Source organism: Paramormyrops kingsleyae, chromosome 10 (genome assembly GCF_048594095.1).
Source record: "Paramormyrops kingsleyae isolate MSU_618 chromosome 10, PKINGS_0.4, whole genome shotgun sequence".
Taxonomy (NCBI): domain Eukaryota; kingdom Metazoa; phylum Chordata; class Actinopteri; order Osteoglossiformes; family Mormyridae; genus Paramormyrops; species Paramormyrops kingsleyae.
Window position 1 is genome coordinate 2779453 of NC_132806.1, and position 71610 is coordinate 2851062.

The following is a 71610-nucleotide window of genomic DNA, read 5'->3' on the forward strand; positions in this document are numbered from 1 at the left end:
CAACTGACACTGTAACCGTGCTCTAATCTCCAAGCTGAGGGAGCTCTGTGCCATCATCACACAGGAACAGCTAGGGTTTCTAGGTGAATTCACAGTCCACAGTAGGGGGTAATTCCTAAGCACCTCTTGACTTGGTTCCCCAGAATTCCCCCATAATTCCCCTCATAAGTTGAAAACATTTTGTTTCCATTTCTTAGAGAAATGTACAAATGTTTTTCAGAAGGGGGGGGGGGGGGAGAGATCATGTAGGACAAAATGTGTCTTACATTTACAGTTGCTGAAAAAGAGACTAAGAAACTAGGGGGATCCTGTGTTGAGGCTTGTGGCAAGAGTCGCTAAGGTGATTGCTGCTATTTAGGTCAGGGTGAGTGGAAATCAGGTGACTGTCATACAGCAGGAGCTCATCGCTGCCCCCTGGAGGGCAAGCTGAAGAGTAACAGAATCCAGGGTCTGAACTGTAAATCAAATTCCAAGATACTGTTCATTTTAAGTTTCAACCAGGAAAAACCAAAATAGGACACAGATCTTTACAATATGAAGATCCTTACTGATTTTGAACTATATTGCAAGCTTTGTGCCATGACACACAGCTAGCTTAGGCAACACATCTACACAATATCAGTGGTGCGTAACGGCAGCTTCTTGGCCAAACCTTTTCCTAAAGGACAGTTTTGCACACAAATATACATCAAAATGTACCAGGAAGCCTGCATGCATATTGAGAATCTGAATTTAGACAGATGGTTAACACCATTTTATTTACAAAACGTTTAAACATTTTTCACCTATAGATGCTGTGAAAAACTAAAGCTTGACTTGAACTGCTTCTACTGAATTATACTGCTCAAATATGGGAAAGGGAGACAGCGAGCAGCAGACTAAAATTTGAACTCCTTGTACTTCTTGGCTCCGCCGCGGTTGTCTTGGGGCTGGGCTTTCCGCTTCTTCTGCTGCGAGGAAGGGAGCAAGAGTGATGGTCAAAATCGGAAGGCAACCGATCCCAGCACATTCAAGGCGAGATGAGAACATGAGACCACAGTCCACCTTAGCCAGCTACCCTAGGGCATCTGTGAAACCATGACCACTTTATGTATGCATACAAATCATACGCTTTACGGGCACAAAGAGCAGAGAGATGCCCTGTGTGAGCCACCGCTGACCACCTGAGCTCTTACCTTCTGCTTGGCAGCATGCTCTGCCACCATGTCACTGAAGTCCTCCTTCTCCACCTGGGCCTGCTGCTCACGCACATGTTCTTCGTACTTCTGTGTCATGGCCATAGGGTCCAGCTCCAGCTCCTCTGGAGCCAAGGCCACCTCTACACCCTGGGACTCCTGCCCCCCGCCTGCCTTGCGGCCTGCCATCGCCTGGGGGGGATTGGAGGATGGAGGAAAGAGAGCAGCAATGCTCTGTGTGACTGAATGCATACAGATGCTTTATTTATGCATCGCCAATGAGCAGATCTTCCATGTGAAAGCCTACAGGGGTATTTAGCTGTGGCATGTCACAGGATATACTTCCAGCCCAGACCCCTTTAGTGCATTGCCCATCAAGGTTAATGTCACCCACCTGCATGACCTGGCTGTTAACCATATGACTAACAGACAAGCAATTAAAACAGAGGTATTGCATTAGGGGACCCCTAACCCCACAGATACAAAGTGTGTGTACGTACACACACACACACACACACAACACTCTTCCATCTCTTACCCCTGACACATCATAGATGTGTGTGGAAGCCATCATGGCTGCCCCCACGGGGCCTGTCCTCCTCTCCGGAAGGACCGTGAACAACTGTGGCGTCTCATTTCTGTGAACACATACAGATCTCACAGGGATGCACTGCTTCACAGTCACGTCCTCACTCCTCTGCGGCTGCCTGGTGTCACACCGAGAATCAGGAACATATGCAGGCAGGCAGGCGCGCACTTACCCATCCATGGCCTCTTCAATCTTTTTCTTTCTCAACTCAATTAGCTCTGGGGTCTCCATGCCAGCCGGAACAGATGAGAATCCACCCGGAGTGATCAGGCCACTGAGGGGAGGAGCCAGGAGAAACAAGTGATGACCCTGAAACTTTACTGTTACAGTTCAACAGCCAGCAAAGACTTAACAGTACAATATAACAGAATACAACAAATCACCTAAGTGCAGGACAACACACACACACAGACAGACACACACAGACACAAACCTGTCAGCAGGCGTGAAAAAGCCCGTTTCATCTGGTTTGTCCTCGTCGCTTTCTTCCTCCTCCTCTTCCTCAGAAGACTCCTCATCAGAAGGTTCAAGCTCTCCCCAAGGAGTGTGATCGACTTCCTCTTCCTCTGCTTTGGCCTGCAAGTACAGAGAAAGACACGTTAAAAGGACCCTCAGTCAAAGTGTTTGGCGGGACACAGAAGATGAATAAGGATTTATGGGCTGAGGCTCATCTGGTCAGAGCTGCTGTGCTTGAGGAAAGGAGAGGGAATCACCTGGAAATCGCCAGCATTGGTGCCAAAAACGTCACCATAGAGGGGCCGGCCGGTCTCGTCCACGGGGGGCTTCCCCCAGCCTCCAGCGTGGTAACCAAAGGAGCAGCTCTACAGCCAGGGACAAAACGTCGTTGAGGTCTTTTTGACTCTGACACAAGCATGTCGAAAGCTGTCAGAGAACAGGGTCCTACCTCTGGAATGGGAGAGTTCAAGCCTGGGATCTTCAAGTTGGGGTAGGAGGGAGGCGGCCCGTAACGCTGCATTGCGATCAGCCACGGTGGGGGTACTTTGTGGGAATTCTGTGGACAAGCACGCCCCATTTCAGTGAAAGCCTGCAGACATCCCAGTGTCTCTCTCTCAGACATGCCAGTCTCTCTCTCAGACATGCCAGTCTCTCTCAGACGCAGGATTTCCCATCAGGCCTCTAGGCGTGTGGCGCTTACCGGGCCCACAGGCATGCCCAGAGCGATGCGCAGCTCGTCGGACAGGTCACCAGGTTTCTTCTCCTTTAGCCTGGTCTCAAACTCCTTACCCTGGGTTGAACCACAAACACAGCCTAAGATGACATGTGAGGTTCCAAGCCAGCTGCAAGCCACACACTCAAGACTGAATAATCACAGCTGGACACAGTCAGGAAGGTGTTCAGAATTCAACACTGATGACAATGAGTAAAGAAGAGTGTACTCTGATATAGCAGAATGCTGTTGATCTGTCAGAAAAGCATCTGTTGGTGTTGAAATTTAGATCTTAAATGTCTTTCATTTCAAGCAACCCAAGGCTGGAGTTTCTGCAGAAGGGTAAGAGAGACGTGTCGGTGCTTCCTATAGACATTAACATGCACTGTTACCAAACAGCATGGAGTCTGATATGGAGTGCCACGTGTCCTGTGGAGACGCGGCAGTGACAGACTGAGCAAACAGCCTCGCTGTCATGCACTTTAGTGACTTCTATGTTTGGATCAGGCTGGGTTATATTCCCATCCACCACGGCCCTGGCAAATTCTCAGATCTGAAGGGTGTCGATTGATTTTTTATAGCCACATGCATAGCGCCAGGAGCAGCGGTGAGTGATTAAATACCAAAATGTTTTCAGGTGGCTTTCACATAAGAATAAAGTAATGCACTAGGTTTGGCATTTTGTCGTCGTCTATGGGGAGCAGAGCATTGATTTGTGACACCATCCTGAGCAACAGGTTCCACTCAGATTTTCCGTTTTGACGCTCAATGTTCAACCAAATTCAACTTTGACTTTTCTGCCGCTGGCTTTCATTTTCATATTGAGCATTTTAATTGGTGTTTTTTATTGAGTTTAAATCGAGTAGTCATGACGGCTTTAGTCCGGTCCTATTTTACTGTGTCTCATTAAGAAGTTTTTAGTCTGTAATCCATAAATAACTGGTTTTACTCATAATGCAGCTGAACACCAAGAGGTATGTAAAGCTAATTTAATAAAACAATGGTCAATATTTGTCTTTGCCTCCACAGCCGTGCACGGCTTGTCAGGTACCAACCTTTACCTGATACCATAAAAGGAGGCAGCTCTCAGACCGGCTTACTGTGTACAATACAACCAGCTGGAGGAAAAGTGTGACTCAGTGATCAGCTGGTGATTCTGCAGCAGCTCAGCACTACGCTGCGAATTCACTTCACAACAGCTCAGTCATGCTAGTCTGCATGTGAAGCACATTTAGGTAAATAAACCAAAAGGGCCTGACCTTCACGGAAGCTCAGCCACAAAGAAAACAACAGACTGGTACCTCATAGTAAAGGTCCCCGTGGATGGTGAGTTTGGGTTTGATCTGCCATTTGAAGAAGGCGTCATGGAGCTTCTGGTAGTCGATGTCAATCTTGCCCATTTTGGGGCGCACCTTCTCTCTCATTTTGGTCTTCATGGTTTTTGCATCCTCCTGTAAACCAGAATACACACTGTTGAGGAGACATGACTGGAGCGAAGGCAGTCATCCTACTTAAAGCATTCACATGAGACAAACGACAGGAAAAGGTGAGCAGAGCGTGCTGGAGCTGCTGGCACGTTACCTTCTCCTGCAGGGCCTCCCTCATTTCTTGAATGCCAGTCCTCTTGATGAACTCAGGCAGCTCAAAGGGAGGCTTCTCAATGCCCCTCTTCCCCTGCAGGTACTTCCTCTTGAAGCACCAGTGACGAGGCACCGGCACAGTGTTGCGGGTGGCTTTCAGGTGCACCAGCAACTTGGGCTCCTGTGCAGTCACATCATGCATCTCCACCACGTCTGGCCGGGCCACCAGCTGACAGGAGAGATTGGGTCTTTGACGCAAAACAGCTGCAGTATCATCACACCTCACCTGCTCCTAAAAACTGAGACAACCCCTAACCTATTCTCCACTTCCTTCGCTAACATGAGGAGTGCTTCACCAAGCACTTCCTAAACAGAGGTTAGATACACGCTGAATGAGCAGGAACCTCGTATCGCACTGTCCCTCACATGCACGCTGCTTCCATTACAGCCATTCACAAAACTGCAGCCCACCTGTTTGAGCTCAGCCACAGTTAACCTGTTCATCCTCCTCAGCTTCTTCTTCGACATCTTGGGCACGTCTGGCCTCGCTTCCTGTGGTGTAACAGGGTTAGCCATCAACCAAACAAGACAGGGACATACGACTGTCTCCCAAGTGGCTGGCATAGACCATACAGTCAGTGTTTTATTAAGTACTTTTAAAATTTTAACCACTTTGGTGTTACTAGTGACATATTCTGTGTAGTTTAAATGTGTGTAGCCTCAGTAGTGAAGGACTAACCTCATCACTGTCATCACTGTCTTTCTTCTCTTCCTCAAAGCCCTTCTTCTTGATTGTCATCGATTCCAACTTTTCTGGCTTCTCTGGTTCCTTCTCTTTCTCCTTCTTCACATCGTCTGTGAGCTGGTGGAAAAAGACATATCATCTCTAAGCAAACTGAGCACATATGTTTACACCCAAAGCCACAGCAGCAGCAAACAAGGCTGAAATGCATCACAGACATAGGTGAGAATGTGCTCTTGAATAACCGTCAAAAAGTACCATATATTGGTTTAATCCTTACCATAGGTTGTTAATCGGTTTGAACTGCAATAGCTTTTGCATACCGTCACAAGCGTGAGATTAAATTTCTTTTTTTAAAACTTTAAGGCCACTCGAGTTCAGACCTCATTGTTGTCAATGTGATTGTGTCAGCACTGTTACACTGGTGGTGTATAATCACCTGAGACAACATAGCGTGGTGTTTTATAAGCTCTGGACTTATACTAGGGGTGGGAATGAGCAACACCCACAGCTGTCCACGAGTGCTGTTACAGACCTTTGGTTACTCCCTGGGCTTAATATATGGATGTGGACAAGCGGTGTGCAAGACTGAAACATCTCTGAATGAGCAGAAGACTGAAGAGCGTGTAATGCACAGGTGGCGGAACAGCACGTGGAACATGACTACAAGCTCACAGCATTAATGCAGGCCTGACCTTGAAGGCCTCAAAGATCCTTTTGAAGAAAATAAAGTTGGGATCGTAGATCTCCGGCTCCTCAGTGATGTACTCGATCTCAACGTCAGGCTTCTTCTCTTTATTTCCTGTCACCTCTTCCTCCACCTTTTTGTCCTGGTCCTTCTTCTTCTTATTCTTCTTCTTTCGGTTCCTGCGTTTGCGGTTTTTCTGAAAATTAAAGCAAAAAGTGAGGATGGAATTTGAACATCCAGAACTTTGACATTGGCCATTTTTCTGGGGATCACAGCCCAGTTCCTGCAGAAAGAACTGACACTGTTATAACATAAGAACAGCCTCTTTCACAAAATAAGCACCTTGAACACATATGCAGATGTCCAAGGCAGCACTTACGCTGAATCACCCTGACCCCCTCGTGATGTATTTGCTATCCTCGGCTGACCTCCACCCCCCTGATGAATAACACATTGCTGCCTCAACGCATCACACTCAGGTATCAGAGCTGTCATTAGGTGGGCACCTCCCATTGGAACCCGATTGTCAAGTTGAATCATCACCCCCCCCCCCCCCAGGAAAATATTTTTTATGAAGACACTCACATCCTTCTTGGAGATGCCGACCTCATCATCCTCCACCTCAGACAATGTGGAGACCACCTTTGTTTCCAGCTCAATGCCATCCTCATCATCTGAAAGTAAGGCCCCAAACATTTGCTCAGCTTGTCCTTTGCATCCTTACAGTGCACGCCTCACCTGCCCTATATCAGCACAAGATCAGCTGACTGTCAGCAGGGGGGCAGGTGCCCCTGCTTCCAAAAACCAAGCCCCGTTACCTGCAGGCACAGTTCTGAGCTGCTCCTGTCGCATCTCCTTCAGCTGCAGGATTTTCTCCAGGGCCTGTGGGATCTTGGGCCCCATACCCACCTCCTCACCCTGCCACACCTGGAGGAAGAGACCAGGCTCAGACCGACCTCCATGAGGACCGACCTCCATGAGGACCGACCTCCATGAGGACCACCCCGACACCATTAACAGACTGGACAGCTGTTAGAGTGCGTTTAACGAGGTGTGCTGTCCCATACCTCACGAATATCCTCTCCTGGTGGTGGGGGAACTCTCTGCCGCTGGCTTAGAGGGGGCACCAGAGACACCCCTGGGGGGGGCGGGCCACTAGAAGAAACACCTCATCAAAAAAAAAAAAATAAAAAAATATTAACCAGTGGAATAGACTGCTGCACATCCCTCCCAGGTAGGAATGCCTGCCCTTTACTGTTGACAGCCTGTCATCCATCTATAGCACCAACTAGGGCTGGGCGATGATACATCGATATTATATCAGGCATCCGCAATAATCACCAGGGCTTCAGATGACAGGCGCAACATTTGGCCAAGCGGCAGCTTTTCGGCGCTATACAGACATTTATTTACGCCCACAATTTAAGCAGTTTAGTAGTACGGCTACAATATTAATGAGGCTTTGTATGACGTCCAGAAGTCATTATTAGTATGAATACGCATATCCTTCTGTTTAATAAATGTGTCAGACTTTGAACTGCAAAAGCACCACCACACCGCCGACGTCTTTTTACCTTGTTTATTCACAAGATCTCCTCTTGTAAAAGATAACATGGCTGCTCTGCTTTTTCTTTCTTCACCGCCACTTCAGTGCAAAACGCACCTCATTAATATTTTAGCCATACTACTAAACTGCATATTGCACTGAAGTATACCAAACTACTGTATACCAAAACAACATTATGTGGAGTGCCCCGCTAGAGTGCTTATCGCACCAAAGTATACCAAACCATAGTATACCGAAACAACATTATGTTGTGTGCTCTGCTAACCAAATTTAATAAACAAAAATATGCCAAATTTATACAGATCACTAACTTTTGGGTAGGGCTGTGCGATATGGCATAAAATACATATTGCGGTACAATTTGAACCATAGACGGTAGACGCTATATGATTTGATCTGTAAATTTCAATATATGTCCATAGCAAAGGCATTGCAGCAGGAAGTTGTATAATAAACTGTTAACACATTTCAAAGTAGTCATGAACGTAGAATATTTATTGTGCAAATCTGCAATTATAGAAAAAATATGAAAACATTTCACTTAACTTCCCTGGTTTTATCATATTAAAAACACAGGTTGGTTTTGTAAACTGTAGGTAAGCAGAAAACAAGACACAGAACTAGACTAGTGTCATAACTCCATCTATATTAGTATGACCATCTCTCCCATAAAGGTCCTGCCAGGCAGAGTCCTGCACGGGTTCGGGTACCCGACGGGTGACCCGCAAATTTTGATTAAACGGGTGAAAAATATTCTTCTGTGTCGGATACGGGTTCGGGTCGGACGCAGGAGAGCTAAATTGCGGTTTTTAAAACATCATGTGCCAACAAAAAATACCCTAGAGCTATATTTTAGTGACAAAATCCCTGCATTCAAGGTGATAAAACGTAAAATCCATATCAGTTTAATACTGATTCCGCATTCCCGGAAATCTCTCCCACTTTCATTTTCAAAAAACGCATGCGATCTCCTGCAGTTATTCGAAATGGATGCTGAAGTAGTCAGCTGAGGCCATCAACTGTGGAGGATATCCTTGTTTTACACAGTAATATAAAGCACCGCACCAAACACTAGTCTTCGCCTTCACGTAGGAATTCCAATCGGATAATCAAAGGAAAACGGACGTTGCACGTAGGTAGCCTATAAAACCCAATACTATGCAGGGTAGCCTAATGTACATTTTATATAATATTAGTTTTATTAACACATTTAATTGTGAGCTGGTAAGGCCGTGTGTGGGCATGGCAATATCAAACATTATTTGAGTTTGGAGGTAGGCTGCTACCATTTGTTTTGCTTATTATTAGGCTGTCATTAAGAAACATTAAACAACTGCCAAATGAGAACAAAGCGAGACGGACGGTGTACTACATTTACCAGGTGCCATGGGCTGACCTCTCATGGGGTTGAGATGGGGCAGGGGGGGCAGGGGCATGCTGGGGGCCCGAGGGCTCGGTCCACCCTGCTGCATCTTAGCCAGTTCCTGCTGCCGCTCATGTTCCAGCAGCTCTGCTGCCTGTCAGAGAGGGGAGATGGCTGAGCACAGGACCTCAGGTGCCTCCAGGACGCCTTGGTGTAAATGTAAAGCGGAGCACATGCCCCGGCCTGCAGGCCTTGCGTTAGGCCTCTGTGCACCATCCTTACCCTCTTCTGCTGCTGAAGCAACTCCTGCTCCTTCATCTGTTCCTCCATGGTACGGGATTCTCCCTGAAACGGATGCATAAAGTAAACAACTGCATGCAGCCCTTGGTCCTTGAACTCACAAAGGACGACATATAAGGGTATGCAGTGTATATTTTCAGGCCTTAGTGTGTCAATATGTACAGGTGCCAGGTTAGCATCCCGTCCCAGGTAAGCCCCTGCCCTGTGCCCCACACTGCCTAGAATAGGGGTCTAGGCCATCCCCATGCATTTATGCCTGATATTATGCATTTATTATGCCTTGACATCAACAAGTACTTAGTTATAAAAACATAAAAAATATAATAAATCAATTTCAATTTAATTCCTTTTAATTTTTTATAAAATCAAATTGCAAATATGACATTAAACACTGGTGACCTAAAGGCTTATCACCACATAACACCGTGAATTAAAAGGACAGAAGACAAGCATCCTGACTCAGAGAAAGCCTCTGGCCTTGAGCCGGCTGTCCCACAGACATGCTACCTGCTGTTTAACTCGCTCCTCTTGCTGCAGCATCATGGCAGCCCTCTGCTGCACCATTTTCAGCTGGTCCTCTTGGGACAGGCCTGGTGGCTCCATGGAGATGGGCATCCCAGGGGGAGCCGGTGCCCCAATCATACCCATGGCTTGCAGCATGCCCATTCCAGGTGGTAATGGCATACCGGGCATGGGTGCCAGCCCTGGCATCTGCATCATTGAATTAGAGTGGTTATGAGATTCTTATAAAACTGACCATCCTTTATGTGCAGCCGCACTAATTTCTCTCACAACAGCCAGAATAATATGAGACAGAACAACCCACATTATTTCCACATGGCTCCATAAACAACTTATACTGAGAGGATGTTCATATTTGTGTGGCTACAGAATTACATTTTAATTCTCACATAAAGAACAGGCATTTTCTCAGCAGTCCTGTTGTGAAACAAGGGGTCGTGTCCCTAACCTGGGGTGGCTGATCATCAGTAGTCTGCAGGTCTGGTTTGGTGGGCATCATGCCAGTCTACAGAAACAATAAAAATAAGGCACTGGAGCAACAAACAAACAAACACAAACAAAGGAAAAGGATCATGCACTGTCACATACCTGCATCACATAGGCTTTCAGCCTGTCAATGAGTTCTTCTCTAGGGCCTGTGCAGAAGGAGCAAAACCTACTGTCAGAAATAGTGTGCCACGACATAATAATTTTGCTTAACACCATTATACATTATTTGATAACTCATTAACAGCGTGTCAATATACTAACCATCGCTAGACTACATCATAACTCCATAATATTGTCTCTGTGATATATACTTTCTTATAGGGCATCTTAATTATTGCAGTAATGCGCTAAAACTAGCTTAAACCCTCTGAAACGGAAACAACCGAGAAAGGTGTGAGGTTCCAGCACAAAAGACTGCTTCAATGAGGTACAAGTACAGAGATGAATTGCATAACCCATTAAGCGCAAATTCGGCATTCAGTTCTCATTTAATTCATGCCAACATTGAGCAATAATGATGAAGGCCTTTAAATCGTTCAGACCAGCCTTCCGGGTCTATTGGAGATTCCTCATTGTACATGTGCATTTTCCACTACTTTGTCGTTGTACTAGGCCCAGCGGGCCTTTGCGGGGCCATCCTTGCAAAACCTTACCCAAGCTTGGCGCTCCAATTTCGGCAAGTTTCGCCTGGAGCTCTGGGTTACTCCATGTGTTCAAATCTGAAATCAGTCCCACCATATCAGTAGAGTTTGTTTCGGTTCCTGGCGGTCCATCACTCGCCATTTTTAACAGGATTTCAACCGGCGACAATGCACACACACTCGAACAAACAGCCCGGAAAAAACGACCGACACCGGAAGTCCGCACGGCATCACGGGAAGCAAAGAAACATCACCCGGAAACGAACCAATGCCGGGGATTTTGGGATTTGTGGTCAACCTAACGGGTTCAATTACAATGAATTGAACATCTACAAAAATATAATAAAAGGGTATTTAAACATATGTTTTCTGGGGACTTACAGACCGGCATTTTCCACTGTACTGCTTCGCTTAGATCGCAATCTTGTGTTAGTGACTTAAACATATTAATCGGGTCTCTGATGTCGGGGCGGTATTTATCAACAGCACCCGAAAGAGACTTATTATTCATACAACCAGTTACATAAACTAGCTAACTGAAACTTTGAAGCTAACATAAGGCGCAGATACATACTCAAATAAGTACATCGTGATGATTACATCATGAGTATTTCGCATGCTTTTTGATAATATCATAATGTTCTCTCAACGTTATACAGTGCTAAATAAAATTGTGCCTGAACAGCTGTCCCCTTTTGCCCGAACTATTAAAAGTGTATGCCTTCTTTTGGAGATACTGAGTGCTACTTTTTTAATCTAGCGACTTTGTAAACCAACACACCCCCGTCCTCGCCGGTCTACAGCTTTTTATCATCGCTACCACCTCCTGGTCGACAATTTTCCGGTACTTTGTGCAAGTGTCCTAAAAGACCTTCGCAAAGCCCTGCTGTGTCCTGAAGACCGCACACTCAAATCCCATAGCTTCAAAGTTTGCCTCTCAGATGTACATGTGTGTCTGTGTTCCTTACAAGATAGGATATACAAAAACAGAATTTCGTTGTGTTTGGCAATAGTACAGTGACAATATTATTTGTTTTCTAAAATCAATTACTGCAGTTTATCACTAGATGGCAGCGTTGAGCAGGCTAATGTTGGACTCACCGAGAGCAGTGTTATATTAAAAATCACAAAGTCTGCAGCTGCCAGTGGGTTAAACAAGTTATTCCGACCTGTCGGTGTTTTGTTTCCGCAAACCCGTGGTTATACAGAAACACTGACTTTTGACTCTCTGTTTCTGCAGAATTTTATGTTGGTTATGAGCATCTGTAATGAACCGCATAGTAACATTAAAACGGGTCTTGTTCTTGGATAGTTTGAAACGCATGTACATTGTGGATCTCGCAGAATTCCCGGAAGCATCTTGAAATATGTATTTACTTATGTCTCTATGTGTTTATGTACTGTTTTCCAAAAAATGTGGTATGCATTGTTTGGTAAACGAATAAAACGATCGATCCCTTAACTTCCAGTTCTGTGTTTGTGGAGTTTAAAGTGTAGATGGAGGCTTTTAGTCCTGCCAGCCTGGCTGATCGAGTCACCCATTTTATATGCAAAACCTCTGTTGAAAATACAAAGTACGGGTGTGTGGATGGCAAGAATAATAAAATTGACTATTTATGAATATTTTTAAAGTTAAAACATGTAAGGACAACAGTTGGCTTCAGGCATTTCAATCAGAAGTAAGAACTTTCCATGGCTCTACAGCGGCGTTTAATGCGATACATTAAACAAAAGTTGCAGTCACGTTTCACTAATTAAAAGTTGGTTCAAGAACCTGTTAAGCACTTGTTTTTCCAACTTAAAAATATAAGGTGAGTGCGCAGACTCGTCTACTACCGCAGTCATGGGAGGATTTCAGAAAGAAAACGCCTGCGTTCCTCCGAAGGATGTACATTTGGTGTTTAGAGTAGACAGCGTGCGCCCGCCCGCCCGCAGAAAAGCATCCCTTAGGCACCGTCAGTAATTAAGGATCATTCACCCCAGTTAAGGTAACCATATTATTATCAGTATAAAAATATTATCGAAACATTAAGTAATAGCTGGTAAAGTGCTACGTAAAAACTTTTTGAAAACTGTATGGTTAACGTAAGAGATTTTCTCATAACTAAAGTCGTTTTTTTGCGCGTGATTTGTTATATATGCTTTACGAAACTATACCTGATGTTTACAAATGGCTTTGTTATCCCCTGTGCAGCTGCAAGTAGGTTAAAGAAGTTATTCCGACATGTTGGTGTTCATATGTTTCCGCAAGCTTGTGGTTAAATAACGCAGAACTTTGACTTTCTGTTTCTGCAAAAATTTCTTTTATCTTATGTGCATCCCTAATTAACTGCATACTAACATTAAAACGAACAGCCTTGTTCGTGGATAATTTGAAACGTATGAACTGTGTGGATATCGCAGAAGTTCCGGAAGCATCTTGAAAAATGTATTCGCTTATGTCTCTATGTGTTTATGTACTGTTTTTCAAATAATTGTTCTGCTGGCTAGGCTAAATGTTACGAGAAATACGATCGATTCCTTTACTGAAGTTCTGTGCTTGTGGAGTTCAAAGCCTAGGCCTGCCAGCCTGGCCGAGTCATCTTGGTCTTGCTATGCGAGTAAACAAATATGCACATAAGCTGTATGTTTTAGACTGGGGTTTTAACCTGACAGCGTGACGTGTTTGGTGAATATATGCCGTTAAACTGTAGTCTAAGTTATTGTAACATGGAAAAAATGATGTGGTTGAGGTAAAAGGAAGAGCTGAGTCTGTTACATGTGATCTGTGTGAGGGAGATCACAGACAGAACAGATTTAGTTTCAGCAATGACCAGATTCCAGATCCATCACTGAGAAGCCAGGGAAGTCTTAGGATGGTCTTCAGCTGCAGCCTGAATGATTCCATAAAGGACACAAATGCAAACCTGGAGGGATGGTTCAGGGTGGTGGACAAGTCAGGAGTCCCCGGGAAGTACAAGGTCCTCCACAGCAAAGTCTACCAGGAGGTGGTTAGGGCTACTGTGCAGCCTGAGCAGGGTCATACTGTCACAGCACTCTCAGGCTCTTGTTCATCTGTGTCAAGGAGGAATTCATATTGGAACACTACAAGAACACCTGCAGTACACCAGGTTATGTGACACCAGAGTGGCTAGTGCAGGCATTGTATTGAAGACTAGAAGAAAGTGGAATGCATCCAAAGTATTCTCTTGGGTGTTTAACATCAGCCCGATATGACACTGTCAGCAGGAGAGAGAGGTGGGAGTTGGTAAAGGAGGCGGGAGTGGAGGAGGTGAGTTGCAGTAGAGGAAGAGAGATTCTGCAGTACAGTAGCCATGTGTCTACAGGGCACCTGGATGAGGTGGGAACAGGCAATGGCATGCAAGAACACCTGGCAGGACATCTGGAAGCGGGTCCCCTCCAAGGATCAAAGTTTTGGTTCTGGGAGAATAGAATGTCCTACCCAACCTGTCCAGTCTGTGTACATGGGGCAAAGTAGACACACCAGCTTAGCCCTTGTGTTTTGAGAGGGGCCAAATAAAAATCTCCTGCTCTTCTTGTTTAGACCAGACATTGTCTTGGTCTTGGAGGCCAAGAGGCAGCTCATTATGCTGGAGTGACAGTGCCCTGGGAGGAGAGGATAGATGAGGCACAGGAGAGAAGGAGGGCAAAGTAGCAGGAGCTGGCAGAGGACCGCTGCAGGAATGGATGGAAAACCAGATATATGCCAGTAGAGGTGGGCTGTAGGGGGTTTGCAGACCACGCCCTCTAAGCCCTATAGATCATTAGACATTACTGGAAAAAGCATGAGAAGAGCCATAAACAACATGTAGAAGCAGTGGAGGAAGCTTCTAGATGGCTCTGACTTAAATGGGGTGACCGGTGGTGGCAATAGTAGGCTCATTGGACACAGGCTCTCTTGGGTCACCTGGATGAGGGTTTATGTTGAAAGATCCAGAACACTTGTTGACCCCAAGATGCACAACCTTGGACATATCAGTATTGCATCATGGGACATACACTATATGGACAAAAGTATTGGAAGTCCTGGCTATTTCACCTACAGGAACTTTAATGAGATCCCATTCTAAATCCATGGGCAATAGTATGGAGTTGGTCCCCCCTTTGCAGCTAACAGCTGTCACTCATCTGGGAAGGTTTTCCACAAGATTTTGGAGCGTGTCTGTGGGAATCTTTACCCATTCATCCAGAAGAGCATTTGTGAGGTCAGGCACTGATGTTGGACATTAAGGCCTGGCTCACACTCTCCTTTCTATTTAAATGGGATTGAGGTCAGGGCTCTGTGCAGGCCAGTTAAGATCTCCCATACCAGACTCATCCAACCATGTCTTTATGGACCTTGCTTTCTGCATTGGGGCACAGTCATTCTGATACAGAATAATGTCTTTCCCATACTATTCCACCAAAGTTTGAAGCATATAATTGTCCAAAATGTTTTGGTATGCTGAAGCATTAAGAGCTCAGCTTCACTGGAACTAAGGGGCCTAAGCCAGCTGCTGAAAAACAACCCCATACCATTATCCCTCCTCCACCAAACTTTACAGCTGACACAATGCAGTCAGGCAAGTAACAATCTCCTGGCATCTGCCAACCCAGGCATGTCCATCAGATTGCCAGACAGAGAAGCGTGATTTGTTACTCCACAGAATACATTTCCCCTGCTCCAGACTCCTGTGGCTTCACACCACTCCATCCGAAGCTCGGCATTGCACTTGGTGATGTGAGACTTGCATGCAGCTGCTCGGTCATGGAAGCCCGTTCTACGAAGCTCCTGGTGCACAGTATTTGTGCTGGGGTTAATGCCAGAGGAAGTTTGGCAATCTGTATTTGTTGAGTCACCAGAGCGTCATCAGCTTTTATGCATTATGTGCCTCAGCACTTGGTGATCCCGCTCTATTAGTTTACGTCCGGGGTGTCAAACTCCAGTCCTGGAGAGTTGGAGCCCTGCACATTTTTTGGGTTTCCCCTCATTTAACGCACCTGAATCAACTCTCTGCGTCTCCTTGTGCTAAATTACCACACAGCTCTTGAGCTCAATGATTTGTGGTGGAACAGGGAAAGAACTAAGCTACACAGGGCTCCGGCCCCCAGGACTGGAGTTTGACACCCCTGCTTAACGTGGTCTGCCATTTTGTGGCTGAGTTTCTGTTGTTCCTAAATGCTTCCACTTTGCAATAATGCCATTTACTGTTGACTATTGAATATATAACAGGGAAGAAATAGTACAAACTGATCGTTGTGATGATGATGTTATTGTAGGTGGCATCCTATAACACTACCATGCTTGAATTCACTGAGCTCTTCAGAAAGTCTTATTCATTCACAAATGTTTGTAAACCAGGCTGTGTGGCTAGGGGCTTGATTTTACACACTTGTGGCAGTGGGTCTGAATGAAACACCTGAATTTAATGATTAAGACAGGGGTGGCCAATCTTATCCGCAAAGGGCTGGTGTGCATGCAGGTATTTGCTGCAACTCCCTCATTAGGTCATTAATTAGAGGACTGATTGGCTGAAGAGTCCTTACACCTGGGTTTGAACAGCTGACCTAAAGGTTATCCCAAAAACCTGCAAACATACCGGCCCTTTGCGGATAAGATTGGCCACCGCTAGATTAAGAGGTAGGTCCCAATACTTTTGTCTATGTAGTGTATCTATGAGGGGTGAATGATTGCTTAATCTTCATTGTGGTTATGGTGAACTTGGAGCCAGTCCCAGGCAGTGCATTGCGCAAGGCTGGGGAACACCCTGAATTAACAATAGACAATTTAGAGAGACCTGCTAATGTAACTGCATGTATTTGGACTAAGGGAGGATGCTGGAGGACCTGGAAAAAACCAACAGAAATTGGGGTAGATCCTGCAATCACCTGTAAATAACCCTGGAGATGGAGGCTGATGGATCTCCTGCTTCACTACTGTTTAATCATGGGTGGCCAGTCTTATCTACACAGATCATGGATCTATGCAGGTTTTTGGGATAACCTGTAGATCAACTGTTCAAACCCAGGTGTGATATCTCTACAACTAATTAGTAATCTAATTGGGGAGTAACAGTGAAATCTCACTTACACAATGGCCCTTTCTGGATAAGACTAGCCATCCCTGTCCTAAACATTACTACTATTGCTTAATGCATGCAAATAATCTAAATCACGATTAACCCAATATAAAAATTTTGTATCACTTGTCATTTTGTACCTGCTAGTATATGTATATTTGTTTCAAAGCTTTATAAAAGTTTCAGAACAACTTGTTTAAAACTCATGCATTTAGTACTTAGTAGGGTAACCAGATAATCCATTTCAGAGAGGATGAGCTGGAACAGGATTTGTAAGCAACCATTTCAATGAGAAGGACCTAGATTTCACTTAAGCACTGAGTCCTTGTTTGTGCTGATTGGTCAGTCTCCTATAAATCATGTGTGTCCCACTAATGTTAAAGTGAAACAGCTGGATGAGTCTTTCAATCAAACCAGTCAAAGCACAATAACTGAACTGTTTAGTGAAGCACATGAGCCTTTCAGTTTTAAAGTAGTTTGTAAAACCTGAAGTAGCTCAAAGTGTCCCCCTGACGTGGATTGTAGGGTCACCCTAGTATTTAGAGCAAAAGCCAGAATACACAGCACTCTGCAGCATGAGGATCAAACCTACTGCAATTGAACTACAGGATTCTTCTTTATTATCTATGTCAGAGGTCCCCAAACTGGAGGCGCGACTTTACCAGCTTTATCGGCTGTGTTAATTTCATTGATGACAACTGTAATAAAATTGATATGTAAAGGATTTTTTTTGATTGACAAAACTGTCAGAATGTACTATTGACACGTCCGTCAAGGAGTAAAAACAAGACGGGAACTGAATTGATCTGAAAATGAAAGTGATCCAGTCAGGAGTAGTATCTTTAGATAAACTTGATTGTAACGCATGATTGGATCATTGACGTAATGACGTAAACCCTTTTTAGAGATGTTTGTCAAGCATGTAAACCTTGCGGTTTTGCCTGTGAAGTCTGTAAAATGTTTTGCTATTATGTCTGTGCCACAGTCGGCTTTAGGCATGCAAAAACTTACCGGCATTTGTAGAAGTTTCACAGATGATGCGAAAGAGCAATTCTTAGTACAAACTGTGCTGTGTAGAATGCCAGTAACCGGTTTAAAAAAAACCACAGTGCTTTTCTGAAATGAATGGAAACGGCTGTTTTTCTTTTAAAATGTTTGAAAAGTTCACAGTCATGGAGTAAACTAGGTGTGGAAATAAGCACAACCCAGTTAGTTTTCAGTTTTTCAATACTTATTTTTGAGAGAACTCAAGTTGATTTGATCGAGTTGAATGAAAATGTCATATGCAAGTCTGTTTGGTTTATTTATATTTAATGAAAAATATAGCTATTTCATCAGTTGTGATGTTTCATAGCATGAGTATAATACAGTAGTATCAGGGTTGCCAACTTTGGTCAGCTGGGTGGGGTGAGATTTTCTGTTCGAGACAAGTCTGCACACTCATTTACATGTACGTAAGTTTTATTCCCTTGTGAATAGTCTGTATGGTTTGCAGACGACCCCGATGCTTTTATATAAATAAAGAATACATATTTTACAGTATATAGGCCTAAGTTATTTTATAAATTTTATAGAAAATATACCGGTGTAACTCAGTAGGCGGTATTCTAAAAGTAACGCCATATAAAGGGCGGACCTACACCGGCCCTCTATGCGCGTATACCGGGTGCAGCTCCTGTCGTAGTCTCTTCGCCTCCTGACGGCAGTTTGCGGTTCTTAATATTTAATTTTATTTAGCTGGGGGTTAAGCTCCTTGCTCAAGGACCCACCTCCATAATGAGGCCAGGCTTGAACCAGCAACCTTCTGATCACAGATACGGAGGCTTAGCCCGCTGAGCCATATGCTGATGTCCTCATAGCAGAACCTGGGGCCCCTGTAGTGCTAGAATTGCATGATGTTTCCTGCTTCTCACTTCTGACATCATACAGTGACGTCGTTTCTAAAGCAGCTGATTATCTAGCTGCAGTCAACTGTTTCTGGAATGTGTCCTGTGATGGACTGGCATCCCATATAAAGTGTGTAACAATCTTGTGCCCTATGCTACCTGGGAGAGCCTTAGGGCCCCACGCCTCAGACCTGAATGAGTGCTGCAGAGATGGATGGGTGGGTGTTTCTGGTAGCAGGAACTGGTTTCCTGTGGCTAAGCTAGTCTAAGCCAATGTGCGCCAGGTTTGCACTTGCATGTTCTACAATTATGTGTATCCATGTTTATGTAGATTTTCTGAATAATATATCAGTTAAATAGGACATTACATCAATTGGTTGGTGCATGACCAGTGTTAACGTACATTGTGTGCATCCACTGACGCAAAGTACACCCACATGTGCATTCAACTAAATGGAGATGTAAATACTCACTCAGTGACTACAATACGACTTCAGTTTGGGTACATCTGGAATCTTTTGTACAAGTGACTTGTCATCACTCATCAGCATTTTATTTTTCTTGCCACCAAATAGTCCTTTCTTCTGTTTTAGTTTGTTACAGTTCTCCTTGCTTCATATCCCTTCCTTCAATCATTATCTGAGCACTTCCTCTAACACTTATCTGACTAGGTACCATGCTCTTGCTAACGCATACCGGATTGGCTCCCTTAGCAAAAATCTCTGTGCTCCCGCTTGCTGATTGGCCGAAGAGATGGAGCCCATATACGCCACCGGGATGGCTGCCAAGCTGCGGAGCCAGTGGGATCGTGACAAGGGTCTGGGGCAGAATGACAATGCTGTGAAGTACCTGGGCCAGGACTTTGAGTCGCTGAAGGCCAGCTGCCTGCAGCGCCGGTGCCTTTTCGAGGACAACATGTTTCCAGCCGAGGCCTCGTCACTTGGCTTTAAGGAACTGGGTCCCTCCTCCTCCAAGACCCACAGAGTGCGCTGGATGCGACCCCCGGTGAGACATGCTTCTCGATCAGGGGCATAGGATCTGGGGCAGCTGGTGGGATGTGTACCCCCCTCCCCCCCAGTATTTAATTTGGCTTCATTCATTCCCTAATAAATAGACCTTTTAAATGATTAAGTTTAAGTTTTGGTTTCCCCAATATCAAACTCTCTCCTATGCCATTGTTCTCAAGCAGTCCCCTCTCAGGGATTTTACAATCTCTACCCTGTTCTTCGGAACGCTACCCAATGTTTACATCAACCTCAATTTATCTACTCTTTATACTCAGTAAAAGTTCCCGATATAAACACACTTTTATACATAGTTTCCCCTATACATTCATGATGGTTATGGGCAGAAGATCCCCACGAATGTGAAAATTTGCAAATAATACTTGGCCACCCATAACTGCTATCATGAACAATCACATAAATCTATTTATTGCCAATTTTTAAACAAACAGTACTGTGCTGTACACTTTGCATGTCAAATTACTTTGTTATATATAAAGGTCTACACAGGAAATGACAAACCATCCAGATAATGCTCTGTCCAAAGTTACTACTATATGCAGTAGGAGCACTAGGTTTTGGACTCATTATTAAAAACGCAAAATTACCGTGGGAAATGTGAGATTCCAAGGTTACAAAGACGGCTAACGTTCAGTTCAATTTTATTTTTAACATGAGTGAGGCTGGTTTCCGAGATCAAGATGCACGGGGAACCCAAGCTAAGAAAAAGTGTTTTTATGTATGAGTATCTGCAGCAGGGCAGTGTGTGCTGAGTCTTACCACTGTCTCACTTAAGTGCAACCTCTACTACAGGAGATCTGCTCCAGACCACTGTTCATCGATAATGGGGCTACTCGTACGGACATCTGCCAGGGAGCCTTAGGTGAGCTTCTGTTCCTCATACTCTCCTGATCATTACTCTCCTCCAGACCAGGACTGGCTAATCTTACTCCAAGAGCAACATATCAGATTAGCCTCATGGTGGGAGTGTGGTCTTATCACATGCTTTGCATTTAAAGAGCATCTGGGCATTTTTAATTTTACGGTGCATCAATAGGTGTGGAGATATTGTCTCCAGACCAGTGATCCCTCAATTCACACTGACCCCCCCTACCCCCACTCCCATGTAGGCTATATTTATACTCTTGGGGAGGGGGTATTGGAATTCAGCCCAATCCTCAAATTTAGAGCACATTCATGTGCATTCTTATCATAATTAATAGATGCCTTAAATAATATGCAGTAAAGGAAAACGCACTGGGTATGGTGTCTAATGATGTCAGGAAGGAGCAGCAGGGGACTGCAGCCTATCTACTAAGCGTGTGGGCCACAACATTTACTGGTAAGCTGGAAATGTATTGAGGATATAAGAGCTGCAGAAAAATGGGCAACTTGTATAAGAGCTCAAGGAAGCTGGCAAAGCTTGCAGCTGCAACCGTGAGTGTATTTTCTACGTTACAAAAAGTATGATTAAGTGCTTTCTTGTAATTTTGCTGAACAGCCTTATGTATTTAATTGTGGAATAGAAATGCTTTCTAGAGATAAAAATCAGGGTCAGGCCATGCAGCTGGGGGGCTTTGGTCACCAACTGCCTACAGGGAATTAAAAATTATACCATTCCACTGTTTGGTTGCAACCCCCCCTCCCCACCACCAGGTTGAGAAATAGTACCATTACTGCCAGTTGAAAGTTGAATTGCCTCCCGAGGTGCCATGGCTGTCATGGGGCTGACGGTACCGACCTTGGGTTCACGCCTCCCGAGGTGCCATGGCTGTCATGGGGCTGACGGTACCGACCTTGGGTTCACGCCTCCCGAGGTGCCATGGCTGTCATGGGGCTGACGGTACCGACCTTGGGTTCACGCCTCCCGAGGTGCCATGGCTGTCATGGGGCTGACGGTACCGACCTTGGGTTCACGCCTCTCGAGGTGCCATGGCTGTCATGGGGCTGACGGTACCAACCTTGGGCTCATGCCTCCCGAGGTGCCATGGCTGTCGGACGGGGCTGACGGTACCGACCTTGGGCTCACGCCTCCCGAGGTGCCATGGCTGTCGGACGGGGCTGATGGTACCGGTGTCGGGCTTATGCCTCCCGAGGTGCCATGGCTGTCATTTTGCTCAGAAGACCTGTGATGGGATATGTTTGACCATTCCAGAAGTTTCAAAGATCAGGATTATTACATAGTAAATTACGAAAGATTGGCAGAATGGGAAGTAGGGTCCAGCTGTTACCAAATGAGGAAAAATATTTAACCTGCCACTGAATGTAAGGCCAAGAATGGAATGTTCCGGTAACCTGCTCTGCTGTTCACCTGTCTTCCCTGTTTGCTTGCGCAGTTGACTCGGCTTGGGCTGGTTGTCATTTATTCATGGATGTCAGGTTGGTGTGTTATACCAGCATCCAAGCTTTAACACCACAGTTCACTTTATTTTCCAGTCACAAAATGTATTTGTGATTGTATATATGTACAGTACTGTGCAAAAATCATAGGCAGTGAAAAGAAATATTAAGCTATTTATGAGTAGTAAGTGTACTTTTGCTTAGAACAAAGCACTACTTAGCATTTGAACATATGCAAATTAAGAGAAACGACTAGTAAGAATTTCTTCCGTTTTCCAAAAAGTTTGTGGTATCTTGTTTGATGGCTACTGTACATGAACACCAGGTCCCAAACTTCTCCTCAGGGGCACCCAGCCATTCCATGCATTTATTAAATTTCACCACCACCTCACTTAAATCATTAATTTAATTAGTTCAAAAAGTCAATGATATATATTGATTAGCTATACAAGGTGTGCTACTGGTCTAGTTAAGAAACACATGGATGTTTTGGATGGTTGTTGCAAATACTGGGGTGAGTTTAGCAGAAGTACTGAAATGGCTAAGCTCACTCACTTTGACAGGCATAATAGCACAATTTTACACAAGCATGAAGATCATTTAAACAATTTTCTTTGGCTGCCTAAGACTTGCAAAGTACTGTATATGTATATATAATGTATTTCCCTTGTTTAGGGTAGAAGTGTTATGTACTTGTCTCTGGATGCATGTTAACATATTAGTATGTGAGCATTGATCTACACATTAATATAGTTGATTGGTCTGTAGATTAGCATGGCTGTGTGCATAATTCTGTATATTGTGGTTGTATTCCTGTGCTTAGTTCTTTACTTGTTGTTTGGCCTCTCTGTACAGCTCTGCTGTGCATTATTCTTGATGTTAGCATGGTTGCATTAGTGTTTTTGCTAAAATGGCTATGTACATGCATACAAGTGTGTGGGTGCAGGTCAATCATGTGCTGCTTCTGTGCTAGGTGACTGCTGGCTGTTAGCAGCAATCGCATCCCTGACTCTTAATGACAACCTACTGCATCGGGTGGTTCCACACGGACAGGATTTTGACTCCCTGTACGCCGGAATCTTCCACTTCCAGGTACTCCTCTCTGTGCTGCTGTTCCCCCTTTTCTAGCTTATACCTGTCTGTGGGCAGTTCTGGCACCTTTCATTTGCCTGACCTTCTGCCCGCTTACCGGTAACTACTCAGGGTTGTGCCAATCCAGTTGGCTTCAGACCCACAGAGAGAGAGAACTGGGGAGAGATATTAGCCCACAGTGATAAATACTCTTTTCCTACTGGGGTCATACCTCATATTTTTGATCTTATCACATTCTCCATTTTATTCATTTTTATTTCACAAATGAATAGGCCTTACCAGTGTTTGTGCCTGAAAAGTTGTGGTTCTGAATCCTGTGCCTTGCCAGAGTAATCATATCACCGTTGTGCCCTTGAGCAAGGCCTTTAACCTAAACTGCAACAGGGCAGCTGGATGCTTGCTGATCCTGCCGTCTGATCCCAAGCTCTCTTCACTTTTGGGTTGCTTTGGCCACAAGTATCCGGTAAATAAATGCATGTCAAAGTGTTTGACGTCTGAAAACGCACACACCATCTGCGAGACATGCTTCCCCTGTTTGTCTTTTCGCCCCCAGTACAGAAATGGTCTCATAAAAGCATGACGCCCGTGTCTCTGGTAACACTTAGCTTGCTCTGCTTGTTTGTCCCACCCACCATCCTCACTCCCACTGAAATCCTGAGACACAAGCCAAAGCCAGGCTTTCTGCTGCCCTCAGCCAGCTGGCAACACCTGTTAATGGGCTCAGCTCTGTTGTTCAGGAGCTGGATTAGAGACATTTGCTAAGAACAGCGTGGGTAGAACTGGAGTGCCTCACCCTTAAAGCTGTGTCCATCCACAGCAGCACACAGACACGGTGCGTCCAGCTGAGCAGGAAATGATGCTTTGTGATATAGGTCCCTAGTCTTTATAAGGATAGAACCATGTTTGTAGGGTATAGCCCATTGTTTATATAACCCATTGCTTATAGTGTATAGCCCATTGTTTATAGGGTAGAGCTTTGTGAATAATGTTCATTAATTGATTGAGCAATGCGGTATAACGGGAAGGTATTCGTGTAAAAAAAAAAAAAAAAAAAAAGAGTATTTAATGGTCACATGATGCCATTTATGAGTCATTCTGTTATTATAGTAAACTGGAGTAGCTAGATCTAATGTGATTATTATCTCTAATGTACTCATCCATGAGCCTGTTGAATATACTGATGAGTCATGTTACTTTCCCTAGGTGTGTAGGCCTTTTGCCCCATAATGTAATTCCTGGCTTTTGTAGCCAATGTCACATTTCTATATGTTTCCAGTCGCGTGTGATGGCATGTTGGATGTTTGTCATTAATTGGGAAGTGAAGAAGCACAAACATTAAGTGAATGAGCCTTGCTCCTATTTGTTCTGCAGTAAATACCACACACAGCAGAACTTCATGTATCACATTGGGATGCTCAGAATAGATCACAAAGCAGTGCGAACCAGTGCTATTATAAGTTTAGATCTGCGCCTTTGTCTCCATTCTGTCCCCACTCAGCACAACAATATTATATAATATTAATAATTACTATTGTTATTGTCTATCATTGTCTAACTGTATTTTTACTGTCTAAATATGTATTTAGTTAGTGTACACATGCACGGTGCTATCACAGCGAATGCGAGATACATATGTCAAATTCAAGGCCCGAAAGCCACATCCAGCCCGCAGCACAATTCTTTGCAGCCCATAAAATGATTTTGGTATGAAATCGCCCAGAAATAGAGGTGTGATGGCACACAATTCAAGGTTTGGTACAAACCATGCTTTTTGGTTTATGGTTCCATGGTTCAATTTTGGCACAGCAGGGAAAACTGAATTTGACTTGAAATTATTTATTACTAAAACTGCAACACCAGTGATCTATTAAGTTGTTTACAGTATAGGTTCATGTGTTACGTTGCACGGACTACAGCATGTCTGGCCTTCTGCGTGTTCTCGTCTGGTTTCCGTATTCTTTCCCAAGCCACTCTCTGTTTGTGTTATTAAAGGCTGGTTAACGTTCAGAGAAGTGTGGCCGTGAGCTATCCCAATCACTGGTGCAAACACAGTTAGGAATAATTGTAAAACACAGGCAATTTGTCTGACATTAACATACCTGAATAACAGAACCTAAGGGATGCTTATTTGCACATTGTAAATATAAATGTTAAATAAAAATAAAAAAATAAGACTGCATAAGATTCAAGATTCAATTCTTTATTGTCATTGTACATGACAGTACAGAAGTGGCAACCAAAGTGGCACAAAGGAAACACAAGACAGGACAAGACATGTGACACAGCAATATGTACAAATACGGAATAGTCAGTAAATATGGTGTTGCTGTGTGTCAGCGGGGAAGTCAAATTGTATTCAGATGTTAAAGCTACAAAAAACTAATTTATAGCCTACATCGGGGTACCCCAAAACACAATGTAATCCAGAACCTGCCCCACCCAGACCAACAAAATATAACAACGGGGCCCTCTCCTGGTCGCCAAGGCAGACCTCAGCCTTGTGTCGATGATGAAATTTGGATCTCAGAGAAAAATAATGTGGTACCTCTGGCCTACATCATAATTTTGCATTGCAAAATTGACCTATTATTGTTTCTGTTGTCCAACAAAGATCATCAGAATTTTTTTTATTTTTTTTTTACATTCTGTTCTGGGCGACTTCCATGTCTGTTACAGATTAGCTGCCACAAGTTCAAATGAAGAATGATGTAGAAAATAAGAAATGGGTCAGAGCATTTGTTAAACGAGATTATAAACTACTTCAGTCACGAAGGGTTTCAAAAAACACTCGCTGATTATCTCTTAATAAAAATCAAGTTAATGACGTTCTTAGCGTTTCAAAGCTTTTGGGAAACGCCACTGGTACAGCCATTCCATTGCAAAGACAGCCCTCTGGTGACCATTGGCAGTAACTGCATGTGTTTGTCCACTTAAGTTCTGGCAGTTTGGGGAGTGGCTGGACGTGGTCATCGATGACAGACTGCCAGTGAAAGATGGGAAGCTGCTGTTCGTGCACTCTGCTGAAGCTGACGAGTACTGGAGTGCCCTGCTGGAGAAAGCCTACGCCAAGTACGGGGGGGGGTTACTCATTCGGCACTAGGAAGGTGGTGTCGCCGTGTGGCTGAAGGTACTTTCAATCTGCTATTTTTCTCAGGTTGAACGGCTCCTATGAGGCTCTGTCAGGAGGAAGCACGTCAGAAGGCTTTGTGGACTTCACAGGTGGCGTGACAGAGAATTTTGATCTGCAGAAAGCCCCCTCAGACCTCTACAGTATCATTAAGCGGGCTGTGGACAGAGGCTCTCTCCTAGGATGCTCCATAGATGTGAGTACCTACAGCCAGAGGCGAATTTACACTTTCAAGCCAAGACTGAGAGTATTTCTTAGCCTGGCACATCCATCCATCCATCCATCCATCCATCCATTTTTTTAACCACTTCCCTTAAGCAGGGGGAGTAGGGTGTCCCAAAAAAAATAATTTTTTAAAAAATCGAAGTGACACCCCCTAAAAAGTTTCCTTTTGGTAAATTGTACTCACATATAAAATTTCAGCTCAATCAGACTTCATTTAGAGGTGGCACAAGAGCTGCAAAGATTCGTAAAATAGCGCTAAAATTGAAATAATTCGCAATGTTCGTCACAAACATTTTTTTTTATTTCAGTAACAAGGTCTAACTCACAAATACATTTACAGTGCATTGTAACAAAGTAAGGCAATTTAATTAAACTTAATTAAAACAAAATGACATCACTTCTGCTTCTTTAATGCTGAACACTGATCACTGTAAAGCTGAAATTTTATATGTGAGTACAACTTACCAAAAGGAAACTTTTTAGGGGGTGTCACTTCGATTTTTTTTTTTTTTTTTTTTTTTAGGACACCCTAAGGGGGGGAGCCTAGGGCCTATCGCTGAGAGCACAGGGTATACAGCAGGGGTACATGATGGACAGGATGCCAGTTCATTGCAGGGCACACACATACAATGGGTAATTTAGAGATGCAGTCTAGCAAAAGTGCATGTCTTTGGATGAAATGAAACTTTAGTACCTGGAAGAAAGCCAAGTCACACAGGGAAGATATGAAATCCTGGGAGGTGGGATTTGAATCCCTGATTCTCTTAGGCACTGTTCACTCTGGATTATCATCTGTGGAACTTAATACATTGGGGACTTTGTAACTGTAATTGTATTTGGTGGGTGTAGTCGCATTTCTCATGTCAAGTGTAAATTTGTGTTTCCAGATCAGCAGCAACTCTGACATGGAAGCTGTAACATTTAAGAAGCTGGTCAAAGGTCATGCATATTCACTGACTGGGGTGCACGAGGTAAGCCATCTGCTTCCGTATGCCGCAGTTTCTCATGTGGACTGTACGTGGGATTGTTACACCTTGGCTAGACGTAGAACAGGCTCTATGCAATAACATAGACATTTCGGATCTACCATTCATTAGCTCAAACATTAAACGACATGAATGCTTCAAAAGCATCAGTATCAGCTCTTCTCTGACAGCATGGTGGGAGTTTCTTAAAATGACTGAGTCTTCATTAATCCCATGCAAACGTACTCCCATCTGGAACAACCCTGACATACTACTAAACAATAATATGATAAATTTCCCGGATTGGAGTTGTAAAGGTATTAAATACTTGGAACATATATTCGAAGAAATAGACTTTATCCCCTTTGACTTATTGGTTAAAAGACATGGGATTAACAAGAATAGATTTTTAGAATATCAACAAGTTAAATCTATAGTAAAAAGGAAATTCAAGTCTAATCAAATCAAATTACAAATACCACCAAGGGTGGCAGATGGCAGAATTCCTTAATCTCAAAACCCCCAAATTACTGTCTAAAATATACAGGACACTTTCCAAAATGGATGATTCAATATCCCTTCCTGTTGCAAAATGGGAGGCAGATTTATCAATCAGCTGGAACCACAATTTCTGGTCTAAGACATGCTTAAAAACCTTTGAACTGATTAGAAGTCCCAATTTACAATTAATACAATACAAAATCCTGCATAGGGTGCACTATACAGGGCATCGGATGTTCAGGATGGGTTTTACATCTTCTAACAACTGCTCACACTGTCAAGGGGATACACCTGACAATTACATCCATGCTCTTTGGTTCTGTCCACCTGTCCAGATGTTTTGGCGCAGGATTTGTGAGGACTTATCAAAGTGTCTGAAATGTACCATTCCAGCCTCTCCTTCAGTCTGCTTGTTGGGTGACTTAGATGGTATCACTACCGAGATTAACACAACCCACATGGCTTTCACCACTTTATGCATTGCTAAGAAGACTGTCCTCATGAACTGGAAAAATAAAAATAACCTTAATATCAACCAATATAGAGAGAGTTTGCTGGACCATATTAGTCTTGATACAGCTTCTGCCGCCACATTAGACTAATCTCTCTGGGCTCCTTTGATCAGCTCCATCACCTAGTGGCGGTGGGGGGTCGCAGGTTTGTCCCGCTTCGGTCTTTGTTGTTGGTGTGGGGGGGGCCTATTGGCTTGGGGTGTCTGGGGGTTCCCTGGGGGGGGGGGGGGGTTCTGGGGGGGTTCGGCGCTGGGACTGCGGTCCTGGCCTGGATGGGGCTTTGGTGGCTCTTGGGTGGCGTCTTTCTGGCGGCTGCATGCAGCGCTGCTGGGGTAGCCTGTGCCGGCGGACGTAGGGTACCAGCCTGGCGGCCGTGCTGCTCCTGGGTGGGTCCGGGGCAGGCTTGGGGTTCTGGGGGCGCTCTGCCTCCGGGCTGGGGTTCCGGCTGGGCTGGGGGGGCTTGGGTCCTTGTGGGTGGGTCGCCGGGGTGTGGGCTGGCGCGTGCACTGGGGCCCGGCCCCGGCGCGGGGACCTTCGGCGCATTGGAGGGGCTGGGGGCCTCTTTAGCTGGTGGGGAGGTTGTTACCATCTGCCCGCAGGTGGTCCCTGCCTTAGGGGTATCCACTCTGCGGGGGTGGGGGGGAATCCAATAGAGTAGGAGAATGGACCCAACCTGGGTGTCTGTTGTCTTATGTAGTCTGGGAGTTGACTGAATGGTGGGGTGGGTGTAGTTTTTCCCTCTGTGGTGTGGTCTGGTTGGCTGCCCCGGGCTCTGTGGTGCCCGGTGGTGCCGCTGCTCTGGGCCCCCGGACTGGATGGGCCTCGGCTCTCCCGCCCTGGGTGGATTTCGGGGAACGGGGGTGCTTATGGGGGTCAGCGGGGGGGCTGGCTCCAGAGGGGGGGTACTTTGCCCCCCCCCGATCCTTTCCTCCCCATCCCTAAATGCTTCCCTCCTCCCGCTCCGTCACCCCAACACACATATAGGGCTTTGAGGTGCAGGTGCGTCGCTGGGATGCAGGGGAGGTATTCCTCCTCTGTCCCCCCGTGACCACCTGTGTCTCAATCACACATCACAACTTAGACACTCTCATTACTTACTCTCTCATGGCACATACATTTAGGGCCTTGGGGGTGGGCACAAGGAATGGCGTCCAGAGGGCGGTCTGTTCATTCAGCCTTACCTCTGGTGCCAGTGCCCAATTCTCAATTTTAAGTTGCACATAGACATTGAGGGTTCTGGGGAGGGGCCGAGCTGACACCAGCTGCTGATTGGCAGAGGGTGGTTAGCACCATGCCCTTCCCCTGTTTTAAAGCACTTTAGAACAACACGCACCAACACCACATATGAGAGGGCGGAGGGAAGCATGGGGTCTTTTCACACCCCCGTTCTCTGTTCACCATCTGGGGCCGGGGGCTGGGAGGAGCTGGCCGTCCGGTCGGGGTCTGGGCTGGTGGGCTTCTCGGCTGCTGTGGGGTCCGGGGTGGTCTTCTTGTCCCCATGCCAGAGGAAAAAAGGGATCCATCTCCGAGGTCTGGTGGCGGATTGCCCCTCTGGGGGCGGTGGTGCCTAGATCTCGGAGTATAGAGTATATATGGGGAGTGTGAATGTGTGTACGGCGTTCATTTCTGTGTCTTCATGTTGGGCGAATGGGTGAATATTTGTTTATGTGTGCATGAGGGTGGGAACGTATGCTTGTGTATGTGTACGCCTGTTTGTCTATACGTATGTGTCAGGTTGGGTCTTAGACTCCACCTGAAATAACATCTCAGGCTCTATTCCCCCCCGCCACACTCCCTGCTGGTGGATGAGGCCCCCGGCCGCCGATGCGTTGGTGGTTCTCGATGTCCGGGGCTGGATTCTCTGGTGTGTGCTGGCTCACTCTCGGCGGTTGCCTGCCGGGGCCTGGCCCTTCCGGCTCTGTCGGGGCCCTGGCTGGGGGGTGGGGGGGCCCTTGGATCTCTGGGCCCGGGGTCCGGTCTGCCCTGGTGTGGCCGGCCGCTGGCGGGGCCTGCGTGCTCGCTGCCACGGCCCCCTGGGGCTCCTGCGATGTGGCTGCCGGATGGCCCCCCTCCGGAGCGCTCCTCTGCCCTTTTCTCGGTGGGGGCTGCAATTGTCCCTGCGGTGGTTCTCCTGGGGTTCCCGTGCCCTGGGGGGCCTCTGGATATCTGGGGCCCGGGTCTCCTCCGTGTCGACTTCATGTCCTGGGTGGGCGGGGCTGTGGCTCCCCACACACACTACTAGACAATTACATGGAGATACCTTAGGAACACCAGCGCGCTGACACACAGGTGCTCACGGACACATGCTTACGGACACACACTGTCTTGATCGGCTGTTGTTTCTGGGCATGGGTTGTAAGGCTGGTTGTGTGTGCTGTTCAACAACATTTAACGTTTGATGGTCATTGTGATTAGTACAGATGTTGTATGTTGTCTTTCTCTTTTCAGCAGACATGGAAGCAGATTATCTGTTTTGTTTTTTTCTTGTTTTTTTTTTTTCTTTTTTTTTTTTCTCTTTTGTTTTTTTTTCTGTTTTCTTTCCATTCCTCTCTCTCCCTCTCTCTCTCTTCCCTCCTTCTCCTTTGTCCCCCCCCTCCCTCTCCTTCTTTTGAGGAAGTAAATAAAAATATAAAATAAAATAAAAAATAAATTAATAAATAATAATTTTAAAAAAATAATAATAATAAAAATTAATAAAATAAATATATAAATAAATAGATACAGATAAAGTAGTCCCCCGCAGAGGGGGGGTGGAGGAGGGAATATATTAAAAAAAAAAAAAAAAAAAAAAAAAGGATTGTAACAGGGTCAGGGGCCAGACCCAAATGCAAAGAAAGGAGGAATTTCTCACTGGCAAGGCCAAAAATAGGACTGAGTACATGGGGTACAGTTAGGTAAACGATCAGGGTCAGGGTCCCTGTCCTTGTTTACAGTACACGGATATCGCCGGGTCAGGGGCCCTGTCCTTGTTTACAGTACACGGATATCGCCGGGTCAGGGGCCCTGTCCTTGTTTACAGTACACGGATATCGCCGGGTCAGGGGCCCTGTCCTTGTTTACAGTACACGGATATCGCCGGGTCAGGGGCCCTGTCCTTGTTTACAGTACACGGATATCGCCGGGTCAGGGGCCCTGTCCTTGTTTACAGTACACGGATATCGCCGGGTCAGGGGCCCTGTCCTTGTTTACAGTACACGGATATCGCCGGGTCAGGGGCCCTGTCCTTGTGTGTAGTACATGAGTACATGGATAATACTGTATCAGGGTCCCTGTCCTTGTGTGCAGTACATGGGTATCACCATGTCAACACCCTTGTCTATGTGTTCAGTGCACGGATATTAGTGTCATGGTCCCTGTCCATGTGTACAGTACATGGGTATCACTGTGTCAGAGTCCCTGTCTTTGTGCAAAGTGCCCAGGTATCACCATGTCAACATCCCTGTCCTTGTGATCAGTGCATGGGTGTTCTTGTATTGGTTTAATACAGATGTCTCTGTAGCTGTATACAACAAATATGTCTCCTTTTGTCAGGTGGCGTACAGAGGGATTCCCACCAAGCTGGTTCGGCTTCGAAACCCATGGGGCGAGATTGAGTGGACTGGGTCTTGGAGTGACAAGTGAGAGAGCAGATTGAATGCATACAGGAGAAATAAATGTGGAAGCATTTCCTTAATTACTTAACGGTTCTATTTAGGGCCCTATACAATTAAAGATACGTAAGTGGCTACTTCAGTTATTTTTACGTTGGAATCGGACTTTGGCAGTCCTCAGCATACACGTTGTTGCTGCCATATAATCCTTAGTACAGTACCCTGCCTGCCAGCTCAGTTTTCTCACATTATACAAGGCTGGAAGTCACCTCCATGCCACCATAAGTCAATATCCTTTTTAAAGGGGCATTTCACACCAAAACTTAGATTTGTTTTAGAAGGGTTTTCATGGTATCTATCCATCCAAGTTGTTCTGCTGGGAGTTACTTTGGAGATATCAAGTGCAGAAATGTAGGAGTTCCCTCAAATATAACGGGACCACATGGCATTCTTTCTGTGGTGGTTAAAGCACCAAAAAAAATACATTTGGAAAATTCAACAGCAATGTCTTTTGCCAGAAGTTATGACCTGGTTATTGAAGATAATGCACAGACTTTATAGTGAGCAATTTAATGTAGGAGCTATTTTCTCCAAACTGAACACCTCACCCCAATCCTATCACTGCACAGAAAATACGAGTATAAACACTGGGCAGCTCCCAGCAGAACAACCTATACAGGTAGATAGCAATAAAGCCCTCTTAAACATATATTTTCACAGTTTTGGGGTTTAACAATGTTGTCAAGTACTAATAACTGTGTGTACCATTCCTTAGGCTTGCTTAGTTTTAGTATTATTGGCACGGGTTTCTTTCAGTTCCCGAGATTGGGATGGTGTGAACAATTCAGTCCGAGCTCAACTGCTGAATCGCAGTGAGGATGGAGAGTTCTGGTAAGGCTTTTATGTACCTGCTCACTCCTCATGAATTCTAGCCATTCCATAATGTAGCTCGTCACTCTTCCTAATTGTCTGACAACCCAGATCTTGGGAACATGCATCTGGTTTCTCTTCTCTTTCTCTCTCTCTCTTCCTTCTCTCAATTGCTGTGGTGCTCATCATGACAGACTTGAGTATTCTGCAGAAGACGCATTCTTCTGTCACATTTGGAAAGCTCATAATCATCACCAAGAGGAAGACTTTTTAAGTGTGAAAACATTGAGGCAGGCTCTTCTTAATTACTTTTTCAATGCATTTCTTTTTTCTTCTTCCGCAACATATTTCTTCTATGGGTAAGTTCAGTGTGTGTGTGTTTCCCCCAGTGAGATTTTCCTGTGTACCCAGGATGTCCTTCAATGATTTCCTGCGGGAGTTCACCCGCCTGGAGATCTGTAACCTGACCCCAGACGCACTGCAGGCCAGTCAGCTGAAGAAGTGGAGCACGTCTCTGTTCCAGGGCCAGTGGAGGCGAGGCAGTACAGCTGGGGGCTGCAGAAACTTCCCTGGTAGGCCAGGAGGAAGGGGGCACCGTGGCCAAGTGGCTATATGTGTGTGTCCCTGCGGGCCCCTGTGTGTCCCTGCGGGCCCCTGTGTGTCCCTGCGGGCCCCTGTGTGTGTGTGTGTGTGTGTGTGTCCCTGCGGGTCCCTGTGTGTGTGTGTGTCCCTGGGGGCCCCTGTGTGTGTGTGTGTGTGTCCCTGCGGGCCCCTGTGTGTCTTTGGGGTAGGAGTCTGTTCAGTCACTGGTTCAAACTCTGTGGTTGCACCCTTGTCCCAGACTCTAAAAACTGCTTCATGGCTACTGGTAAAATGGCTGACCCTGCACTCTGAGCCGAAGCTTCACTCTCACTTGTGCGTATATACATTATATTGGCAAAAGTATTGGGACACCCCTCCAAATCATTGAATTCAGGTGTTCCAATCACTTCCATAGCTACAGGACAAGCACATAGGCTTGCAGACTTCTTCTACAAACATTTGTGAAAGAATGGGTCACTCAAAAGAGCTCAGTGAATTCAAGCATGGTACCGTGATAGGATGCCACCTGTGCAATAAGTCCATTTGTGAAATTTCCTAGCTACTAAATATTCCAGGGTCAGCTGTTAGTGGTATTATAACAAAGTGGAAGCAATTGGGAACAACAGCAACTCAGCCACGAAGTGGTAGGCCACATAAAATCACAGAGTGGGGACAATGCATGCTGAGGTGCACAGTGTGCAGAAGTCACCAACTGTCTGCAGAGTCAATAGCTACAGACATCCAAACTTCATGTGGTCTACAGACTCAAGAACAGTGCGTACAGAACTTCATGGAATGGGTTTCCATGGCCAAACAGCTGCTTCCAAGCCTTACCTGCACTCCCGCAGGACCGAGTGCGGTGCGGGACAAGATTTGTTGGGTGAATGCAGGTGCGGGTGGTAAGGTCCTCATGTATGTGCGGGTTGTGGGAGAATAGAATTAATCGCGGGACTCCCGCAAAATGGAATTATCAAAATTTAATTTATTAAAAACAAATACTCTATCTACTGCACAAAAGCAACAAGAACGACTAAATTAAAATAATTTACAGGCGAATCATCTACAGAAACTACAATTGCCGCGCTCTGAGTGCCGGGGAACGTAACCGGACACCCCAAGAAGGAATAAGCCTGGTGCTTGGACAGGATGGCATGTTCTGAAAAGCTCCTTGTTCGTGTCCATGTTCATCATTCCATTTAATTAAACTCAAATTAAAAAAAAAAAAAAAGTAAAGTTTGGTGGAGGGGGGATTATGGTGTGGGGTTGTTTTTCAGGGTTTGGGCTTGGCCTCTTAGTTCCACTAAAAGGAACTCTTAATGCTGCAGCATTTGAAGCCATTTTGGACAATTTCATGCTCCCAACTTTGTGGGAACAGTTTGGGGATGGCCCCTTCTGGAGTCTGGTGTGAAGGAACTTGACTGGCTTACACAGAGCCCTGACCTCAACCCGATAGAACATCTTTGTGATGAATTGGAGCGGAGACTGTGAGCCAGGCCTTCTCATCCAACATCAGTGCCTGACCTCATTAATGCTCTCCTGGCAGAATGCTGAAAAATTCCCATAAACACCCTCCTAAACCAGGTGGGCAGCCTTCCCAGAAGAGCTGAAGCTGGTATAGCTGCAAAGGGTGGGCCAACCACATATTAAAGCCTACAGTATGTATTAAGAATGGGATGTCATTAAAGTTCATGTGTGTATGTAAAGACAGGTGTCCCAGTACTTTTGGCAATATAGGGTATATCTCTTTTAGGAGAGCAAGATAGGATGTCTGTATCAGCACCGATTCAGACCTATTAGACGGATCAGGTATCGGCCATATGTGAGCAACCCTTATCCAACACTTACTCATTTAGTTTTTGGCAGTTTGTAAAAAGATTCCTATTTCTTGTTACTATCAGTTGCAGGACAACTAACCCTAACCCTATTTTAGACATGCTTTTGCTGCATTCAAGCTGAACGCTAATGCTGCCTGCTGTGACGTGCGCATAACCTTCGCAGTAGGGGGACAAGTTTGCTACAGCAGCTTGTAGCAAAGCAGTTTGCAATCTTTGTAAAACCGAATTTGAGCGATAGAAGCAGCGTTTTGTGGAGAATCTAACTAAACAAAACGAGAACGTGAGTAACATGAAAAAAGCAACGGATAGTTTGGGAGTCGCCAGTTTGGGCTGATTTGCACACATGCTGCAGCTTGTGATTCACAAGGGGCTGCTACCGCAACTAAGTGTAAGTGACGCTGTATCTAGTGGGAGAACGATTGCCACCAGCATTTGCCACCTTCGTGTACTCGCTTGCAAGATATTCAAATTGAACTGCAAATGCCTCAAACACTTAAAACAAGATGTAAACACCAGGTGGAAGTTGTGTATGTTTCTATAGCCTAATTAAATATTTTTTTTTGGCATACATTATTTTCATTTTTATTTGCTAGTTTCCTATGTACTAGAGTTGGATATCTCTAGACCGGTCTCGACCACTTTTACCCTGTCTTGGTCTTGTCACAGTCTCGCTGTCTTGGTCTTGCTGTCTCAGATCGACAGTGGTCGGGAGATGTGAAGCGAAAAGTATCCGACACACAACGTAACGTTCCATAATGCAACATCACTATTATTTCGCCTTCAAATGCAACCAATCAATGACATGCATTTTGTTGTGATTCAGACATTAGTGCTCATCCAATGAAAATACGCCTTATGCGCGCAAAATAAGTGTAGCGCTAGTTAAATGTCAGTTAAATGTAGGGCTGCACGATTTGGGGAAAATATCGAATCGCGATTTTTCTGACAAATTGCGATTACGATTTGATTTACGATTTAATTTTTTATGTCAAGCTTCAGTTCAATATTCAGTGTGTAATAATTTTAAAACATGACGCCTGCTATCGATCAGTATTAACTGGTCTACATTCTAATGCAAGGATGAGAATTTAAAGATGTGATGTGTCAAGTTAAAGTAATGAAAACAATAATAATAATATATTATAGTTATATTATTTGTTGTTGTTATTATAAAAATTGCGATCTTGCAGGTAATGCTTATTACCCTCCTAATAACACTAGAACTGCCTTTTCCCACGCAAATGAACCAGCAAGAACTACTTCGGTGTATGCAGCCCTTTTGTTTGCGCTATTGTGTTGTTAGCTGCTGTTATTAACACTAATAACACTCAAAAAACCGTACCATATAAAGAGTGGTTGTTCTGTCCTGAAACCGTAAAGCTGGAAATTTTTAAACGTAGTATGCATTTTATAAAATGTTGAATAAATAGAAGTCGTTTATTGGTGATTTCATGTTGGTCGAAGTTTCTGCTTTTTGACAACTGTATACGGCTATTTTCTATACAAATCAATTCAGGTGAAACAAAAAATGTACGTGTTCATGGTTGCAAACACGTTCAGACTCACGCAAGAAATCTTACGGCAAATCTATATTCCATTCTGAACTTAAAATTAGCTGCATCAAAAATGTTTCGGCAGTTTGCAAACCCTACAGACTATTTACAAGGTAATAAAACTTACATACATGTAAATGTGTGTGCAGAACAGAGAACAGAAAATCTCACTCCATGCAGCTGACCAAAGTTGCCAACCCTGCATTTTATTTTAAATGAGAAGTAAAATGCAGTTTTCGACTAAAGCAGCTTATCATTCCTTTGCTTTGTTACTCGGACAAATACAAAATGAATGATTAAACATTATATGCGTCTCTTTTTGTATGTTTTCTAAATAAGACCGCGTGCCCATACCCAACTGTAATGGCAATTAAAGCGATCTATTCTTTTAGTAGTTATGTTAAAGCAAGACTTTTAATTTATTACTGTTGTGTAGGAAACACTTAAGTTTAATAATCACAAAAACATATGACATAAACACGACTGTGTTGTGGGTTTTACGGCTTTTTTGGTCACCAACTCCGCTGTTGTGAAAATTACTGACTGTCTCCTTGTTTTGATGGGTTAGCGATATACTAATGCTATTGCCTATTAACAAAAACCAAAGGTATGATACGCTGAAGAATATTGCAGCTGGTGTTTAAAAGGAGCTCGCCGGTTCTTTTGATGATAGGACCTTTCTGAAACAATCTCGGACCATGAAATATGAAAGCAATTCATTTATAGCTCAGTAGCGGAATCAGTATTTTTCCACACCGCTAATGTAACGTTTTCCTTGGGTTGCACGTGTTTGCTGTTTGTGGGCCTATACGCCTTCTTGGGCCACTTCTGATTGGTGAGCATGACTGGCACGCGAGAAGCACGGCGCTTGTGATTGGTGAGAATTACTTTTTTTTTTTTTTTTTTGCGACTTGCTAACCGCGTTGTTTCAAATCGTGATTTCGATTTGAAATCGATACATCGTCCAGCCCTAGTTAAATGTGTAATCACATGCCACTGCAGACATCAAGATGTCAGAATCTTTTAAGCACTTGTCCTTATTCTTATTAATGCACAATTTGATGTGCAGTTTGTATTGGTATATAGTATTTGTAGTTTGCATTTGATTCATGTGACGTGTGCGCATGTCTTTATATTTGATTACAGTATTTTACTTTAAAATGGTGTTTTTTCACTAAATGTGACAATTGACTTTTAAATAACATCTGCATATCACGTTGTGTTGACTTAACAGGCCTAATCCATTTCAGGGAAGTTGATATCATGCAGTGTCATTTGGCTAGTACTACAATGGGACATGATGCAATTTCAAGTTTATAATTGTGTATCTTCAATTTGATGTTACAATTTCATCTACAAATTAAGTATAATTGAAATCAGTTACATATTTCCCATCCTTTAGATAGTTGTTGGTGTTAGCTGTTTTGTCAGATGACTTTGGGACCAGTCAGTACCCGTCATGTCAGTCCTCAACAGCACACAAAAGATTATTATTATTTTTTTTTTTTTGGTCTTGTCTTGGTCTCGATACCCTCTGATCTTGGTAGTGTCTTGGTTTAGGCGGTCTTGACTACAAGTCTACTATGTACCTGTATGTGTGCTTGTACAAATGCCAAATAGAGTATAATCATCCGGGTGGGACAAACGGCAGTGGTCTACAGGGAGACCTTTGGCAGGAGGGAAGATCCTTGCTTGATCTAGAAAACATGCTTAAATAAATTTAGTTTACTAGCTTAGGGGATTTGTTAAAATTGTTTGCAGAGTACAACGTATTTTTGTAGTTAACAGTTGGAGCCATTTGCAAATAGGTGAGCATAAGGCAGTGTGACTGAAAAAGCTTGTAGTCCTGCTTTGAGTATGACATCTCATAAATGCACACTGAACATTGTGGTTGCTCTTCTCACAGGACATCAGTTTCTTTTTGTTCTGTGCCCATTTCTCTCCTCAGCTTCGTTCTGGATTAATCCACAGTTTAAGTTGAAACTACAGCACCCAGACTCAGCCAGCACTTCAGACTGCAGCTTCCTGGTGGCCCTGATGCAAAAAGACCGGCGGCAGAAGCGCAAAGAGGGCAAGGACATGGAGACCATTGGATTCGCCATTTACGAGGCAAGGGTCTCTGCGAACGCGAACCCTGTGAAGCATTTAGAGTTGCATTACTAAGGCTACGTTCACACTGCAGGCCTTAATGCTCAGTTCTGATTTTCTGCTCAGATCGGATTTTTTTGTTTGCTTGTTCACATTACTCCTTTTAATCTGGGCAATAATCAGATTTCACGATTCACTATACTGGACTGGCCCGCGTGCGCACAAAACAACAACAGGCGCAAAAACAGACGTCACTTTCTTGATTCGAAAACTGCCCGGTTCCAGTTTTGCCTGAACAGATTTATCTCCCCAAATACAGCACCTCACTGTCCCTCCACTGGCCAAGTTCTGTGCTCTCCTCCATGTTTGGCACTCCTCTGACGGAGACATACGGTGACTTCTGCCTGTGCAGAATTGTGACGAATGTCAATCAAGAGTGACTTAAAAGTCACATGAATTCCGATTTCGCTGTTCAGACTGAGGTTACATTGCAAAAAAATCAGACCTGTATCCGATTTACTGCAGTGGCCCAAATCGGAATTGAAAAAATTGGATTCCATGTGACTTGTGCTGTTTACATTGTCATGAGTCACATATGAGCAAAAAAATCAGATTTGGGCCACATTTGTCCTGTAGTGTGAATGTAGCCTCCATCTCTTAGAACGTTCTGCACATTTTGCTGTGTTCTTGTTCTGTTAAAGTATCTTTTGTCTTTTCAGCTCTATGATATGTGGTTCACATACTGAGATGGAATATCATTCTTCACAGTGAAAATATAATAGAAAAAAAATTTATCCCATGGCTTTGGTAAAAATGTACAGTCTTGTCAATAAACCTTAACCCTAAATATTACTTATTTATTATTGGTCCAGAGATGTCACATGGGTGATTATTTGTATGTAACCACACAGGTAGTTCCAGCAGTCTAATAAGACTTCTGTATTACTGTGGTTTAGTGCTAAACAAAACATGTTAATATAAGTGTATGACTTTTTACTCATAAATAAGCAATCATTCTTATCATGGGACTGTATATTAAAGAGCTCATTGGAACATTATTAAATGCTAATTGAAAGTAAAAAATGAACTGTAAATGGTTTATTCTATTTTTTTTTTTTGCTCGTTAGTCGTGGTTATACAAAAAATAATCAATTCCAATTTCATTACACCAAGTTGTCAATGATTATTTTTATCTAACCTCGCACGTCATCGTGGTTTATCCCTTACTTAAGATAGTAATATCTTCTGTTAATCTATCTTGACCAGGGGTTCGGAATGGTCGGCCTCTGCGCCGAATGCAGCTTGTAAAAACTTTTACCATGCAATAAATAAAATAACAGGCCAAGAATCTGGTGATATGATGTGTATCATGATACAGGGGCTACGATTCAATATATTACGATACTGTAAACATAGTGATATATTCCAATATTTAAAATCAAATTTTAAGAAAACTCTCATGGTATAAAGAATAAACCACCATATGCATAATATTTCCTTGTGCATAATTTAGCATAAGGAAACATACGTGTGGCCCTTGAAGGATGTTATAAAAATTTCAATGACCCCTGATCTAGCCAAAAAAAAAACATAAACACCCGATTAGGTGAAAAAGATGAACAATGGAATGAACAGATGGGAGAAATGTGCAGTAAATAGTCAAGATGGATTTAGGTCCATTGTATTGAGTTTGAGGTATTATGAAGACAGTCCTGATATGACTTCTAAGGTTGACAGAGGTGTGGGAGCTGTAATATAAGTGTTTTATCTCTTTAGTAATAGTTTTGTAATACAGTGGTACCTCAGAACTCGAATTTAATTAGTTCAGAACTCCGGATCGAATCCTAAAAAGTTCGAGTGTGATCGACTTTTCCCCCATAAGAAATAATGGAAAATAATGGAAAACCAATTAATTGGCTCCTGGCCCCAAAAAAATTACACCAAATTTTTTTTTTTTAAGCATTTAAACACAAAATGAACCGGACAAAACAAGAAAAGCACATACTGCACTAAACACATCTAAGCACATTTATCAAAACAGTAATTTGTAAAGTAAGAAAATAAATGTATCCAAACAATGTGTCATGCCCCGATCGTCCGCTCCTTCCGTGTGCCACGCCCCCTCGTTAACCCCATGTGGAATCTCCGTGTGATCAGCTGTTTCTGGTTGTTGTCATTAGTCCTCTGTATTTAGTCTGCGTTTCAGTTTGTTTCCCCAGTCCGGTCATTGTATTTTCCGTCTGCGTTTTGCCTGCCTTACCTGTAATTAAACCCCGTATTCACCGATACCCTGACGTCTGCACCTTTGTCTCCGTTCTGTCCCTGCTCAGCACGGCAATATTATGATAATTAAACGTATTAATGGTTTATTATTAATATTAAAATAATTAATAAGAAGTCTTTATTTTTAAATGTATTATATAATATTACTGTTACTGTCTATCATTGTCTAAATGTATTTTTACTGTCTAATTTTTACTGTATTCAGTTAGTGTAAACATGTACGGTGCTATCACAGTGAATGCGAAGCTGAGACTGAAGCGTTACCCTTACAGTATGTATCCACTGAGAGACGTGCTGCGTGACTCATTTCCCCGCGCGTACAAGTTATCTTACTAGGTTATCGTTCACGGTTTGACTACTGAGATTCAGGTCGAGTTATAGGTAATTTTTTTTCGAACTGGTTGATTCGACTTTTAAGGAATTCGAGTTCTACTGAGTTTGAGAACTGAGGTACCACTGTATTTAAATTTAAACAAATGCTATTTTGTAGTATGTCTAATATTGAACTGGTGGAGCCTGCTGAAGAATCCTTGTGTGTATGGTGTTGGCTGTGTAACTTCATCATGATCTCCGTGTCTCTTTATTTTGCAGGTTCCAAGCGAGGTATGCAGAACTATGTCCGTTACCCAGCGGCAGAGGCTTCCATACAGAATAACAATCGAGGCGGGTCTGGAGACATCGCTGATTAATCCTAGATGACATAAGCAAAATCAGTTATAAGGAAGTCCAGTCATGACTAAGGGTTTCTGCTAAGCTGTTAAATTCCCATGGTTGTGTGTTTTTTTTTTTTTAATTAAACTTTTTTGGATAGTAGCGTTGTAGCCCACTGAGTATCACCTTATTACTGACAGCTCTCTGAGAGGGCCTTTTGATTGGTGACGTTCAGCTCAGTAGTAAGACCCCTTTTCTCTACTGCGCTCTCTCTCTTTCTCTCCCCACACAGTGTATTGGCATGTCAGCTGTGCACCTTAAGCAGGAATTCTTCCTTACTAACGCCTCCAGAGCTCGCTCAGAGCTCTTTATCAACTTGCGTGAAGTCAGCTCTCGCCTGTGTCTGCCTTCTGGCGAGTACATCGTAGTGCCCTCTACCTTTGAGCCCAACAAGGAAGCTGACTTTGTCCTGCGTGTATTCTCTGAGAAGCCTGCCAACTCTGAGTGAGTGATGACGAGCAGAAGAGAAGGAACAGCATATATGATGAAGGGAAGGAGAACCAAACAGAGGGAAGGGACAGCCAATAGAAAGAGGGGAAGGAAGGAGGGAGGGCTAAAGAGAGAAAAGGGATAGCCAATGAAAGGAGGGAGACAGCTGAAAGAAGGGGGGTAGGGCTGATCAGAGGGAAGAGAAAGCCAGTTGGAGGAGGAGATGGAAGGGAGGACCAATGAGGGAAGGCTTATGGGTTGTTTATGCCTGTTATGGAAGCGGACACCACCGCATGTGCGGCTGTTGTGACATAAGATTTGCTTCAAAGGCTGGGTGCACAGAGAGTGCGTCAGGGTACGTAACGTTAGAAACAACGTGGACTGTGATGCACGTCTGCCTTGATCATTCATTGGCCAGGTCTAGCAGAAAGGAGATTGGACCAAAGATTGTGTACAAGCATCTTTTCTATAAAACATTCTTACCTTACAAATTTAATGCACTTCGATTTTTTTTTAAAGCTTCACAAAAAGCACTGCAGTTTTATTGTTTGTTTTGTCACTGAACTAATACTTCGGGAGTTGGGCTTTCTGTTGCATGCAGTGCCACCAGAAGTTAGTGAGTGGCTGTGACTTGCCAAATGTAGCTCTTTGGTCTTCAGCCTTTGCATTCAAGTCTGGTTCCTTAACCCACAAATGACAAGTGTTAGGAGAAGAGGTCAGAAGACAAGGAGGGCATTTATGCTAGAGATGTGTGAATTAGGAAAAGGTGAGCGATTGCATAGATGGGAAGCATCAGGAGGCTGTAGATGGCAGCTGAGGCACGTGCATGAGCAGTCAGCTGGGAGAGGGATGCAGGGTGGAGCACTTAAATGTCTGTGACCAACATGCCTTTCTCTTTGCCAGGCATATGGATCATGAAATTGAGGCTAATCTGCCCCCTGAGGTAAAATGGTAGTAATATTTATATGGAAGTGTTCAGTAAAAGCTCCAGGAGTCCATTGTAATTGGACCCATACTAATATGGACTTTCCCCTTTTGACTCATCTGTGCTGCAGCCCCAATTGGATGAGAGCCAGATTGATCCAGGGTTCAAGAGTCTTTTCTTGCAGCTGGCAGGATCGGTGAGAGATGGAAAAAGATGGAAGTGGTCTGAGAAGGTGCTGAAACAATGGGGAGGTCCAACTCAACTGACTCTGTCTCTGTTCTTAGGACATGGAGATCAGCTCCACTGAACTGCAGACTATTCTAAACAAGATCCTCAAGAAGCGTGAGTCTGGATTCTTGATAGACGCATTAGATATAGATGATTCTATGATGTCAGTCTTAGGCCAAAGGAGTGTTCAGTTAAAGTTAATGATGAAAATATAGACATTTAAAATGTCAACAAGCAAGGACCATGCTTGAATAAATATTTAAGAACCCATGAACTCCAGCTTCTCTATGTAAGCTGCTCCCCCTACATTGACACCTTTTATATCTGTGATCATGATGTGCTCAGACCTTCAGAGAATTCCTAAAGTGTGCACATGTAGAACATGCACAAACACATACCACACTAATAGCAGTATAATCTCTCTTGTTTCTTTGACCATAACATTATCTACTGGTTTTGCTTGTTCATGAATTCAGCATTCATGAATTCAGGATTATTAGTCTTGAACAAGGTCATGTTGTGAATGCAAAGTATTGAATACCTGCCCTTGGGGGAAAATGCCTTGTTCCTGAGAATAAAACATATTTTGGTTCTGTCACAGATAAAGACTTGAAAACGGATGGTTTCTCACATGAGGCCTGTCGCAGTATGGTTAACCTAATGGATGTATCCTTTAAACCTTACTTCCACAATGATCTCTTGTCTTGCATTGTGTGGGTCTCACTCTGAGTCTGAGATTACATTTCTCAATTTGTGACAGTCGTTGCTTTATATTAAAATCTGATCAAATCTGAAGATTGAGAACTCCCATGTTAGCTAATTAACCAGAATAATCATTCTTATTGTCACGTCCAGCCCCGCCCTGCTTGTCTGCTCTATGCCTTCCCCTTGGGTGTGGCTGTTCATGAGTTGTGTCTGAAGCTTGTTAGTCTTACTTCTTGTTCCTATCCTCTTGTTAACCAGCCACAGCTGCCTTGTGTTTACTTCTGTGTTGGTTATCTATATAAGCGTCTCTTAGTCTTGTGTTCCTTGTTCGTTCATTGTGGCCTGTCCGCATCTACTATCCGCCTTGTGTATTTCAATAAAACTTTCCCATGAGGGATTTCTGGCACAGCCTGCATTCTGTGTACGGACATGACCCTGATATAAAAGTTCATGGAGCATTAAAGGGCACGGATGAATTATTTGTAGTTCAGGTTCCAGACTTTACCAAAAAGCAAAATGTGGGCACTGTTTGGTTCAGGCTGTGTATTTGTGATTTGAGCTACAGTTAGTGTTGCCATGGGTGGCTTCCGGTTTGCCTATCACTCTGAATAAATTTGGCAGTGAAGCTGTTGTTTTTTAACTTGGAAAAAGTACTAAGGCTGTGTCTGTGGTTATTTGCTGTGCTCCCTCTTTGTGTTTGCCTGTATTACTCACTGTCAGTACTTGACTGTGTGCTGCAGACTGATGGCAATGGGAAGTTGGGTCTGACAGAGTTTCATGTGCTGTGGGAAAAAATCAAGCGATACCTGGTAAGATAGTACCTTAACTGTGTCATTTCCCATGTCTAACCCTTTCCATACATGTCTGTAGACATGTTTGCTCACATGTATGTTTGTGCTCCTTATTCTGTTTGTTTACAGATCTGTTCCTGCTCAGTATAACTGCATCTGTCAGTTCACATGTCTGCTTATAGTCTCTCTGCTTATAGTCCTGGACAGACTCCTGTACATTTACGCATGTCTGTGCTCTCTGTTCACGGACCTAACCCGAGTTCAGATGGTACCCTTCTGATCACAGGCTCAGTGCCCCATCCCACTGAGCCACACACTGCCCACTTTGGTTACCCAAAGACACCCTCCCTTCTGTCCCTTCCCTCTCTCCTTGTTTCCATAGACGGTATTCAGGAAATTTGACCTGGATAAGTCTGGCACCATGAACACCTATGAATTGCGCCTGGCCCTGGAATCTTCAGGTACGTTACTGGGCGAGTACTAAGCTCAGCACAACCTATGTCTGTCTGCTGCATGTTGATCATTCAGATGGGCACAGGGGTAAAGGCACCCATTCTTTGATCCCCCCCCCCCCCCCCCCGTGAGATGTGAGTTGGCTATTATTGTTAAATTTTTAATCTATTATAGCTCCTTCCATTAAACCATTATGTAAGGCATCAAACCCAATATTCTACATAGTGCCTTCAGGAAATATGCAGCAAAAAGTGGCTATTTATTATGCTCTGTTGCTGAGTCACATTATAATGTGTGATTTTTCTCGTCATATACAACTGTCTAAACTGTTTTAAGCTTGCTAATTAAATTTCACCTGTAATCCTTCAATTTAGCTAATGATTTTTTTCATATGCCTGTTAATTCTATACAACTTTAAGTTCCTCCAGTGTAGTTTTCCTTCAGCATTGAGAAACCTTTTTATCCTTAGAGGAATATACAGCACTGAGCAGATTTCACTGTGGGACATTACATGCATACCATATATCCGCTTGGCATTATTATCCCATTTCCCTCTCTTTGTGTGTGTCTGTGTCCAACAGGGTTCAAGCTAACTAACCACTTGTTCCAGCTGATAATCCTGCGTTACAGTGAGACCGATCTCACTGTGGACTTTGACAACTTCGTCAGCTGTCTTGTCCGGTTGGAAACAATGTTCAGTAAGTCATTCTGGGATTTCCACTTAAATGTATGGTTTAGGGCTGCACGATATTGGGAAAAAATTACATTGCGATATATTTTTTCCCTGCGATATATATTGCGATGTGTACAAATTTATTTATGTTCATCAGGTGTTTTGAACTGCTTAAAAATCAAATAATAATTCAAAAATTGTACGCATTTTCAAAGAATAAAAAAGATGTAAAAGTATAATCAAAACCCTGAAATAAAATACATTTTTTAAGCATATTTTTGGGTTGTTTCATAAAGTTTGACTCACCTTATTCACTGTGAATTCAGGCAAATCAAGGCTCTAATATGTTATGAAATTAATAATGAATGTTGCTTTTACCCTGATGAAAGGGAACTCATTTTGTGAATGAAAAGAGGACACTTCAATATCACATTAAGGAATTAACATGAGTGACAAAATAAGTAATTTAACATTTTATTCAACAACTTCTTTTTTGAAAACAGATTAGTAAATATATTTTGTCACAAAATTTGAAAAAAAAAAGTGGTAACAAATTGTAATAAGCTAAACTTAACTTGTTGTAATGACAATAACAAGTGTTGTTAACAATAATTATCTTACAATAAATAAAATTATATGTCAGAAGATTCTTTTTTTTTTAGTTTTGCATACTTTGTTTAGCCAAAGTAAAACAAGTGTTGGTCATCGGCTAACAAGAAAGATTAAATTAAACTTTTCAACAACTCTATAAAAAAAAATTGGTTTCTTTCTTAGAGCTGTTGCATAAAGTAAATATAAATATTCAAATACACCAATTTGGTGCTTCTGTATGCATTAACTTACTCAATGAAGCTTAGAGGTTTTTAGCTAAGAACACCAGTCTATCCACCATTGCAGGCTTGAGACTTGAACGCTGACAGGTGATTATGTTGCCGCTTGCACTGAAAACCCTCTCTGATGGGGAACTTGTTGCAGGAATAGAGAGATATTTTGAGTACTTTGTGGTGCCGACTTAAATGGTCAAACAAATTCGTAGTGTTTCCGCGAGTTGTGGCAACAACTGCCAGGCACTCCCGACAAAGCACATGTTCTTGGTCAGCATCATCCTTTTTGTATCCAAAATACTTCCATATGAACGACGTAGCGTTTCTTTTTGCGACCAAATCTTCCATTTCGGCGCTTTTCTCCCGTCCCGCGCTCATTTCGCCATGTGCACGCAGAGACTGCATGCATGAAGTAGGTGAAGAAACGTGTGCTTTGTAGTTTTTAAAGAACCCTTAAATATGAGTTAATTACTTTATATTAGACAAATATAGATCCGTGAATAGAAAGTTTAGAAATATAGAAAGTACATTTTTAAATCACACACACAATATTTTTTTTTATTTTACCCTGCATCGTGACTGCCGCGATGTGACTACCGCGCATGCGTACATCGCGATGACGATGCTGAAACGATGTATCGTGCAGCCCTAGTATGGTTGCCAAGACATTACAACACTTACATATAGTTTACTGGCCAGTTTATAGCCAAATGTTAATAATTGGTTAAATAATGCATGCATATGTGGCTGAGCCTGTTATAATGAGGAGCTGAAGTCAAGATGCCTCTTCTCATTTGCCTTTTACTTAGAGACCTTCACAACCATGGACACTGATAAAGATGGAGTAATTTCACTCAACTTTTTCCAGGTTGGTGTCAACAGTGTTTTTTTTTCTGACTTCCGAACCTTTTTAGAGATGGTAATTGTATTGTTAGAAGGCTGATCCATCCTGATTGCTGGTGTGTTTCTGTTTCTGTGTCTCCACAGTGGATTTCTCTGACCATGTTTGCATAAGACCAACTGCAGCTCGCTGTCAACACCAGCAGCTACTGCTACTGTCCACTTGGATTTTCAAAGGCTTGAATAGTTTTCCCATCCCCCACTGGTGAACGCTGTGTCCTGCTGCTTTTAACCACAATATTCAGGCAAAACTACTAAGGCAAACTCTATCTAAAATCTGATGATATACATCTTGTACATGGGGCCATAACATAAATGACCTTTTATATTTTCACAGCAGCAAAGCTTTGTAGGATTTTTTAACAATAGTGTCAGAATTACAGTAAGCCAATGAACTGGTTGACTGAGGACAATCAGGAATATGACTGTGTTGACATTGCAGTCAGAAAGCATTGTTTGCACAAAGCATGAATTTTACAGCACATAGATTTTCAGACCAAATCAGGAAAGGCATTTCCCCTTTTTTCTTTCTGTAAAGAAAGCCTGAGGTCAGCATACAAGTAATCGTTCTTTTTTTTTGGATATGCAGAGTGTTGTCTGGTGATTAACACTTTGACTTCCTATAATTTTGGGTGGGATTCCCATTTTCAGTGGGTTGAGTAATCAGGGATGCTTGTATTGCATTACGCGTGGCTCTCAATCCGCTGAACACTGGGCCACACTGGGCCATTGACCCCATTTAGGACATTGGGTGGGGAAACTCGGGTGGGTGTGCGGTGGAGGTGAATGTTTGTGAGAGTTTATGGGCTCTTTGTTTAGTCTAAAAAATATAGTGGCTATTTAATGTCATGAAAAAGGCATGATGTCTGCATTCAGGGCAAAACAATCTGCCCTCCCTTTTTCCAGTATCAGTGCAGTGTGCTTAGAATCTGTTTTTTTCAGTTGGACATTATACATATTAGTAGGTCCTCCCCAACCTGTTCCATTATATTTTAGACTCAGAATTTATCGGTGACTTCCACTGAAATACCAAATGATAATACTGCTCTGCAGAGGAAATCTTTGTATTAAATAGATGAACAGGTAATCTGAGGAGTATACCCTGCTAGTATAAATACCTGTGGAGCATGCAACTATATGTCACAGAACAGGATCTGCAGTAGTACCCTTATGTACCGTAAATTACTTCTGGAAATGTTCAGGTGTACAAATGAATAAATCTGATATAGAATCTGCTTTAGAGTTTATTATCCCTCAAAGAAATTTAATTCATGCACATTGCTTGTACATTGTAACGCATTGTTGACAGTGAAACACAAAAACAGGCCAAATTTCACTGAAGTATGTAACCTCAGAGACTAGGGAAAGTGTATAGGCTTCTGAGTGCTTGGGGTTTGCCTTTACCATGAGTTGGGTTAGCAAGGCTTTTTGGACAAAATTCAAAGGAACTCGATGTGGAAAAAGCAGTAAAAACCTACTAAAGTACAATCATCAGACTGCCAAACAAAAAAACATACTTTGCAATTGAGAGTTGCCAACATGTTACTGTTTACATTTTTATAAATGGGAAATTTCTTCATATTGCTGCATTTCTTATACAGTTTACAAATCATGTTTTCTCTTTTTCATAATAAATATGTTTTGACCAATCATTTTCTATTTATTATGTAAGGAATAATTGACGACGGGCCGTTGAATTATTAGAAAAATAATGCACACCCGAGGTGGTGATGCGGCCACGACGCGAAGCGGAGTGGCCGTTACACCTCGGGTGTGCATTATTTTTCTAATAATTCAACGGTCCGGAGTCAATTTTTCCGCTTATACTACGGTTGCCACACCTCAAGACATCGATCAGATGATATATTTCAAGGGATTCGTCCGGTTTTTCTACTTAAATCGCTATTGTGAGTAGGATTATTTCTTCCGCATCTCATCCAACGACTCTTTTGCTAGTTCCAAAACGTCATTAGCTGTTGTTTTTTTTGGTGTTTTCTTCGTGTTTTTCTCCCTGGAGTATGTCTAGCTGTTCTTCGCTGATCGTTTTATGTCTTTTGTTGTTGCTGGCTGCCTTTGATGTCCGCTTCCGTTTATGTTGTTTTTCATCTGGACTGTCTAATACTGCTGCAGCCCAGTTGTTGAAAGTTTCATATTCACCGTAAATATTAAAATTTACTTTCGGAAAATCGTCTGTCATGTTGTTTTTGTTAGTCCTGTGTGCTGTATAGGTACTGTATGCTAATTTCCGTTATTAAAGTTAACTATGCGAAGTGATATGGAACTGTAATACGGTCAAGAGAGCTGCCTGGAACTACGTTCGCCGTGCGTTTCCCTGAAAATAATTGCACACCTCAGAACGTTCGTCAGCCAATCAGATTCAAGCATTCAACGGTCCCGTAGTATAAGTATCATTTAATTTGGTGGATCTGCTAAAGTTGGTTTAAACAGTCAAGTATTTGTTAAACAGGAATGGTTTCCTGTACTGGTGTTCCTAAGCCTGTATCCAGGAGCATAAGCCTGGGCCTGTTCCTGATGGGATTCGAGATACAGTCCATTACAAGGGCACTGAAAGGCCCAATCCCAATACCCCCACTTAGCCCTACCCCTTAGCCCTACCCCTCCGTTTTGTGGCTGGTTAACGCGACCTGTGAAGTCAGCTTCGGAAGGGAGGGCCCTTGAAATCTAAGGGCTAAGGGAGGAGAAATAGGATTGGGCCAACTCCCGGAGATCAGACAGTTCTGAACGGGCACATACTGCATATTTACCTTGAAAATGACAAGTCCATCACCAGAACCATTTGTGGAGTTCACAAGGCCTTTGGTGAATCATATTCACTGAAACCAAATGATCTGCAGTCAATAACCAACAGGTTCATGACATTCCAAAACCTCAGTCGCGATAAAGAACGATTTGTGGAATTCTGTAACGAAACATTTAAATTTCCCTCTAAATCAACAGCTGCAACAGAACTTGAACCGAATGAAATGGCAGTTGCAGAACCTCAACCTGGTCCTTCAAGTGTGCCAGACTCTGATCATAGCGAGCTACTGGCAGTTACTGAATCTCCAAGTGTACCTGTTTCTGGGCCTAGTGAGTTTGTCACCCCAGTCTCTTATAAGCGTGGAATGGGAGAACTCACGCCAAAGAAAGCTAAAATGAAAAAAAGGCTTGATTTTGTGGCAAAAATGCGGAGCTCTGGAAAAAAAACAGTATGTGAAACGCATAAAAGATCTTAAAGACAAACTTGATGTTACAAGATTTGCTAAAGTTAAGTATTTAAACCAGGAAATTCAATGAAAGAAGCATTCAGTGACAGTAAAGGATGCACAAATAACTTTGTTGAAAAAACAGTTAAAAGACGCCAAGTACGGGAATTGTAATTGTGATAAGACAGAGAAGGTGCCTGACTATGCGAAATTACGTCGCAACCATGAACGTCTAAAGAAAGCACGTGGAAAAATAAGGCAAAGTCATGCAAAGAATTTTGTTTCTATGGAGGTACATCTCAAGGTGAAGCAAGAACTTTCAAGGAAAGATGAGATTATCCTTAGTTTGGAAAACAGAATACTAGAACTGGAAGAAAGTTTGCAACAATTAGCTCAGAAGGACGAAAAACTAACAAAAAAGGATGGGAAGACATACAGTTTAGAAACACGCATGAGAGTGTATGATCATATTGTCAACCAAGTGCCAACAAAAAGTATTCCGCTTCTAATTGAAAGTGATGCCAAAAGGTCAGGAGAAAAATTAACCTCGATACCTCAGAGGTCTGCCATTGATCAGATGGTACAAGAACTTGATGTAATTGCTGATCTCAAGGCAGCAGAGTGGGTCATGAAGAAACCAGGCTTGACGTTAGGGTTCGACCCAGGAAGGGACTCACATTAACTCGATACACTTGACATCAAAAGAGGAATGTGAAGTGGTGGACATTGATGAGCTTGCTGGCGGGACTGCTGATGATTATCATGATCATGTGACACATTCTATTGACAACCTTGCCAGTGTCTATGCCGACTTCCACCAGGAGGACTATGGATATACCAGATCCACCATGGTAAACAACATTTCAAATATGATGACAAACAGAGTTGCTGTGAACCATGCAGCCATCCAGAAAGTGAATGAGACATGGGGAAAAGTATTAAATGAACTTAATTGCCACCTTCATCCCCTAGATACCATTGCATCCACATGTCGCTCAGCATTAAAAGGTCTGGAGTCCACAAGAGGTCATCTATTTGGAAAGGATTCTATGGCAGGCAATTTAGTGCTTCAGATCAATAAATTCCGCTATAAAGATGGGAAGGGAGACCCTAAGGGTTTTAAAACATTCCTTGACAAAAAGAAGCTATCACGTGGTCTAATCCCTAGGTACCGTGGCAATCGTTTGCACGTCCTTTTCCATATTTGTGGAATTCTGTATCAGCACTATGACACATTTCTTGAATTCTTCACTATTGGAAGTGTTTCTTGTGGGGGCCTGCAGTCAAGTATTAGACAGGATTTCCAGAATCCGACTGCAATATTAGAAATCCAAGGTCTTGGGCTCTTAGGCAAGTTGCTCACTGGCCCATGGATGCAGATGTTCTATACGTCAATGGACAGTGACGTAAGCCATATTGATGGCATTCGTACTGTCAAGGATGTTGTGGCTTGTTTGAAACTTGCCTCTACAGATCCACTTGTGATTCTCACCTGGTCTACAGACTTCTTTGGGCGTCCCCTGAGTGCTAGTGATGCAACTCTTGACAAGCTGAGAGTTTGAAGAGGAGGATCTGGCAGTAAGGAAGAGTTTGGAGTCATTGTAAAGACATGTCTGAATGCAGTCATTGCTGTTTTGGAGCGCCAGTATAAACGCTATTTTGAGATGGAACTGACCAGTGCTCTTGAAGAGGAAACAGCTTTAGCCCGTCTGCACAACATAGATGCGGAAGAAATTATGGGGATGTACAGCATTGAGAAAGAGAAGTCGAAAAATGCCAGAATAGACTTCTTAAGAGCAAAGATGAGGGCTAAAAAGAACCGTGTTGTGCCAAAATCCTGCATACTTGGTATGATGAGGACAATAGTTCAAGAACTGTATACTGTGGTAAAATTGAAAAGCAGAAAAAAAGGAATGGTGTTGCCTACTTCACAATTGCTTATTGGAAGGAAAATGAGACATATGATGAAAATGCAGAGGACACATTGTTGACCAAATATGAACTTGGGGCTGACCTCATTAGTGGGGACCTGGTGTTTTGTTAAAGTGACAGCTACTTTGCTCCTGTACCTTTTGATACTTTACTATGGACAATGCTTTTCAAATGTATTATTATTGAATGGATTATAATGATAACACAAAGTACTTTTTAATTTGATGCTGTGGACTCTTTGAAAAGACATTCTTTGTATTATTCACTACATACATTCTCCGGTGAGTATTAATTGACAGACAAATAAATAAAATAATTATTTGTTTTATTTTCAGTGTATCTGGGACTGTTAGGCAAGGAATAAGCTTTCTAATGATACCTAGTTTATTAAAATCTGATAAACAATAACAGAGTTATGCTCATTTTTCTGAACACCATAAACAGGTCACAAAGTCAAGTATGGTTCTCTATTGTTTTATCTGTTAATAAGTGGACGTTAATAAGCCTTAATTGGCGTTACAAAATATCCTATAACTTTCTTGCCATTCATCACAGAAAGAAGTTCTTGGTATCATTGGAAAGGTCTTATCAAGCCCTTTCTTCTTCTTTTCATTTTTGTAAAAATCCAACAACTTTGAAATTTTTTGTGACATACCTACAATGAATTGCAGACAGAATAAATGCATAAGTTACGTAAATGTTACAAGTGCTTAGTACAGTGGCATGGTGATACAGTGGTTTATGCTGTCGCCTTATAATGCGAAAGTCGCTGGTTCGATCCCCATAGCCAACGGGGAACCCCGTTTTACAGTAAAATACCGTTATAACGGAATTCAAGGGACCTGGCAAAACAGTCCGTTACATCCAGAGTTGCTGTATGCCCAGAACACAACTACAGGACACCATTTGCTCATGCCACACCTCAGCAGACACACTTGTGGTATAGATTATTATATTGTGCATGTAGTATATTAATTCAACTGTACCTGACCAGGAGCGTGACTATTAATAATCCCGATTACATATTTGTGCTGGATATCACCGGCACGCCACACGCCTTGTAGGCGGAACTGCATGTCCGTTATAGCCGAACAAAACTACAGCTAAAAGCAGCCCTGGGGACCAAATTGTTTGTCCATTATAAGCGAAATTCCGTTTTATGCAAGTCCGCTATATATATCCGATGCTTTTTCAGCATGTTCTTAAAGGCGCACGGCCGGGACCAGTGGACCTCGTCCGTTATAGACGATATTCCGTTATAAGCGAGTCTACTATAACGGGATTTTACTATAATTATTTTGGAATTAATTGGAATGCTAAGACGTGATTTTAAAGACTTTTTATTATATTGATTATGTAGCAATCTCAGCTCTGTTCTCCATATTATGGAAGTATCATGCAGAACTTTACTTCAGAAAAGATGGTTTTTATTCTCTGCTTTCTCGTCTTGCTTTTAGTCACAGCACTGACTACAGGGTTCCAATTTTTATATACGTATATACAAGACTCATTCTCCCGCTAATTCAAACAAAATCATGTCATTTTGGTACACCTTACATGTTAACAAAAAAATTCAATCAGATAATGCAAAATATAATGTCAGATGAGGACATATAATTCAACAGATTACATGACATGAATAGTAAGATCGCGGAATTTCATCCGACGGAACGATCTTTTGGGAATCTGTTCCCACACGTTGGACGTTCTTTGAGACAACGCTAAACTAAGCGAGACAGTTAGCCTGGTCCCGAGCAGACTTGTTCGGAGGTGCAAGTTACCATGACAACTCAGCGGGGATTCATTTAAGACACGTTGATGGAACGGAACTCTCACTTAAATAAGACAGACTTATCGAAATAAGCCAGACTTTCCCTTAATCCTGCTTCATGGAATACCCCCCAGGCTTGTTCGCAGGACTAAATTACCATGGTAATTCAGCGGGGATTCATTTAAGACACGTTGATGGAACGGAACTCTCACTTAAAGTAAGACTGACTTGTCGAAATAAGTCAGACTTTCCCTTAAGCCTGCTTCATGGAATTCTCCCCTGGAGAGGTAAGGAGCATGTACTGATACAGTGTACTGATACAGTGTATTGATACAGTGCGCTTCCACACCCACCACACGACAAACCACCTCAGGGATGAGAAGCTGAGTTAAGCCATGTGGCAGGTGATACCTCGGCACCACACTAGTGCAAATGGACCAGTGTGAGGATTTTTCCGGTGGCTGGAGTGCCGATCCTGCCACCAACCCCCAGGTTTTTCCCTGTAAGTTGGATGACCTCCTTATAGGGCTAGGTGTAGATTAACATCACCCTAGACAGAGAAAAAAATAGAAAAAAAGTTATTTCTTAGAAAAAATACAAATTGACTAAATGTCCAAGTATCTGAAATGTAAACAAATAGGCCTATTTTAAGTATTTAGCCATTGTATCATTCAGGTAAATACTTCTATTGTATAACATTATTTTTCACTGCTGTTTTGTTTCAAATGAACCAAAAAAACTTAATGCATGTGGAGCCCAGGTAGGGACATGGAAGGGAAAAAAATCGATGACTGGAAAAACTGATGTAAAAAAAAAAAAGAAAAGCTGGAAAGTTCAGGTCCAGAAAGTACAAATCCAGACTAAGGTTTTGTTTCAACCAACCAGTGACTCTGACTCTTTATACTCATCTGGTTGTTTGAAACAAAATCTTGGTCTACTGAGAGGTTTTCTTTGCCAATTTTTTTGAATATGTATATTTTTTTGTGATAGCTGTCATTTCTTTATTTTTCGCTTTTTCGGCACTAATTTTTCTGTAAGATATGTGTCTTGCGCATCGTCCTTTCAAACTTTACACTATTTTTCTATGCGTTTCACTCTTCACTCTTTTTTTACACTAGGTGGGAGGGGCTTTGTGGGGGTGTCTGTCACTACCAGATCCGGTCTGTATTGCCTGCCTGATTTGTACCTCGCATGTCTGCTCATTCACACCATTTTTTAGCATCCATACGTTACATTTTTGGCACTGCCCGTACGTACATCGTGTCAAATCAGACTCACCACAACCCGAACATGAATTTATTAACCAAAATCTGAATCTGAATGTTAATCTGAACTTGAAATTTGAATTTCATTACCTGAATACCAGAAATTTAATTGTATATGTTTACCTGAACTTAAATTAATGAACCCGAATGTGAATACACTTACCTGAACTTGATTTAAAGAAACCAAATTTGAATTTATTACCTGAACTTATTTGATTGTGTGGTAATAAAAATTCAAGTTCGGGTTGTAAAATTGAGAAATTCAGGTTCAGAAAAACAGGGAAAACATCCGGGATACTCAGAAAGAATAAACAATCGTAGATCTGAGCACACAATCACAAGACAGGTTTCCAGTCATTTTGGATGGAGTTTTGTACATCCACCACCAATACAGTGACTGATAGCAGGCTGCAATCTCAAAAAACATATAGAAATTCCAATAGACACATGCAAAACAAAAGAACGCTGCAAATCTATTCACAACATAGTGGAAGTTTCTGTGGAACAATGAAACTAGACGAACCATTAGGACTGAGTGCTATATCGAATGTTTACAGTATATAGATATATTTTCAAAACAAGATAGTGGATGACATAAGTTTGGGTTCATTAATTCAAGTTCAGGTAAACGTATTCAAATTCAAGGTCTCATATTTTGGTAATGAAATTCAAGTTCAAGTCAACAAATTTAAATTTGGGTAAATCAAATTCCGGTTGTGGTGAGTCTGATTTGATGCTATATTCTGGCACTGCCTGATTTGTTCATCCTGCCATTTTATGGCAAATTGTACTGTCTACATTTACAGTAAATAAGATTGATACAATATTACATTATCAAACCATTTCTTATGTAAAAATGTATGTAATATAAGATGAAATTTGAACATACATTGGCATGGATTTTTCTGACAGTTGTCCTCTAACATTTGGCATTCAACTGAGTCAAGATTTTTAATTGCCTTTCATTTTACTGCCATTTGACTCATAGACAATTATCAGACTTAGGTTGTATAAAAGCCTAGGCAGATTCTAATATTTTACACATTTTATTAAACTGGCCAGTAGGTGGAGTCAGTACCCCATTTCATGAAGACCATTAAAAGCTTTATGGCATTCTTATGTGTAAATGAACAGTCTATAAAAACTATACTGCTGTTATATGGAGCACCCCCCCAACAGAGCAATGCTGTTCTGAATATGCAAGAAAGTCTAAGTTTACACAGCCAGCACAAACAACTTTTTAACCTGTATGATCTATACCTACCACATTTGGTAGGAAGGTGTCTATTTCTACCTACTACTCAAACCATCTGACCCAAACCAGACATTCAATGGGGAGGAGGTGCTGTACCACAAGTTTCTACATTCTGTCCTGTATCTCCTGACCTGTTAGGCCTAGACTCGAAAATCCCCATCCTGTCCCAACAGTATTTACTACTGTCTGACTGAATAATGCATTGGCCTCCAGTGAGAGTCAGTATTAAATTTTCTATCAGCACTCCTGTACTGTTGCTATGCCGTGGATGACATTCCAATGCTTTGGACCCTTCAGTCACTGCTTGCAGTTACTAGTTGTTGTTGTTTATTGTTGTTGTTATTATTATTATTATCCCATTGCTCCAAGGTCCAGTTCTGACACTTGCACATCCATTGTAGGCACTTTCAATAGTGGACTAGGGTCAGCATGGGCACACAGCCTTGTACACAACTCACATATTTCCATTTGTTTATTCTGCTAAATCTTTCCCCACACAACATAGTGTAATATAAACTTTGTTTTGCAAATCGTAAAACTTTAAATATGTCATAATAGGACACTGATAGAAATATCTTATAGTTCAACATGTTATGCTGATGTAAAAAAAGACACAGTAATACAGTAGGTTGTTCATGAACATCAGTATTTTTTGACTACAGTCAAGCCATCCACACATAGTATGTATGTTTGCATTTAACCCCTATATGACATCGTGAAATAGCAGGGGGCAGCTAATTCAGCACCCAGGGAGCAGTACCTTGCTTAGGGTACCTCAGTGGGGCCATCTTTCAATTACAAGATCCAATCAACTTACTACTGCAAACACGTAGTATTCGCGCACCCGCAAACTATTTGTGGAGATGGCTTGACCCCAGGCTAGAATATTCCGCACAACATACTGTTCATTCTGTCCATTCATCACCGATTTTCCATACCCATTTATTTGAATAACGGAAGTTACATCGATCGTATATCAAAAGCATACAGCATTAATTTCAAAAGCACCTTCCATCGTCTGGACTGAAAGATTATCAGATAAATTGCCACACATCACTTCATGGGAAATAAACAGACATGCAGCTTTAAATGATAAACAGCCACGTCGGGTACATGTGCTGAATGGACGTGTCGACGTTTCGGGAAATGTGGATGTGATGTTGAAACGAAAGGTGTACACATAACATTTTTGGGAGGTTCTTCGTGAAGGTTAGTACTGTTTGCGTTTATTTAATTAATGCTAGCTGATCAGTAATGCTGTATTAGCACCGTCACTGTAAACATGGCCGATTAAACTGTACCCACTTTTATTCATTTCCGTATTTAAAGGTGATCGAGGTGATCATGATATGTTACGAACCGAGACGTCTATTTACATTTCAGTAAAATTATACGCATCAGTGATACACGTTAATCATTAATCGCCGAGTTTTATGTCGCATCAGATTTTATATATAATCTTATTTTAGTTTACTGCCGTTTTCGATTGTCAGTTTTACAAACTTCCTCGAAAGTCGACACTCAGTTCAGGAGATCGACACAGCAGACGCCCTTCCTAAAGTTTTGTCTGGAGACCTACTTTGGGGTATTTTACCCCAGCCATTTAGCTTCGTATTGATGTTATCAGAATGTTTTCCGAAGAAATGCTAATTTTAGCGCAGCTCTTCATAATCAGCGCGAACAGTTGAGACGCCTTTAAGTCGTCTCTTCTTCCCGTTTTAGACCTCAGAATAAGGTTAATTAGATAAACAAACCGTGGCCGGTGCCCGTAAAACAAAGGCGCTTTGCCGATACACGGCCAACCTATCCGTGCTCAAAATGTGTGGCGCACACATAGACATAACATTACGGTGTCAGATCGCGCATAGCTAAATGGTTCAAGATTTATTGTTATGTGTATGAAGTACAGGATCAGGATGTACTAAAATGCAATGAAATTCTTACTTGCATATACAGAGATTTAGCAAAGAAAATGTAAATACGAGACCGAAATAGACGGAAAGACAGTCAGACAAATAAACGAACAAACAAACAAATAAAAATGGCAGCAGTATGACAAGTAGCAGTAATAGGGTATATTGATGGGTATGATATGAATAATATCAACAGTATAAATAGAGTCTAATGTCAGACTCTAAGCAGTGGCAAATTATTTCCATTAAATCTTTGAGACTTGTGTGATCTGTTGCGCATTTTACTGAAGTAATTTTATTAAATCAAACCTAATTTCTGTTTGGATCATTATTTTTTAAATATTTGCTACTTGGTGGTTTGGAATTTATGCATGTACTGAATGCAGTACTGCAGATCCTTGGAATGCAACAGAAATGCAATTTGCATCAAGTACTGTATATTGCAAGCAAATATAGTTGAAAACATGTTTAAAAGACTTCCAAAACAGTCAATGTTCTACATTATTACCATTCAAAATTTGGTGAACTTTTCCTGTACCACTGTCAAGTAAGCAAACTTTAAAATCATCATATTTTTAAATTGCTTGAGATAATTTACACATAAGCGTAATTTGACAGGCCATTTCTCAGCATTTTCCCACAATGCATGAAGAAGTCTTCTACTTTCATTGAAGAGAAGAACACCAAGTGTTGTACTAGAAATAACCTATTACTCTTTCTGTGATGGCCAACTTGTAGATAGACATAAAACAAGACCAACAACATATTTTACTCTACCCAAAATGTAAATGTAATGTAGACATTAACTTGTGAAACATAAGAAAATCATTTTAAGTTGGACTAGGTGTAAATTATGTGCCATTACCGCATTTTATTTTGAAGTAAAACAGTAACAGTAAAATAGTTACTGTAAACCTAAAGCTCCATGTCATGTATCGTAGCACATGAACCGAGGAAACAGGCTAAGGACATCAAAGCTGTAGCAAAAAGGGATTGAATGGGCCAACGGAGAGGCATCCAGAGACAAAGCACATAACACGATATACTACACTACAATGGCAGAACTATGGAAACAAACTGACGTGGACTTAAATACACCAAACTAATAAGGACAACTCAAAACAACAACATCAACAAATTTATTTTTGTATAGCGCATTATCACAACATTACATTATCTCAAAGCGCTTTACAGCATCCCCACCCAAAGCCCCCAGTGAGTAAGCCATAGGTCGACAGTGGCAAGGAAAAACTCCCTAGAAGGAAGAAACCTTGGGAGGGACCAGACTCAAAGGGGGAGCCCATCCTCCAGGGGCCGGCAGGGAGAGTCAAATACAGTTAAATCTGAGACACAAACGGGGAGCAGGGGATAGATGGCAAGTCGGTGCCACAGCTCCCTCCAATCGCCAGGCAGCCAGAAGGCAGGGAGCGGGTCATACATGGAAGATGACACAGGCAGAACGGTGAGCTGGATGCACAGACGTCATTGGTAGTGGCAACGTCACATGTAGCAGGGTGTGCTGGACATCTTGATAGATTGAGGTCTCCAGGCAGCACCCCCCAGGAGAAGTAGGGGAAATAAATGCAATTAGTCAAAGTAAGGGAGACTATAGGCAGTGCTAAAAGGTAGATGAGTGCAATATGAAGTGCAATGCTCCGGCAGATATGGCTATGGCAGCATAAGTAGTAGGGAGAGGCAGGTGGGAATGCAGGCATGGGGAGTCCCTGAAATGTCAGCACTCCAATCCCACAAGCAATTGTGAAGCTAGAGTGACAGCACTGTCAATTCAGTTTATCCAAAGCCAATGGCACTGATCCCCACCCAGCTCTACACCTCACACTATAGGTTTAACTGGGAGTGAGAAGCTAGCTAGAACTAGAACTAGTGTCCCTTTAAGCTAAACTAAATAGGTGTGTTTTTAGTCTAGACTTGAATATTGAGAGTGAGCCTGAAACCCGCACATCCAGTGGAAGACCATTCCACAGCTGAGGAACCCTATCGGAGAAAGCTCTGCAGCCTGCCGTAGCTCTTTCTACCCTAGGTACTAACAGATATTCCGCACCTTGAGACCGAAGCAAGTGTGGGGGATTGTATGTGGTCAGCAGATCACTAAGGTATTCTGGTGCAAGGCCATTCAGTGCTTTATAGGTTAATAGCAGTATTTTATAGTCAATCCGAGACTTAACTGGTAACCAATGAAGGGAGGATAAGACTGGTGTGATGTGATCAAATTTCTTAGTGTTTGTGAGAACTCTGGCTGCTGCATTCTGTACCAGCTGAGGTTTATGTAAGGAACCAGACAGGCAACCAGAAAGGAGGGCATTACAGTAGTCAACAACAGCTGCTAAACACTGGGAATCCACATGAGGTTAACGAGGGGGGCGTGGCACAGGAGGATCGGCATGATCAGGGTGTGTCAGAACCCCCCCCAAAAGGCACGCACACCGGGTGCGCCCCAGGGGAGCGGAGGAATGGGCCCGGGGACACAGGACCTGGAAGACGAAAGCAAAAAAAATCAACAGGGCACAGGGAACACACACACACAGAACAGGCACAAAGAGAACAACTCCTACAGCAAACAAACCACAGGGAACGCAGACAGATACAGAGGCGCCGCAGGTGGAACTGGAGGCGATTGCCGAGCCGAAGCCAGGGGGACTGAAGGCGACTGCCGAGCTGGAGCCAGAGGCCCCACAGGCGACCGCCGAACCACAGCCAGGGGAAGCTAAGGCAAGCCAGGGGGCAGGGTGGGCAGGACCCGACCCCGGCGCATGTGTCCCCTCCCTTTCTGGGAGACTGAGAGGCGGGGACCCAGCTGGGATCTGCCATGCTGGGGTGATGGTGGAGGAGTCACTGGGGAGGTCAGGGTTATCCCTGAGGGGTCCCATTCAAGCTACTCCTCCATCTCCACTAAGGGAGGAGGAACGATGGTTTGACAGATCGGGACCTCTTCAGGGACTGGGACCAGGGGCACGGGAGTAGGGTCCAGGGGATCAGGGATGTCCTTGGGGAAGGGATCCGGGAACCGAGCAGGAACCTCGGGGAATGAAGCAGGAATCACTGGGGACAGGACATCAGCCGCCGGCTCAGGAACCACAGGAGACTGGGCAGGGACCTCTGGCGACGTAGCAGGAGGCGCAGGGACCTCGGGCGACAAAGCAGGAGGCGCAGGGACCTCGGGCGACGAAGCAGGAGGCGCAGGGACCTCGGGCGACGAAGCAGGAGGCAGAGCTGGAGCCGCAGGCATGGGAACCGTGGGGGGCACTGCAGGAGGCACAGGAACCACGGGGGCGTTGCAGGAACAGCCGGCACAGGAACCACGGGGGGCATTGCGAGAATAGCCGGCACAGGTACCACGGGGGGGCGGAGTCGGGGTTCGTGCCCCGGTAGCGGGCACCTTCCACTTCCGGAACCGGGGAACCCACGGGATAGCATCCCAAATGGAAAAAGGGCGTGCTGCCGATGTGGGCAGTGAAGCGGCGGGCGGATGGTCGGGACAGGCAGTATCGGGAGGGGATCTTTCCGACACCCGGCAGGGGAAGCAGTGGAGAGAGAGAGCCACCTGGCAGACCTCCTGTGCGTCTTCCTGCCTTTGTCCTGTGCGCTTTTTCTTCTTCCCGCTTACTGTTGCTGGTGGCGAAGTCTGGAGCACCTCTGGTAATTCCGCCAGTGGACCGTAAGCCAATCAACGGGCTGCGGCTTCCCATTTTAAGTTCGCCTCAGCCACCCCGTGTCTCAGCTGCCGCAAATTTTCATGTACAGTACCTGCCCGGCCAGGTGCGCATCTCCGGGCAGGGACATCTCTCGTCCCTGCACCGGTAGGCTAGAGCCCGAAGCAGGGGATCATCCCGGACTTAGGGCTGATCAAGCCAATGCATTATGCTGAGGTATTCCTCCTGCATCATCTGAGGTGTCTTCTTTGCGAGTTCTATCATGTATCATAGCACACAAACCAGGGAAACAGGCCAAGGACATCAAGGCTGGAGCAAAAAGGGATTTAATGGGCCAACGGAGAGGCATCCAGAGATAAAGCACATAACAATACGATACAATACACTACAATGACAGAACTGGAGAAACAAACTCTGACGTGGACTTAAATACAGCAAACTAATAAGGACAACTCAAAACAGTTAAACACTGGGAATCCACATGAGGTTAACGAGAGGGGCGTGGCACAGGAGGATCGGCACGATTGGGGTGTGACACCATATGCATTTTCTGTGAGCTACAAACATTACTGTAACATCCTAGTAGTTACACCCTTTTCTCTATTTATGGCCACACAGGGCACCTGACTGTAAATACATGTGAAGTGCACATGCCAACATTCAAAAATCTCAAATATGGGGCTTTATCACGGTGTTACACGAAAGTCTTTGTAAGATATTCTAAGATTGAAGTTGAATTTTATGAGCTGTGTTCGCCGCTCCATGTTCATAGAAGTGTGCTCAATACCTTGATTATCTTGTGCGAAAATGATTGTTGTGCCGGTGAGATGGTTCCACTAATTAGAATTTCCCAGCATGCTCACAAGTTGTGTAAATACCCCCTGTGTGTAGCTGTTGTAAATACTTGTGCTGTGTCTGCGCTTTATGTAAATGTGTTTGCCCAGATCTGTTCCAGTTACTTGTGTGTTTAGCTATACATGCGTGTATAGCTTGACCCCAGTGTATTACGTTTCTGAACCACAATTAATAAATGGATATGTATTTACTTGATGGATTGTGTTTTGTGTTTGCACGTATTGTGAAAAGAAGAAAAGCAATGAAATATTAAAACTAGTGTAAATAATGTCACGGAACACAACCAGAGGTATTTCTTCTGATTTTTCATACTGCGATCACCTATAACATTAAAATCACTGACATGTGAAGTGAATAACATTGATTATCTCGTTGCAGTGGCACCAGTCAAGGGTGCTATTATTGTCTATTATTGGGCAAGTGAACAGTCAGGTCTTGATGTTTATTGTATTAGAAGCAGGAAAAATGGGCAAGCATAAGGATCTGAGTGACTTTGATAAGGGCTAAAGAGCATCTCCAAAACAGCAGGTCTTCTGGGGTGTTCCCAGTATGTAGTGCTCAGTATCTACCAAAAATGGTCCACCCAGTGAACCAATGATGAGGTCATGGGTTCCCAAGGCTCACTGATATGCATGGGGAGTGAAGGCTAGCCCGTTTGGTCTGATCCCACAGGAGAGCTACTGCAGCACTAATTGCTGAAAACAATAATGCTGGCTATGATAGAAAGGTGTCAGAACACACAGTGTGTCACAGCTTGCTGCGTAATGGTCTGTGTAGCTGTAGACCGGTCAAAGTGCCCATGCTAACTCCTGTCCAATGCTGAAAACACCTACAGTGGACATGGAAGCATCAGAACTGGACCACAGAGCAGTGGCAGAAGGTGGCCTCCTCTGATTAGTCATGTTATCTGTTACTTCATGTAGACGGCCGGGTGTGTGTGCATCTTTTACCTGGGGAGGAAATGGCACCAGGATGCACTATATGGGAAGAAGGCAAGCTGGCAGAGGCAGTTGTGATGCTCTGGGCAATGTTCTGCTGGGAAACCTTGGGTCCTGGGTGGATGTTGTTTTGACACATACTACCTAACTAAACATTGTTACTGACCAAGTACCACCCTTCATGGCAACAGTATTTCACAATGGCAGTGGCCTCTTTCAGCAGGATAATGCACCTTGCCACACTGTAAAAATTGTTCAGCAGTGTTTGAGGAACATGAAAAAGAGTTCAAGGTCTTGACTTGGCCTCCAAATCCCCCAGATTACAATTCGATCAAGTATCTGTCGGATATACTGCAAAATCAAGTCCGATCCATGGAGGCCCCACCTCACAAAACACCAGACTTAATGGATCTGCTGCTACAGTCTTGGTGCCAGATACCACAGGACACCTTCAGATATCTTGTAGAGTCCATTCCTCCTCTGTTTTGGCAGCACAAGGAGGACGTACCCAATATTACGCAGGTGGTTTTTGTGATATGGCTGATCTATTTATATTATGCCCGATAGGTGTTTACATTTTTTAAATAAAATATGAAATGTAGCATTACTCTGTATAAAATGTTGCATTTTTGTGACCAGTTTTGATAAATGTAATCGTATGCTTAGTCTTTACATTGCGGGTTATAGGTGAAGAGAAGCATTCCAATGTACCTGTAACTTGTTCTTGTTCTGTGAGGCATCAGTGCTAACCACTGCAAGACTCTGCCACTATTAAAATAAATTGAATTGAACTGAATTGAATGGAATTATTTACACTATTTTTAATACAGTATTTCACTGTTTCTGAAACAGAAGCTAGCTAAATAGTTAGCCAGTTAGCGGCCTGAAACCCTGTACTACTGAAATGTTTTTTTAATATGAACTGACAAAATTTGTTATCTGCTGCTCTGGCGGGAGGGGGGAACTCAGCTGTATCTCACCTAGGGCCAGCACTGGGGACATTTATATGTGTTATATTAGTCAGTACAGAACACCGTGAAAAGGGTTGCCTTAATTCCTTCATCCAGAAAGTACACAAAAGGAGAAATTTTAATCTGATTTTTTTTAGGAGTTAATTCCTTATTTTCCTACACAGTGGAAAAGCATGCTTTTCAGCATGACACAATTAGCCATGACGCATAACTGTTGCAGCCCAGGTGTAGCTCATCCTTAGTACCTCAGCATCCTTCCTGGGGGTAGACACTGGGTCACTGCTGAGTCGCTGCTGTTTTGAATTTTTATTGTACAGTTCACTTGTTGCTCATTGGTTGTTGTAACAAAGAGTGTCACCATTCTGGTACAGTGAATAAAATGCTGCCAAAACAGCCATTCTATTTATGAGCTCCTCTTATTTCTTTAGAAAAATGTATCTAAATTACTTCCAATGAATATCTTAAGTTGTGATACTTGCAGTGTAACTAACAATTAATTTTGTATTTAGTGAAATAGCTACATTTTAATATAATTTCATGCTATAAGGTAACAATAATATAAAATTATTATAATATATCTACCAGTAGTTTTGTTTAGTGAATGTGTTGGGTCCATGTAAGTACTGTTTCTTATTTTAACTGAATTTAATTTGACTGATTTTTGCATCAACTCATGGTTCTTCTCTGTGTCACAATGATGAGGTCAAAGATTACTATTTTACTCTGCACATATGAATTAAATGTTCTTGCAAGGCTTGCCACTTTTTCTTGTGACAGTCAATCATTTTTGAAGTGGGTTGGAGATGAAGGTGTCGTTCTCTTTGTGTTCCAGGAATAGTGTTACACTGAGAGCCCATGGGGACCCCAGGAAACACGCCTGTGGACAGGTCAGCATGCAGCCTCCAGCACCCTCACTGGGAAATATAACCCAGACATGCAGTGTGATAGGAGCAGGTCCAGGTGATCTGACCTCTTTCCCTTGACAGGGGCTGCCTGATGGGCATCATTTTCTTTATCTTTGGACTGGGAACGCTTCTGCCATGGAACTTTTTCGTAACTGCTTTAATGGTATGTCCAATTTGAAGATAGTAAGTCAACATGGGAGAACATTTTTAAAAGAATTTGAGGAAGCACTTCTTTACACAGTGTGTAGTTAGAGTATGGAATAGTCTTCCTGCTAGTGTAGCGGAAGCTAAAACCCTGGGTTCCTTTAAATCAGAGCTAGATAAGATTTTAACGACTCTGAGCTATTAGTTAAGTTCTCCTCAAATATCTATATATATATATCTATGGGGAGCACGGTATGAGTTTGGAAAACTATTCTTACGACAGTTTAAAACCCTGGGTCCGACGTGCTGTATGACGTATGTCCTAAATCACAGCCTTTGCGATTTGCTAATCGCGTTGTTTTCAAATTTCGATTTGAAATCGATAAATCGTTCAGCCCTATGCTAGATACTTAAAACTTAGCTTGATTAGCAACAATAGTCTAATGAACCAACTAATAATCTTGTAATGCTGGAAATTATAATAAGTGTGGTTTTTCTGCATTTGGAACAAGTTTCAGATGACCGTTGAGTTTGGGAGGGATGGCCACTGGGAGACAGCCGATCAAGACTTATTGGTCCCGATTTCTGAACAGATATGCTAGCCTAGCTGAATGGATAGTTTCTGCATTAGCTGTTGACAGCAGTAATAGTTACAGCTTTAATGCAGTCTGTCTTTGAAGCTGATTAGTGTTGTTTCTATTTTGCAGTACTTTGAAAACCGACTTAACAAGTCTGAATGGAGCAATAGCACTGCCATTGTGCGCAAAGAGTACTACTTCAAAAACTGGATGACTCTGCTATCCCAGTTGCCACTGCTCCTGTTTACCCTGTTGAACTCCTTCCTGTATCAGTGGTATTTACACACTTCCTCCATCTTCCATAAGCACCGATGCAGTATTAGGTTACAGTAAACCTGGAGTCTATCTTATTCATTTTATTATTTTATATTTCATTTATCTACATTTATATATTTATTATTATATCTGAACTGATTTGATTGTTCATCAGTTTGGTCAACCTTGGTTATTTTAAATGTGCTTTATAAATGAAATTGACCTTGAACTTGACCTGTCAGGGCAAATTCCCACATTACATGAATCATCTTAGTGTAATCAATTCAATGTAATTAACCCACACAAACACTGGGGGTACCTGCAACTCTGAAAATAGAGCAGAACTGGGATTTGAACCCCCCATCTCTTGAGGTGTAATCCAGTGTGATATTAACATACTTTATCTGTTATATATCAGATCATTGCGTTCCTGGATGAGCTATACGTTATTGGCCTGAATATATGACGACCCCCCCACCAACTTTTTCCATAACTATTTCTGGAGGAAAGTTTTTGCAATACCATATCTTATCTTTACAAAGAAAAATACTTTCACTTTAAAAAGAACAAATAAGCAGATACCCATTTCACTGTTATAGAACAGCAACAGGCTACACATTATAATAAGTGTATCAAACAAAAAAACATTCCAATAAAGAAATGTATTATTTAGGGGGTAAATGATCGATAGTCAATATTAAAAACTCCACAACACAAGAAGGCGCAGAATGTTTTTCATGCAGCAGACCCACATAAAGAGGTCAAATAAAACATGTTGTGGTGAGTGCTTGAGCCATTTTAATAAAGGAGATGACAGCTTTTTTTAAAATGAAGGTTACTCCCTTTATTAATGGCCACTATCGGTTTAATACAAGCAGCAGGACAGACAGGGAATCCAACATTACAGGTATGACATTCACAATTAAAATGCATGAATGCACATATTAATTTAAAGACACTTATGGTGCAAAGCATGCCAGGAACTGCATAATTATTCCTGCTGACCAACCCTGTGACATCATATTATGTCAGCCAATCATGGACAGTGGGTGGGATTACTGCTCATACAACACTGTATCACTAAAATAATCTTGATTCTGTCAACTATGTTTGAAGTATGTGACCACTTTTAGCTGCATAATTAGTCCTGCTGACCAACCTTGCAATGTCACATTATGTCAGCTAATCATGGGCACTGCTCATACGACGTTGTATTGCTAAAACAACTTCAATTCCATCAACTCCATTTGAAGTATGTGGCCACCTTTAACCAGGAGGTGAATCATTTATACCATCTACTGTTGTATTTGTTTAATGACATTTGAATCCTAGGCCTTGAATATAAGACTTACCCAGTTTTTTGGATTTGCTTTTTTGGGGAAAAAAAACACCGTCTTATATTTGGGCTAATACAGTACATATGATTTTTGGACTGATCCACTGCTGTGGCCGATCCCCTTTGCACAATAAATCAAAAAGTATTTCACAGATTTTCCAACCTTTATGGACCTGTTCAAATTTTGAGACATTTTCAGACAAAATCCTCCAAAAATGAAGAAGACATTTGGCCTTGCGATCAAAATAACTCTAAAAGTTCTTTTTTCATCTTTTTCAAACCTTGCAGACATATAATGTATGGTTGAAGATATGGATCTGTTCAAATTTTGAGATAAATCACACCAAAACTGAAGCAACTCTGTTTAATGGTAGCAGAAGGAATTTTTATAAAATTGGGGTCAGTGTGTATCTGTATGAGTACATGGTAGTTACCATTGGTGTGTCTCTTACTGTTAGGTCAAGAAAAACGTTGGTTATAGCACAAATGATAAATACATTTTAATATTTATACGTATAAAGAATATTTGATAATATAAATGATATTTTAAAAACACAAAGATGTACAGTTAACCATCTAATTGGTGTGGAAAAAATATGCAAATTGGGATGTAAGTGGAATGTGCAATAAATGAATATAATCTCGGATTTAATGGATGGATGGATGAATATAATCTGTCACAACTAGCACTTGTTCTTGCTGTGTTTTGAATACCACAGTTGTTGAAATCCCACTAATTATAGGTGTCCCAAGAATTAGAAGTATATAGTTGCAGGACATGTAGTCTGTGTAGTGCAGTTTTGTTTGTTTTCTGAATATGCAGGGTTTCGGAAAAGGTTCGGATCGGTGGAAGTCTGGTCTTCATCCTTCTTTTCTTCATCCTCACTGCCGTTCTGGTCAAGGTACCCATGGAGGAGGACCAGTTCTTTTCAGTTACCATGGCAACCATCTGGTTCATTAACTGTGCGTTCTGCCTTCCCCATTTGCGAATGCAGCACAGTGTGTATAGTGGTGCTCTGTCTGTGCATGACTGTATTTATGACTATCATCTGTCTGTACCCAGCGTTCGGGGCGGTGATGCAGGGGAGTCTCTTTGGCCTGGTGGGCCTCCTCCCTCGAAAGTACAGCTCCATATTCATGAGCGGTCAGGGGCTGGCCGGTACCTTTGCTGCATTGGCCATGGTGCTGGCAATTGCAAGTGAGTACTGTCAGTTCAACAACAAACAAAAAATGAAGTTGCCAGAAAACAGGAAACACTACCCCAGATTCTTGCCTGTGTTTGTCTCCCTCTGTGTGAACAGGCAAAGCAGAGAGAGAGACAGCAGCACTAGGTTACTTCATCACTCCATGTGTGGGGACCCTAGTGAACCTTATGTGCTACGTCACGCTCCCACGTTTAGTGAGTAAGCCTATCACAGAGTCCTGAAGCCCTGTTCCCTATAGGTCCTCCCCAGTATCTCTGGCTAGACCCATGGATGTAGGGGTCATCACATTATGAAAAAGATCCTAAAGTCTAGCCAGTGGAAAGTGTTCTGAATAGTGTGTAGACATGTTTTATTTTTACAGGAGTTTGCCCAGTTCTACTTAAACAAGAAGATGAGCTATGAGCTGGAGGTCGCTGTGGAGCTGCTCCCCAGAGGTGAGTCCCAAATGGCTTTTGGCTGCTTTCCTGTTACCAGAAGCTCAGTGTTGTTCTATACACACTGGGTATCTGCCTGAAGCTGTGCAGACTCTGACATCTCTTACCTAAATTACATGTTGGTTTAGTTTCAATCTTATAAGAAAGCATTATGCTTCTTCATACCTTATGATATCATAACAGGTTTTCTTCTCTCCTGTGGGTCCACCTGCAAGGGGGGTGGGGGGGGGTGGGGGGGGCATGGAGGTCCGGTGCTATGTGGATTGGGTGGTAGTCAAAGGCAGGGGCCTTGACGTACTGATCCTTGGTTACTGAAAGTTGTTTTAGGAACATGGAACAAAATCTCTTTGGTGGGAAAGGAGCCTGAGCTGGTGGTAACAAGATACCATCTAGATATAGTCTGGCTTACCTCAATGCACAGCATGGGCTCTGGAACCAAGCTCCTAGAGAGGGCCTGGACTCTGTTCCACCTGCCCTGGGTTATAGGTGCTGGACAGGTGTGGGTCTACTTATAAGGAGCTTTCACACTGAACCTCCATAACCTGGTCCCTGTCTCAACCTGGAGCTTTTGTAGCTCCTGGCCACTGTTGTGTGTTGCTTTCACACTGCATAGCAGGAATATGTATGTAGGAATATATATATATATATATACTGTATATGCAAATGTAAAAACATCCGGCCATAGGAGGCAGCTAGTAAATATAAATACTTTGGATGAATAAGATAAATAAAAAGGATTATTATTATTGCACTGGTTTTTGTGATTACTGAAGACTGATATTGCCCTATCACTGTGCGAATTTAATGATGGTATTGGTGGGATAGGTGGGAGTGCAGTCATAGGTTTGAGTGAGGAGGAGACAGGAGTGATATCTAATGGACTGGGGCTGGTTTGTGAGGAAGTTTCTTACCCAGGTACAGGTTGTGGAGGGGTTTCGGTCCAGCAGTTTCCTCAGCAGGAAATCCGGGATGATTTATTAAAAACCGAGCTGTATTCTTTG

General features: G+C 42.9%; 3 protein-coding genes across 5 annotated transcripts in view; 2 read left to right on the plus strand and 1 right to left on the minus strand.

Annotated features, from left to right (window-relative positions):
• Positions 1 to 739: 739 nt before the first annotated feature.
• On the minus strand, positions 740 to 11064 carry sf3b2 (splicing factor 3b, subunit 2). Its single transcript, XM_023826727.2, has 22 exons — positions 10837 to 11064; positions 10283 to 10329; positions 10143 to 10199; positions 9680 to 9883; positions 9155 to 9217; positions 8888 to 9026; positions 7010 to 7110; positions 6761 to 6869; positions 6528 to 6616; positions 5950 to 6138; positions 5252 to 5374; positions 4984 to 5064; positions 4514 to 4741; positions 4234 to 4383; positions 2921 to 3010; positions 2669 to 2776; positions 2478 to 2585; positions 2198 to 2340; positions 1937 to 2038; positions 1714 to 1813; positions 1176 to 1367; positions 740 to 950 (listed from the first exon to the last, which is right to left on the minus strand). The coding sequence occupies exons 1-22, from the start codon at positions 10964 to 10966 to the stop codon at positions 879 to 881; spliced, it is 2625 nt and encodes an 874-aa protein (XP_023682495.1). The 5' UTR covers positions 10967 to 11064; the 3' UTR covers positions 740 to 878.
• A 1603-nt stretch (positions 11065 to 12667) lies between these two features.
• On the plus strand, positions 12668 to 49624 carry LOC111851624 (calpain-1 catalytic subunit-like). Of its 2 annotated transcripts, none has more exons than XM_023826689.2 (22): positions 12668 to 12812; positions 19483 to 19774; positions 20587 to 20656; positions 23087 to 23205; positions 26141 to 26274; positions 26360 to 26528; positions 27445 to 27528; positions 32067 to 32152; positions 32942 to 33016; positions 33407 to 33567; positions 38914 to 39074; positions 41928 to 41939; positions 42280 to 42491; positions 43380 to 43419; positions 43532 to 43597; positions 43686 to 43743; positions 44231 to 44295; positions 45075 to 45143; positions 45508 to 45586; positions 46160 to 46276; positions 47885 to 47943; positions 48063 to 49624. In XM_023826689.2, the coding sequence occupies exons 2-22, from the start codon at positions 19523 to 19525 to the stop codon at positions 48087 to 48089; spliced, it is 2115 nt and encodes a 704-aa protein (XP_023682457.2). In that variant the 5' UTR covers positions 12668 to 12812; positions 19483 to 19522; the 3' UTR covers positions 48090 to 49624. The 2 variants fall into 2 exon arrangements, with proteins under 2 accessions (XP_023682457.2, XP_023682458.2); XM_023826690.2 differs by lacking the exon at positions 12668 to 12812 and adding an exon at positions 16405 to 16444.
• Positions 49625 to 58305: 8681 nt separating this feature from the next.
• Positions 58306 to 71610, plus strand: part of LOC111851633 (equilibrative nucleoside transporter 2-like) — a 22360-nt gene continuing 9055 nt past the window's right edge. The window contains exons 1-8 of one of the 2 annotated variants that reach the window (XM_023826709.2): positions 58308 to 58613; positions 66585 to 66639; positions 66739 to 66820; positions 67509 to 67654; positions 69794 to 69933; positions 70034 to 70168; positions 70272 to 70369; positions 70537 to 70609. In XM_023826709.2, the coding sequence (XP_023682477.1) occupies positions 66608 to 66639; positions 66739 to 66820; positions 67509 to 67654; positions 69794 to 69933; positions 70034 to 70168; positions 70272 to 70369; positions 70537 to 70609 (706 nt within the window). In that variant the 5' untranslated portion in view covers positions 58308 to 58613; positions 66585 to 66607. Of the gene's footprint in view, positions 58614 to 66584; positions 66640 to 66738; positions 66821 to 67508; positions 67655 to 69793; positions 69934 to 70033; positions 70169 to 70271; positions 70370 to 70536; positions 70610 to 71610 lie in introns of both variants that reach the window. The other variant, XM_072717165.1, reaches the window with a different exon arrangement.

What these genes read in the sequence shown, in the direction of transcription:
- sf3b2 (XM_023826727.2), bottom strand. Translation starts at nt 10,966, where the DNA reads ATGGCGAGTGATGGACCGCCAGGAACCGAAACAAACTCTACTGATATG. An exon ending in AGGAGCGAGTTAAACAGCAG is followed by an intron (nt 9,218 to 9,679) that starts GTAGCATGTCTG and finishes CATCCGTTTCAG; the next exon opens with GGAGAATCCCGTACCATGGA. An exon ending in AGCATGCTGCCAAGCAGAAG is followed by an intron (nt 951 to 1,175) that starts GTAAGAGCTCAG and finishes CCTTCCTCGCAG; the next exon opens with CAGAAGAAGCGGAAAGCCCA.
- LOC111851624 (XM_023826689.2), top strand. Translation starts at nt 19,523, where the DNA reads ATGGAGCCCATATACGCCACCGGGATGGCTGCCAAGCTGCGGAGCCAG. An exon ending in TGCGCTGGATGCGACCCCCG is followed by an intron (nt 19,775 to 20,586) that starts GTGAGACATGCT and finishes CCTCTACTACAG; the next exon opens with GAGATCTGCTCCAGACCACT. An exon ending in CCTGGCCCTGGAATCTTCAG is followed by an intron (nt 45,587 to 46,159) that starts GTACGTTACTGG and finishes TGTGTCCAACAG; the next exon opens with GGTTCAAGCTAACTAACCAC.